This window comes from Hyperoodon ampullatus (genome assembly GCF_949752795.1).
Source record: "Hyperoodon ampullatus genome assembly, chromosome: 17".
Lineage (NCBI taxonomy): Eukaryota > Metazoa > Chordata > Mammalia > Artiodactyla > Ziphiidae > Hyperoodon > Hyperoodon ampullatus.
Window position 1 is genome coordinate 58728433 of NC_136930.1, and position 72089 is coordinate 58800521.

At 40.6% G+C, this 72089-nt stretch overlaps 1 protein-coding gene across 1 annotated transcript; it reads right to left on the reverse strand.

Annotated features, from left to right (window-relative positions):
* Nucleotides 1-20151: 20151 nt before the first annotated feature.
* Nucleotides 20152-46979, reverse strand: TNFRSF11B (TNF receptor superfamily member 11b; the record flags this gene model as incomplete). The annotated part of the gene is made up of 5 exons (XM_079722763.1): nt 20152-20540; nt 22343-22567; nt 24260-24451; nt 28285-28654; nt 46950-46979. 5 exons carry the CDS (start codon nt 46977-46979, stop codon nt 20152-20154), a joined length of 1206 nt encoding a protein of 401 aa, XP_079578889.1.
* Nucleotides 46980-72089: the final 25110 nt, after the last annotated feature.

Sequence of the window (72089 nt, forward strand, 5' to 3'; positions counted from 1 at the left end):
CCTCAGCTGGGAGGTATCCAGGGTAGCAGCAAAGACAGTGTCTCTGGAGACAGAACCCCACATCTCAGATGTGTAATTTGGGCACGTTGTTGGACCACACTAAACCTGAGATTTCTTACCTGTAAAATGAGAATAACTAGAGTTCTGCAATCTCAAGATTGTTGAGAAAATAAGGTAAGCCATTTAAGCTCCTAACACTTCATTCTTGGCACATAGAAAATTCTCAATACGTGTTAACCGTTATTCTCACTGTTTCTCTCTCTATCATTATAATCCCTGCCTGGACAAGCTTCATTTTTATTTCACCACAACCCAGCTGAGTTGATAAGGTTTCTGTGACATGGCTGATGTCTCAGGGGTAACAGAAGGGGATTAAGATTAGGGGAAGTACAACTGCTATTTAATACAAAGACTCAGACATAATACATCTTCTTCTGGGCATATTATGCATTCTTCTTCTGGGGTCCCTTCCAGGGGCTTCCTTGCATCTCTACTGGTGACAGAAGACATCCTCCCTGCACGTCAAAAGAGTATCATTGAACTTATCTAGACTCCTTTGAGTCCAGACTCAGAGATCAATTTTGCCATTCTGGGGTTTATTTTCTTTTCCACTCCCTTGAAAGGGAGCCTTTATCCTACTCAGTGTGTCACCTTACCTGTGGATGAAGACCAGTGTCTCTTTCCCTTCCCAGTCTTGCTCCAGGATTCACTCTCTTTCCTTTGTGCAGAGGATAACTGAACTCTGGACCCAGTCATTACTCCGTCTCTATTTCAGGTTCATGTGGAGAGAACCTCTTATAATAATAACAACAACAACAATTACTTTTTCTCATGTTTTCCTTGCCCTTCTGCCTCTAAAATGCTGTTTTTAAAAGATGTTTCTTATTTCGCTTTCTGCTTCAAAGTAGCTGTTGACCCCACTCCTGGCACTTAGGAAGTCAAATTCATATTAGCATATAAGGCTTTTTATATGCACAGGTCCTCTTCTGAAATGCCCTTTGCTCCTTTGTTTTCTCAGAAAATGTCCATTCAACCTTCATGGCCCAGCTTAAATCTGACTTCCTTTCTGGATTCTTTCTAGAACCTCTGGCACCCCATGTCCCCAGACATCAGCCAGTCTCCCTCCTCCAGGTCCCCGTGACAGTCTGTACATTTCTTCACCACGTTACACCATATAATACTTCACTTCCAGTTCTGCCTCCCCCTTTTTATTTTTTTATTTATTTTTATTTTTATTTTTATTTTTTTTTGCGGTATGCGGGCCTCTCAGTGTTGTGGTCTCTCCCGTTGCGGAGCACAGGCTCCAGACGCACAGGCTCAGCGGCCATGGCTCACAGGCCCAGCTGCTCCACGGCATGTGGGATCCTCCTGGACCGGGGCACAAACCCGTGTCCCCTGCATCAGCAGGCGGACTCTCAACCACTGCGCCACCAGGGAAGCCCTGCCTCCCCCTTTTTAAAGGGAGCTCTGTGAAAGCACAGTCTCTAGTCATATGAGTGGCCAGTGAATTTACCTTTACTTTATTGAGTTATTTTCCATCTACTCTTTTCTCTGATCCTTACTAAAGGTCTGTGAGATAAGTAGGGCAAGTATTACGTGATCTCTACTTTATATATGAGAAAAGGAGGTTCCCACAGCTAGGTGGCTAGTCCATAGTCATCCCATCCATGTGATGGAAAAGGGAAGTAAACGTAGCCTGAGTTCTTTGGACTTTAATTCCATTGCCCCTTTTCACTACTTTTTATTGCTTCCTTTTAACAGAAACTAACCCTGGTAGGAAAAGGATAAGCTCTCAAGGAAGACAAGACCTGGGCCAAGGAAGACCGAGGGGAGATGGCAACACACAGAGAAACCACAGCTGCAGAATTACGAGGACCCGAAGGTAAAGTTGTTGAGTGTGATGAGAACCCTGGGGTGGACTGTTTGTTGACTGACTTTCGGACTTGAGGGAAGATGCTCTTTGACTAAAACAAAGTGGACGGGAGTGGGAGTGGGGAGACATCACAGCTGATTACGCTTAAAATCTGGTCTCAAGCACCACCTTGCAGAGTGTCCATCATTCCTTTTCAGCCACCCTCAGGATTGCTCTAAGTGAGAAATAATTTTATAAGAGTCTTGAACTGCTGCTGAGAGTCCTTTTTAGAGCTGAAAGCAAAACAAACAAACATGAAGTCCTATGGAACTGAGAATAAGCTCCGGAGAGAGTGAGAGCAGTGGAAATAGTTACTGGGATGAGGAAGGAGATCGCAGTGTACCTTGTCTCAAACCCCATGAGCTTGTCTCCTCAGCCACTTGCAAGTCCTGCGGGCAGTCTGAGCTCGGTGGCAGTCGGGGCGGGGGAGCGGGTGCAGCAGAGACGCCAGGACAGGAGGGCTCAGAGCTATTTCAGACTCGAGGCCAACAGCCACGGAGACTTCGAGTTACATCACCACTACTGTCTGGACTTTAGGCCCCTTAAGCCAAATGCGGTTTCCAGAAAAAGGATCCGCTGCATATTTGGAAGCCCATCAAGCAAATGTTGTCTCATCACTTTTGTGCATGAGATCTTTTCATTTGTGAAGAGTATATTATTTTGCTTAATTATGGGCTTCAAGGAGATGGCATAGAGCAGTGGAAAAAGCATGAGCTCGGAGTCAGAGACCTGGGTCTGAATCATGGCTCCGCCATCCACCAGCTGCGGGGCACTGCCTGGGGGCGCCTCAGTCTCCTCGTATGTGAACTGAGAACAGTCTTGTAATAATTACCCATCTTATAGGGCAGTCATTAGGATTAGGTAGTTAATGTGTGTCAAGAATCTTGTATTCTGCTGCTATTCAGATATTTAATGATCAGTAGCTATGATAAAGAAAGTGTCTGACTTCTAACACAATGACCTTTGGCAAATGAGATTTCATTTTCACTCCAAAGTATGTGTATGGTGGTATGTTTTCCATATATATATATGACTTTCTTCTGCTTACAAAATACTGTTTATTGAAATTCCATTTCCCAGTGGAAATTGCTGTTATTTGGTGTCAAAATACCTCTCCAAACTCACATTTCCTAGGAAGTTTTCTTAAATGGAGTCTCACTGGTGCCCTCCTAATGCTTATTTTTCAGCACCTTGATAATTCATTTTTAAATACTTATAGTTTATTTTGTAATCATCTATGCCATGACTGATTATCCTTTTCTTTAAAAAAGGGTGCATCCAGAAAGCAGATAAGATCAGAAGCCTTAACCTCTATCACTCAGTCACTTACTGCCTCAGACTTGGCTCTTTATCTCAAGTATGGGGATAATATTTGACCTATGTATCTCACAAAGGTGTTTTTTTCTTCCTGAAAAAAAAAAAAAAGTGAACTCATAAATGGGAAAGAATTTTATAAATTATAAAAGATATGAAAATTTAATTTATGATGTGATTTTTGCTACAGATCCCTTTGCAGCAGATAGGAAAATTCTTTGTGCTGGGGCCACCTGCCTGATGCTGTTGATGTTCCATGCCTGGGAGTCACCTTGAGGTTACTTAGAGCCTCTCTCTGCCACCAGATGTTAGGAGATTGAGCAACTTTCTTGAGTAATTGTCTCCTCTGACTCACACTCCTTGCAGATCCCTTAGTGACCTGTGAGCCACCCAGGGTGAGCAAGGAATTTCCTCTCTAGAGTTGTTTAAGGACTAGCCCCAAACTTTCAACTTAGTCTTTTTTTACACCTCTTCCAATACTACCTACCTGAGTAGCCACAGAAAAAATCTGTGCAGTGGCTGGATTCAGGCTTGCTGATATGAGTACATGCTCTGGGAAGGAGAAACTCCAATCCTCTAATGAGATCCTCCTTAAAGAGAGATCCTCATATCTCCTTAAGGACCTAATCGGGATGGAAGAGCACAGTTAATAACTGGTGTAAGTGCCAATAAATGATCAGGAGATACCTTCTAGGTGTACTTCACCGTCTCCTTTTCCTTACTTTCTCTCTTTCTGTTTTTTCCTGTTTTTAAATCCCTTCTCTTTTCTTATTTTCCCTTTACTAAACTCTCTTCCAATCAATAGACTCACCATGGCATTCTCAGGCATACGTCGCTAGCTTCATTAGAAGTACAGTCAGCCTCGGTATAGAGGTTCTACATCCGCTGATTCAACCAACTGCGATTTCAGTCCGTGGTTGGCTGAATCCACTGTTGGTTGAATCCATGGATGCAGAACCCGCAGATACGGAGGGCAGAATGAACTATGCCATATTATATAAGGGACTCGAGTATCCTCGGACTTTGATATCTGTGGGGGTCCTGGAATCCATCCCCCGTGGATACTGAGGGACGACTGTACCCAGAGCGCAGCAGTTGTAGAAATTTAGTCCAGGTCAGAGAGTCTCATACCTTGCTGTGTATTACAGTTACCTGGAGACCTAAAAAAACACTGATGCCTGGGGCCCAACTGAATTAATATCTCTGCGGGGAGGTGGGCCCTGGGCCTAATATTTTTAAAAAGCTTCCAAAATGATTCTAACGTGCATCCAGATTACACTGGTTAAACATACTTGGAAAGCAAAGATACGACAAAGCTATACTAAAACTAAAATAAGATTTATGGCTCAAAGAGCTGCAATCATGTGGTTTGGCTACACTTGCTTGTTTCCTATCCATCAAATAACAAGTGTTTTTTGAGAACCACAGAAAGAGGGGCTGATTATGCCCAGGCAAAGCTTGTAGGTGAGTTTCAAAGACAAAGTGAATGGCCACGAAACACTCTTAGAGCTAGTATTGGCTGGGTGCATACTCTGAGCTGTGTGCTACACTGGACACTTTTCATGCATTATATCATTCAGTGTCCTTAACAACTCTGTGGGCCATTATTATTCTTCCCAGTTTACAAATAAAGAAATATAGACACCAGGTGATTGCTTAAATAGCTCAAGATCTGACCACTAGTTAGTAGTGGAGCCAAAAAATGTGAATACAGGTAATTTGACTGCAGTCTTGTTTTTCATCAGCCTGTAATACCTCCTCTGTACATTGACAGATAAGATGAAAATACAAAAATTCCCCAAAATTCAGTGTCTTCCAATTTTGGCTGCATATTAGAATCATTGGGGGAGTTTTGTAAAAAAAAAAATCCTTTGCTCAGGTAACACCTTGGACCAATTTCATCCACATTTCTCAAGAATGGGACCCAATCGTTTTTGAAGTGCCACAGGTGATGCCAGTGTGCAGACAAGATTGCACACTACTGGGTTAGAGGAAAGAGAACAATGCAGGTGAGGGTCCTCAGGGAAAGCCTCATAGGTAATGGGTTACCTGAACTCAGCATGAGACAGAATAATGCCCTCCCCTGGCCAAAGATGCCTATATCCTAATCTCTGGGACACCTGAATATGTTACTTTATATGACAAAGTGGAAGTAAGGATGCAGGTGGAATTAAGGTTGTTAATCAGATGCCTTTAAACTGGAGAATTAGCTTGGATTATCCAGTTGGACCCAGTGTAGTCACATGGGCCCTTAACTGTGGAAGAAGGAGGCAAAAGAAGGAGAACCAGAGAGATGACACCATAAGGACTTGGCCTACAGTTGCTAGCTTTGGAGGTGGAGAAAGGACTCAAAGAATGCAGATGGCCTTCAGAAGCTGGGAAAGACAAGGAAACAGGTTCTGTACCAGAGCATCCAGAATGAACACAGCCTTGCCAACACCTTCATTTTACCCCAGTGGAATTCTGACCTCCAGAACTGAAAGAAAATTAATTGGTACCACTGTTCATGGTAATTTGTTTCAGCATCAATAGAAAGTTAATATAGTACCTTAAAAAGGAAGGGTTTAGAGAAATGAGAGTGAAAAACACCCACTTAACTGCAGATTCGATTTTCTGTGTTAAATAACCTAGGTACTGAGCACCTTACATCTCTGCCCTATACAATGCCTCGACAATGTAGGCATCTGTAGCTTACAGTTGAGTCAGGATTCAAACCTAATCCTTCTGGGCTCTGGATCAGTGCTCATTCCAGTTACCATCCTGTGTGCTTTTCCTTAAGACCATTTAGAACTCTGGTTGCTTTTCTGATCTTTCTTGAGCAAAAAGCAAGGAAGGGTGACATCACAAGGGACCTTATGGTACAGAGAAAAGGATTCTCATACAGGTTGCTCAGAGGAACAAATTACTGCTAATTACTGGGATGTTTAATGAAGATTGATCTGATAATTTTGTGCAAGAAGGATTGAAGTAGATGAAGCTGGGGCCAGGCAGATCAGTTAGGAAATTGGACAACAACTTAGGCTCCTATGGGTTTGAATTCTGAATGGCAGTGGTAATGGTGGTAGTAGAAGTGGAGAGGAGAGGATGAACCCAGGAAACTTGGAGAAGAAAATCAACCCAAGGGAACTTAACCTACCTAAGAAGAGCAGAGAAAAGGCGAAGACAACTTCAGGTTTTTAGTGTGGCAGGCTTAAAGGGTGGTTGATGGTGCCCATGACAGAATTGAGGTGCTAGGAAAGAGAACAAGTTTGGAGAGTGGGATGGGGTAGGGTGGTGGTATATAATAAAGAATTTTACTGGCCTTTGTTCCTGGGAGACTCTAAATCCTTAAACTATCCCAACTGATGAAGAGTATCTTTTTTATGCTTATATAATTACAAATGGTAGGCTCCTAGATAGTTTTAGTGTAGGGTGTGGTCATAAGATAAACCAACCATGTTGATTAGTGTTGCAACTTTGAGTTATTTTGACTTCTGGGGTGTGGGTGTGGAAGAGGGCTAGAAATTGAGTTCAATCAGTCATGCTCATGTAATAACACCCCAATAAAAACTCTGGACAGTGGACCTGCCTTGTTGGTAAACACATTATTCATGTGCCGGGAGGGTGATGCATCTGATTCCAAAGGGGAAAGCCATGGATCCTCCCAGGACCCTCCCAGATCTTGTCACTAGGAGTATCCTTTATAGTAAACTACAGTCGTAAGTACAGTGCTTCCCTGAGTTCTGTGAGTTATTCTGGCAAATTATCAAACCTGAGGGGGTTGTAGGAACCCCTTCTTTGTAGCCAGTCAGAAGTATAGGTGGCCTGGGGAACCCTGAAACTTGTGGCTGGTGGCTGGGCAGGCTTGTGGAGGGCTTTTCCCCTTAATCTATGAGGTCTGTGCTAACTCTGGCTAGTTAGTATCAGAATAGAATTTCTGCTCACCCACTCGGGGTGAAAACAGAATATGTGGACACTAACGTGACGTAACTATCTGTGGGCAAAAATCAGAGTTGTGTGAAATCAGCTACCCCTCCACACTAGGGCAAATGCACAGAAAGAAAATGCAGAGAACATTAAATACCACTTTTAAATGCCCACGTCTTGATTCTTACTGTCTGATTGATTGATTCTTACTGATTCTTGCTGTCTGACTTCCCCAGTGCCTTTGGACCAGTGTGATACAATGAAATATCAAGAGTTTTAAAGATAAAATGGAGTTCAAAATCTATCTCTGTTACTTCATTGCTATGAAATAGTGGGCACATAATTTATTCTCTTTGGGCCATAGCCCTTTATCTTTTAAATGGTAATATTAAGGCCTAATGTGTAAAGCTGTTAAGAGAATGAACATAAGATCTTGGCGCATGACAGATACTCACTGATTGCTATTTTCTCCTGTCCTTTAAGGTGATTTCCAATTGGAATGGTTCTTTGAGAGAGATTTTGTTTTATCCAGATTCATCAAAAGGAAGTCAAAGTGATTGATGTGGCTTCACTGAACACTCAAAGAACTGTCCAACTTTGGGGGGATAGATTAACTCAACGTCTCAAATGTCAGTGACTGTTAGACTTTTGTCTTAAAGAGGGTCTTCCCATAATTGAAAAATTCACCATCTCTGCTAAGAACGCGAACAGAGAACATCTCTGCAATGTCTGCATCTGCTACCTTCGTGGTGCCTGCGATTGCTTGGTGCTGCATTTGTCACAAACCATCTGAGCTGCAGGTGCACTGTGTCCATACTCTGCATAGCACCATTGTCATAGGCACTCCAAAGCTTCAGTGGGGCCCAGAATGAAAGCCAGGCCTGTGGATACCTCTTTGTCTCCTTAACTGCCTTCTCTTGACTTGCCTCTCTTCCCATTTTGGGGTGAAGTGGTTACAACTCTGAACCAAATAACCAGCATAGTTTTCTGGAGGAATACCCCTTTCTTTTTTCCCTCAAAATGACCACACAGAATAGCTGGGAACCATCCTTTTTATGAAGTTTTAAAAAGCACTTGTTTATATGCCATGTAATATGTTAGAAACTTACATGGGATGTCCAGATAAGCTTCTGAGATTTTAGTCTATGGATTATGTGGACAGAGAGGCTGAGCCCCAAAGCAATCCTGTTGTTTAGGAGAAGAGACAGGATTTAAAATCAGGTGTGTCTCACTTTAAAGCCCTTTCCTTTACTAGAGGTTTATTAACTCACGTGAACCTGCTCCTGAGAAAGATAGCTACTTATTTCTAAGTGGAATCTGCCCTTATTTTTTAATTCCCAGACCCCGTCAAATTTTATTTTTTCTAGAAACTTTACTGTGAAATTCCCTATTCTTTAAATGTGGCTTAATCAACAGAGGCTATTTTCAAGTAATCGGGAAAAGGTATACTGCCAATTATACCCAAGTGTGAGTCTGCAGGCTTTACGTTTTTTTAATACCCAGTTTCAACTTCATGGTTTGGGTTTAAACAGAAATTTATTCTGGAGACTTTAGCAAAGCCGCTTCTTTTGCCATCTCCTCTTAGTAAGTAAATCCTGGATGTGTTCCTTGCCACGAGTGCTTAATGGCAGAATACATCATGCCAACGTCCAAGGCAGATTTTTTGAGTGGCATATTCTCCTGGCTGGAGGGGAAAATCTGATCCAGGTGCCACAAAAAGCAGATGGAATTTTCCATACAAAACCATTACTCTTGGATTCCTGGCTAGTGGATTTTGTTTTTCAAAAGTGTGACTTTTTCCTCTCTTGCCTCTTACTGTCATCCTATTTCAGGAGTGATGTTTGTCATCTTGAGCTAAAATCCAAAGGTGTAATCAGGATAGATCATTGGTAGGAAGTATAAGACTTGGGATAGCTGTGACTAGATTGGGCAAATATTGTACCCAGTCCATGCAGTAGATAATAATAGAGGTCTAATTAAAAAAAAAAAAATGGTGGGTGTCAGGGGAAATCAGCTGGTAGGGCTGTAAAGATTTAGTGAAATAATGACATAACAAGTGGGTTAGGGAGAGTTAACGAATTGGGTTGTTGAGATTTAATGAGATGATGTCTATTAATGGGCTGAAGTGCAGGGTTATGTTCCTAGCACGTTTTTAAACGGCATTTACTGTGAGTTCCGAGGTCAGTGTAGAAGCAATGACAAGTTGGAAGATGAATCAGGGACTTCCTGGCTTTTGTGTTTTAGAACACTGTGTTCTTATTTTATTTTTATTTTTTAATTAATTTTTATTGGAGTATGGCTGCTTTTCAGTGCTGCGATAGTTTCTGCTGTACAACAAGTGAATCAGTTATATGTATACATATATCCACTCTTGTTAAAATTTCCTTCCCATTTAGGTCACCACAGAGCACTGAGTAGAGTTCCTTGTGCTATACAGTAGGTTCTCATTAGTTATCTATTTTATACACAGTGTATATATGTCATACATATATACTTATATGTATATATGTGTAGTGTATATATGTCAATCCCAATCTCCCAGTTCATGCCACACCTCCTTCCCCTCTTGATAACCATAAGCGTGTTCTCTACATCTGTGACTCTATTTCTACTTTGCAAATAAGTTCATCTGTACCATTTTTCTAGATTCCAAATATGGCAACATTATACGATATTTGTTTTTCTCTTTCTGACTTACTTCAGTTACAAAACATTGTTTTCTAAGAACCTACATGGACCCAAATCTGGGGGTAACAGGAAAGCATGTAATAAATGATAGCGATTATTGTTATTGCTGTTGTTATTATTACCATTAGCATCAGTATCAAGAGACAGTTAAACTGTCAGTTGATAAGTGCAATGATATTGAATAGATACATGCACAGTGTGATTAAGTGCACCCAAGGAGGGAAAGCTAGTTGCTTCCCATCTTCATTAAGAGAAGCACAAAGTTAAACAAGAGTCTTAGTAGAGTTCTGAGTCTTAGGAGCTCTGAGTTCTTCCAGCTATGCAATTTAATGTCTCACAGCCTCATTTGGATCATTAAGGATTAGATACAATTATTTCCAAAACTGCCCAGTAAGAATTCTAGCATCCTACTCCTAATCCATGGAATCAAAGTCATTCTGGAAGGGTACTGGGAATGTGCATTTTGATAAATATGCTTATGATTTGGTTATGTCTGATAAACACTGGGTTAGAACAATCTAGAAAGGCCCACCTGCTCTAAAATTGCAAGTAAGAATTTCTATTAAAGAAACCATTTGTCCAGTTTGAATTTCAGAGTGAGTCCTGGAATTGGGTTCCATTGGCTGTGTGTGTTCGTGGGTATATGTTGTGGGGGAATCACTAAGCAATAAGATACTTTTAAAATTATTAAATCCGAGGTCATCACTCTCCAGGATGGTTTAGGAATGGCTGGACCAGGGCATGAGAGATGAACAGATGACCTCATGTTGTCTCTTAGAAACCTATGATTCCATCAGGATGACACGGGTTTTATGCATGATCTGCCCTGTTTACCTCCTCTTTTCTGAAATCAGTGAGTCATAAAAAACCAAAATTGCTATAGAAATGTCAATTTGGAAGATGTCTTTGTTTTAGTTAGAAGGATTTTTGTGGAAATATGACTTAAGCTTTTGTGTCTCAAAAGATGAGGTGGATTTCCCTGGGAAAAGACTCAAGAAACCCAAGGAAATGGGAGATTTATTTGGTATTAAATACTTGGAAAAAGACGGAATCTCAACCCATTAGTCATAACCAAATGCCCAGTGATGGTGCTCCTCCTCTGATGACTCTTTTGGAAAGAGTAACGATTCTTTAAAGTGATCTTTCTCTTCCGCTCTGGGCTCCCACCCCCAGTCTGAGTTGTCTGTTTACTTCATGGCTGAACTGTTCTCATAGTCAGCTCTTCTGCTTTAACTGTCTCTAGCCTGTTTCTGCTCCAATCCATTCTATACACTCCTGCCAGGATAATCTTCTTGAAATGCTGCCTTGCAAACTTCAATACCTTTCTTAAGACCTCCATGGCTCCTATTGTGTTTAGCTGTAAATATTATAAAACTAAAGATTCTCAGGTGGATAGGACCTCACAGTCATCACAGTTAGCTCCTCAAATCCAAACATCTTTGTCTGGCATTTAGGGACCTCTTATTTATTCCACATGTTAGTCAGGACTCTTGTTTATGAATGACAGAAACTGGCTTGAGTGAGAAGGAAACGTCAGTGGTTCACAAAAATGAATAACAGAAAGAAAACGTATGGCTAGAACCAGAGGCTTGAACATCATTAGGATTCTTTGCCTATCTCTTCTTCTTAGTTCTCTCTGTTAGCTCCCTTTCTCTGTGGGCTCTAATGGCTTTAGGTTCACTTTTGTATAGTTTTTCATTGAACACAAAAAGAAAATTCAAGTAATTCCAAATGCACAAATCCTAAAGAAGGTATCTCATTGAATACCTTGGAGTAGCAATGGGGAAGGGTTGAGGCTGGCAGAAAGAGAGGCTATTAGTATCAGCTCCCATTGGAACTACGTGTTGAGTTTGGGGTGGAATGGGAGAGAGTAGTTCCTTAAAAGAAGGAGGTACTTACCAGACTAAAAGGAAGAGTTAGGGGTAAATCAAGCAATTTTATCTATAACTATGTGGGTTGAAATAAACTTCTACAAGCTTAGTTAATAGTACTCTTTGAATTTTTGTATAAACTACATGAGTCTAGACAATGTTTCTTCAACATGTTACGTACATTTTTAGCCTCTGTGACTTTTCCAATACAATTTCTTATGTCTAAAATACCCTACATGTTCCCTCTGCCTAGGTGTGTCTATAAGACCTAATGGAACTTACTGCTTCTTGGCCTTCCCTGAGCTTAAAAGATGACATTTGATGACTGTGCCATGTTTATACAAATCAGTTGGCACTAAGTATATCCTGTCTGATATTAGCAATTGCTCTTTCACGTGTATATCCTGTCTTCCCAAATGGAGTATAACCATCCTCAGAACAGGTGTATTTAAACTCAGTTACAGAGATGATTGTTGCTGGCTATTATTATTGTTAAATCCCTATTTTATGGTTTACTAGATTTGAAGAGAGAGAGAAATTTGGCAAACAACAGCAAGAAAGTCAAAGAATTAGAATATAGTTGTATTCAAAATCAACAGTCATAATTATAATAATTGAAGTGATAACAGCCACTGTTATGAACTTTGGCCAAGGGAAAAGAATAGTAAAAGTTTATCAGAGAGTTTGGCTGTCAGTTTAGGAAAATCTTCAAAGGTGCTAAGTATTTTGAGAAGAGCTATCTCCAGAGCTATCTCTGCATTGGTAAAAGAGTATAGAGTTCTCTGTTTTTCAAGTCCTTTCTTTCACACTCATCTCTACACCTGAGCATAAATACCTTTGTGTTTGACAAGGATGGTTTCACAATTAGCAAATTAAAATAACCTAAGACTACACTCTTGAGAGCAATGATGGTTTGCCACGGTGTCTCTTGTTTAAAACTGGGTATAAAGTACATTGTGTTGAATACTCTAATTTGGCACTCAAATATTTTTCAATAAATTAAAAAATTAGGTTTTCATCATATGAATAAAATACTGAAGATAGTCTATTGAATAAGATGCTTAGTAAAATAGGTAGAATAGGAAAGCATGGGTATATAAATTAAAACTTCATAGAATATTTTTCATGACAGGTCTAGAATAAGGATTTCAAAATTGTTTCTCGGTCTGAATCCTTTTTTTCCATAATACTAATTCATTAAAAATACTTAACAACTTGTGTAGGTCTCTGGACGGACCAGAGGAGATAGTGGGTCTGAACTCATGTGGATAGTTTTAACTCCCATCCAATCTTTCACATCAAGTCTTTAAACAACAAAATGGACTAAGTTTTGGCTTCCTCCTGGGAAGAACGTGCAGAGCTGGAGGATGTAGAGAGCTGGAGTGAGTGATGTTCTCAAACTTCTGACAAAAAAAGAACAGAACTAAATTCAAATCCATGACTTTTAAAAAACCCATTAGATGTACACCACCAATAGTGAACTCTAAGGTAAGTGATGGACTTTAGGTGACACTGATGTGTCAGTGTAGGTTCAATTGTCACAAACCTACCACTCTGGTCTACTCTGGTGGGGGATGTTGATAATGAGAGAGGCCGTGCATGTGTGTGGGCAGGGAATAAATGGGAAATCTCTGCACGTTCCTCAATGTTCTGTGAACCTAAAACTGTTCTTATACAATAATCTTAATTAAAAACAGGAGACCTGAGGTCACAGAACAAATAACAGACCCGAAATCTAATAAGAGATAGTGATTCCAGGAAGAGAGGACATACAAATATGTGTTTACCTGGAGTAGATGTAACTGGACACTAGTAAGAAGAGCTCTTAGTAGTTGGAAAATTGATGAAGGCTGTGTGTGGGCTGGTGGAACAGTGTGAGACTCCCGGGTGCTGCAGAAACTGGGGGGGTCTGCACCCTCTTGTTGGTTTGCAACCTCAGGATCTTCCTGGGTAAAATCTGAAATTGGCCCCCATACCTGGAGGGCAAGGAGAGACCAAAGAAAGAGGAAGATCACTCCAAATTGGTAGGGGGCAGGTTTAAGAAGCAAGGGAACTCAAGACAAGTCTTGTCTTGGGTAACTACAAGATGAGTAGATCTCTGATCCCACCCACAAGAACCTCAAAAGCTTATGCAGAGGCCTTAACAGGATTTAGTCACATATTCAGTCCAGATGGTCTCAATGACACGTTACTCTTTCAAGCCTGAGTCCCTGAAAACAGTCCCACTCTGAGAATGGTGGGCAGAGCATATGTACCAAGGACAGGTGTGGTGGGGAGCCTCTGATTGTCCAGGTCCAGCTCTTAGGTCAACTGGGGGTCACATCCTCTGGGCCATGTCCTCTAACACTTTTACAGGCTCTTTCCCCATGAACCCCACTGAGCGTTCTCAGAATAGATCAGAAAGAACGGTAAGATCTTAGAGGGAGGAGCAGTAGCCCTACAGGGAGAACAAGACACCCCACCCCAAAGAACAAAAGCATTAATCTGGGGAAAGGGTAAAACTGCTGGCTTTAGGCTATCAGGAAGCACTCCTTGCAGCTGAGGAAAGGGAACAGGAGGGGGAAAAATCTATTCTGGGGAGAAAGCGCAGAATTAAGTGCTGAACCCAGAACTGCAGCCAGGGGAGGGGCGGGAAAACTGAGAATGCCACACACCCCAGGGACACAGGCGTGCCTAAGGGCATTAATCAGAACAGCGGTGACTGCACTTCCCACCCCCGACCATGAAGCTAAGAAACTTCAAATGACAGCAGCAAAATACCGCTGGGCGAGGGTTGGGAGAGGAATGAGAATGTGCAAAGAGAACCAGTTTGAGGCACAACGCAAAGGGAACACCTGAAACTCAGGATCCAACAGCCATTGCTCTGAGGTGCATCAGCCACCTTAGAAACAAGTATCTATAGGGGTGGGAAACCTGTGATGCACTGCGTATAACCATAGCAGCAACGGCAGCAACAAATCACAAAACTAGTCCAATTACTAACTGGATTAATGGAAAGGCTTCCTTTACAATTCTAGCAGAAGGAAAGGCATGCCCATATCCAGGTATAAAAACTATTTACCGGGCTTCCCTGGTGGTGCAGTGGTTGAGAGTCCGCCTGGCGATGCAGGAGACACGGGTTCATGCCCTGGTCCGGGAGGATCCCACGTGCCGCAGAGTGGCTGGGCCCGTGAGCCGTGGCCACTGAGCCTGCGCGTCCAGAGCCTGTGCTCCGCAACGGGAGAGGCCACAACAGTGAGAGGCCCACGTACCGAAATAAAACAAGACAAAACAAAAAAAACGACTATTTATCTCAGTTCCAGTGACCTACCCAATATATCTGTCTGTAACAAAAAATCATGAGACAGACATAAAGGCAAGAAAAATATCAGCACATTCTCAAGTGACAGAGTAATCATCAGAAAAGACAAAGCCAGTGGTTAAGACAGCATGAAACAGTATAGTACTGGCACAAAAACAGACACATAAACCAAAGGAACAAAGTAGAGAGCCCAGAAATGAATTAACACTTATGTGGTCAATAAATTTAGAGGCAAGAATATACACTGGGGAAAAGACAGCCACTTCAATAAATGGTGTTGGGAAAACTTGACAACTACATGCAAAAGGATGAAACTGGACTATTTTCTCACACCATATACAAAAATAAACTCAAAATGGGTTAAAGACTTAAATGTAAGACCTGAAACCGTAACACTCCTAGAAGAAAACCTAGACAGTATGACCTTTGACATCAGTCTTAGCAATATTTTTTGGGATATGTCTCCTCAGGCAAGGGAAACAAAAGGAAGAATAAACACATGGGACTATATCAAACTAAAAAGCTTTTGCACAGCAAAAGAAACTATCAACAAAGGAAAAGGTCACCTACTGAATGGGAGAAGATGTTTGCAAATGATGTATCCTTTAAGGGGTAAATATCCAAAATATGCAAAGAACTCACACAACTCAAAATTTAAAAAAAAAAAAACAATCCAATTAAAAAATGGACAGAGGACCTGAATAGACTTTTTCCCAAATAAGACATACAGATGCCCAACAGACACATGAAAATATGCTCAACATCAATAATCATCAGGGAAATGCAAATCAAAACCTCAATGAGGTATCACTTCACACCAGTGTAGTATCAACACATATACACTACCAAATGTAAAATAGTTGGCTGGTGGGAAGCAGCAGCATAGCACGGGGAGATCAGCTCTGTGCTTTGCGATGATCTAGAGGGGTGGGATAGGGAGGGTGGGAGGGTATATGGGGACATGTGTATGCACATGGCTGATTCGCTTTGTTGTGCAACGGAAACTAACACAGTATTGTGAAGCAATTATAGTCCAACAAAGATCTGTTAAAATTTAAAAAAATAGTTGATCTAAGGAAAAAAAACAAAAAACAACAAGTGTTGAGGATGTGGAGAAAAGGGAAACCTTGTGCACTGCTGGTGGGAATGTAAGTTGGTGCAGCCATCATGCAAAGAAGTATGCAGGTGCCTCAAAAAATTAAAAACAGAACTACCATACAATTCAGCAATCCCACTTCTGGATATTTTTCTGAAGAAAACAAAAACACTAAGTTGAAAAGATACATGTACCCATATGTTTATTGCAGCAGTGTTTACAATAGCCAAGATGTGGAAGCAACCTAACTGCTATCAGTAGATGAATGGATCAAGAGGATGTGGTATATATACAGGTGAATATTATTCAGCTATAAAGAAGAGTGAAATCATGCCATTTGTGACAACGTGGATGGACCTAGAGGATAATATTCTAAGTGAAATAAGACAGAGAAAGACAAATGCCATATGATTTCACTTATATATGTTATCTAAAAAACAAAACAAATGAGCAAACATAACAAAACAAAAGCAGAGCCAGATACAGAGAACAAACAGGTGGTTGCCAGAGGGAGGAGGATTTGGGGAAGTATGGGGATGAATGAAATAGGGGAGGGAGATTAAGAGGTACACATTTCCAGTTACAAAACGAATGAGTCACAGGGATGAAATGTACAGCATGGGGAATACAGTCATTAATAATGTAATATCTTTGTATGGTGATAGGTGGTAACTAGACTTATCATGGTGGTCATTTTGTAATGTATAGAAATATCAACTCACTATGTTGTACACCTGGAGCTAATATCGTGTTGTAGGTCAACTATACTTCAAAACAAACTCAGAAATTCATAGGAAGTGAGATCAGATTTGTGGCTACCAGACACCAGGGTGGGGGTGGGTAGAGGGAGGGGGAATTGGACGAATGTGGTCAAAAGGTGCAAACTTGCAGTTATAAAATAAATAAGTTCTAGGGATGTCATGTACAGCACGATTAACATAATTAACACTGCCATGTATTACACATGAAAGTTGTTAAGAGTAACTCCCAAGAGTTCTCATCACAAGAAAACATATTTTTTTCCTTTATCTTGTATCTATATGAGATGATGCATGTTCACTAAACGTATTGTGCTAATCATTTCATGATGTATAAGTCAAATCATTATGCTTTGCACCCTAGACTTATACAGTGCTGTATGTTGATTGTATCTCAAGAAAACTAGAAGAAAAAAAAGACTGTGTGGTACTGGTGAAAAGACAGACTTACAGATAAACGGAACAGAATAGAGAGTCCAGAAATATACCCACAGAAATATAATCAACTGATTTTTGACAAAGACGCAAAGGCAATTAAAGAAGAAATGCTTGTCTTTTCATCCAGTCCTATGGGAACAAGTGGATGACCATATGTTAAAAAAAAAAAAAAAGACTTCAATATCTATCTCACATCTTACGTAAAAATTCACTCAGTTATCAAGGTTAATATCAACAGTACTTAGTCATGCTGATATCATTTGCACCTGGTATGATGTGAGAAGGGCCATTACCTATGTGATATTCTCTCCCCAAATCCATAACATCATCTATTCACGAGAAAACAGACAGACTGAAATTGAGGCATATTGTACAAAATAGCTCACTAGGGATATTTTATATTGGCTTTTCAATGATTCTGTTAAGTCTAAAACTACTTCAAAATTAAAAGTTTTGAAAAAAGAGAAATTGACATGAATTTACGTATTATATTTCCCTTGGAGGAGAAGCTTGAGGCAGACTGAACCCAAAGGAGCAGCAGGTAAGCCAATCAAACCAACGTTTGAAGGATTTACATCTGATACCATTAACCACCAAACGTTTCTTAAACTTAGCTGATGTATATGAGGCCATTTCATTTTCTGTGCACAAGAACTTTGTGGAAGAACTGGAACTTCTGAACGGAACGTGATGGCTGTTAGTTAACCCCTGTCCTCCGACTTAATGACTTCAGCACTTAATTTCCACCATACTTTCCACTCCCCGTATTGCAGCCTTGGGACTGATTCTCCAGGTTTGAGCCTCGTAACTTTACCTCTGCCTTTTGTTTCCCCAGATTTATGAGTTTGTGTGACATTTACCTGGATCTACCCTTCTGTCAAAGCGGCCATAATGATCTGGTTTCACAAAGGTAAGGTTGATCTGTGTTACATTCTAAGTCATAGAAAAGTGAGAGAAAAGAGAAACACAGACTGTGAAAGGATGGGGTATCATGGACCCTGTTCCCAGTAATATCCCCTTCTTGGGAACTGCAGCTGATGAAGAGAGACCCTCACTAGCCATGTACTGAATATTTACACCAGTCCTCACCTAGGACAACCAGAGTCTCTCTGCTAGGAATTTGACATTTTGAGCTAAAAGATACAGAAATATAAGACTAGGAGAAAGTGTAGGAACTTCTGCCATCAAGGAGCCCAGCGTTATCTTAATTCTACTGTTTCTGAGGCTTGGATACAACCTGTATTATTACCTGTAGCTGTTCTGGCAAATTACCACAAACTGGGTGGTTTAAAAGAACAGATATTAATTCTCTCATAGTCCTAGAGGGCAGGTCCAAAATCAAGATATCAGTAGGGCTGTGCTCCCTACAGAGGCTCTAGGGGAGAATCTGTCTGTTCCTTTCTTCCCTAGCTTATGGCTTATTGGCTTGTAACCACATCACTCCCATCTGTGCCTCTGTCTGCACATCATCTTCTCTTCTGTCTTTCCCCTCGATGTGTCTCTTATAAAGACACTTGCCACTGGATTTAGGGCCCGCCTGGATAATCCAGGATGATTTTATCGTCTCAAGATTCTTAATTACACATACGAAGAAAGATCCTTTTTCTAAATAAAGTAACGTTCACAGGTTCTGGAGATTATGACATAAACGTATTTTGGGCAGGGGGCACCACTCAACCAAATATACCATGCTTCCAATTAATTTTTTCTTAAGTAGTGCCAGCTTCTATTACTTGCAACCAAAAGAACTTAGGTAGTTTGGTCTCTTGGTACTAGTGGCAGTAGTTATAAGTTGTTTGTGCCATCTGTATAGTAAGCTTGACTTCAGAAGTTCTCCAACTTTAGTGTAGTAAAAATTACTTTGGAACTTGTTAAAAATGCAGGTTTCTGCCCGCCTTTCCAGAGCTTCTCAATAAATTGGTCCAGGAATCTTCATTTTTAACAATTCCCAGATGGTCCTGATGGTAAAAGAAAGGGAAAATTGTGAAAGCCCAGACCCATTCATGTCCCAGTCACATAAAAGCAAGAGGAAAAGCGATGAAAAATAATTTGAAAACTTTAATGATGTTGTTTATATAGTAAAAACATAAAATCTTTTAAATAAGGTACATTCAGTTTCTCAGAGCATCTAATATTCAGATAATTTATATTTCATACACTTTTCAACATTAAACAATTGACTAAATAATGCATTTTCTATAAAATGATAATTCAGTTTACACAGGTAAAAGTATATTACAAAAATACTCTACACAGGAAGAATGGCAGTACCTATTAGGAAATGTTACAAATATTCTGTTAAAAAATATATTTTATCTCTTTCATCTGTCATAATAATAAACAGAATATATATTTTTTTCTTTCTAAAATTAAGTCTTACACAGTTTCCCTTCAGGATGGTAATATGTACAAACCTTATATCTGAATGAATATAAATAGCAAATACTATAATAGTGTTACAGATATTAGTAACTTTTACAGAACAAAAATGGCTTTCTAATAAAAGCCTCTAGTACAGCTGAATTCTCAAAGCTATTTAAGTTAGACATTCCCATGTTTAGTAAGGCACAATGGAGTATAGTTTCTTATTTCCAGTTGAATTACTGCAAGCAGTAACAAGAAAAAATGTAGTCAGTAGATATTGGACCAGATCTGTTAGTTGGGTAAATTATTTGGGGTTTATTAAACTCTGGGGGGAGATGTGAGTTCTTTCTCCACACCATAGTTTCTTTTCAGGCCCTGTGGCCAAATCTAGTCCTTGGTGATGAGAAAGAAATCATTGTACCCTCCTCAAGCGCCTGAGAAACAGTTTCCTCATTTATTGGATCTGGTCCATGGTGAGGAAACAGCTCAATGACCATTTCCGGTTATAAGCAGCTTATCTTTAATGATTGGACCTGGTTCCCTATCATTTCTAAAAATAGCTTCTGATATAATCTGTACATGGTGAAGCTGTGAAGGAACCTGATGGTCTTCTTCAGACTCTGAGTGACAGTTTTGGGGAAGTGGTATGTCTTCAAGTGCTTTAGGGCATGCATCAGGCCCTTGCGGGTGTCTTGGTCATCATTTCTTATTCTCCAGAGGCTGAGAAGCTTCAGGATTTGATCACTTGATTTGCACGTCTTCATTGTTTTCTCAATGTCTTCTGTCGTCACTTTCTTCCCCGGCAAGCTTTCCATCAGCCTTAGAAGCTGCTCGAAGGTGAGATTCATGTGCCCAATGTGCTTCTGCACGCTCTTTTCACAGAGTTCGATATCTGCATAAAGCAAAAGCCCAGAGACATTCACGTAATCCACCTAAAGCCACCGTAAAACTTCCCTGAGGCAAAAGGAGGTTCCCCAGAATTTCATAACTTTAAGGATAACCTCCTCCTTTCCTTTTGGGAGGGCTTAAGTAATGCTAGTTATTTCTGAGAATTGATTTAAATATTATTTTGTGCTTCACGAGGATAATATGCTTCCTATATTCTAGGCATCCAACACAGCTCTGTGAAAAGCCCAAATTTGGAAAATAACAGTGGGAAACTACAGACACACCGTTTTCTAAGAAAATTTGGAGAAATTAAAAGTGTAACCTTTTAGGAAAAACACAAAGTTAGCTATTTTATAATACAGACTTTCATTAACTGGTACCCAATATATGTGCTATTTGAAGAATTAGGTCCTTCAAACGGTCTTTAATAAATAGCACCAGATCATCTGCACAAAGGAGGAGCCATGAAAACCCAATGATATGAGGCCAGAGAACAGTAGGATACACATGGCCTGGAGAATATTTCAGTAATGAGCTAGGACATAAACATAAGAGGGAGTAAATAACGTTTCTATTGATGACATGAGTCATTTATTATCTGTGGGCCCGAAGGCAAGTCTGTTCATCTTTCTGGGCTGAAATGTCCTCATTTATAAAATAGGAAATTCGGTCCCTTCCAATTCTAACAGTCTCTGATTCTCTCCTTCCCTCTCTTTTTGCTTCAGGGCTGATTATACTTTCAAAGAATACATTTTGTTTGCCAAAAACAGAAGACAAGTTTACTCTTTGCACAAGTGAAACCATTCAACTATTAAAGCTGTTAGTCTCCTAAAATCTGTTGCCTCCGTTTCAGATGTTTGAGGCTTTAAGGTTGTGTAGGACTCCTCAGTCATTTAACTACATGTGAAGAGCAGAATGGATTTCTCCTGGACACTGCCTGCATTATGGAAACACCCCCTCATTTTTTCTGCCATGTCCTCCCAATGCTAATTAAAGTCAGAACTTTTTCTACTGTGTATCCTAAAGCTTATAGTCCACACTGGATGAAACTTACTTCCTTTTACACACACACACACACACACACAGTTTCTAAAGGAGATCCTCCAAGAAGCTCAAACACTTTACAGACCTTATCTCATTAATCCTCACAACAAATGCTATTAAAATGGTAATCTTAAAATAGGCTGTGTTCAGATGCAGAGAACAAACGTATGGATACCAAGGGGGGAAAGTGGCGGGTGGTGGTGGGATGAATTTGGAGATTGAGATTGACATGTATACACTAATATGTATAAAATAGATAAATAAGTAAATAAATTTTAAAAAATAAAATAAAATAAGCTGTGTTGTGAGGATTAATGAGAGGATACCTGTAAGACACTTAGAGGCTCTCTGGAGAGAATTACCACGTAAATACAACATAGTTTCTTGGTAGAAATGCAAAGTGAGATCTAAAGTGGTTAAAGAACTTCTAGATAGGCCAGAAGGGATGCTCCTAAAACTGCTAAGGGGATCCCGAGTCAGATTTCCTGAGGTCTAGTCCCGCATTTGAAATGTATTATCTCTCCCTTTAGAGAGACACTTGAAAAAGAAATTGGGGAGTAAAGGAGGTGAGAATAAAACCTCACGTGACTGCTCTAGGAATAGCGTATCCACTATCCCTTGATGAATACGTTTTCAGTCCAACAATAATTCCCAAAGGGAAACGTCATCCACACAGCTAAACAGGTACATAGTCTTGTTCCTGTTGTATGACAAACAGGTGTTCTGATTTCTGATCGAGTTGTTTATTTCAGGTTACCATACCTTGGATGATCTTCTTGACCATATCTTGGTCTTTGTTTTGATGCTTCCATAACTTCAGCAGCTGGAAAGTCTGTTCTCGTGAGCCGTGTCGTCGTTTTATTCTCTCTATGCTCTCTGCGTTCACTTTGGTGCCAGGCAGATTGTCTACCAGGACACTGAGCCAGTTCGGGGTAAGCTTTGTAGGAACAGCAAACCTAAAGAATGCCTCCTCACACAGGGTCATGTCTAAAGGAAGGTGGGAAAACCAAGGAGATTTACTCAGTAATTGGATCCTTGGATGTCTAAGGGACTAAAATAATAATAATAATAGTAATAATAAAAACCAACACAGTTGAGTTTTCCAGGATATTGCATGCTAAAATGAGAAGTTTGAATAAAATCAATCTTCTGTTGCCTGGTCTTAGTGGCAGATCACCAATCCAACTGGGTTTATGTCCTTTCTAATGTTCTTTTAGAGCATTTTGTTGGGGGGAGAGTTTAACAAACATCTAATAAGAATGTATTATTGCTATAAATAAATTACAGCAAAAATTCTATATATATATAGCATAATGTGTATATATATGTTAATATATACATTAACATATTTTAATGTAACTTAAATATTTTGTTAAAGGTTTAGCTGGTGTCTACAGGTTACTTCAAGATCAATGTCAAATCACTGTCTTTAAGGGAGCTTGAAAAGTAATCTGAAATAGTGTATTATTTTCTGCACACACACAGACACATAGTTTACCTTTGGGAACAAGGATGGATACAGATGTATAAGCGTACATTAAGTGGGAAAATAATCAAACACAAAAACATGTCATTTAGAAAAGAAGTGCAATGGCCTGAGTGTCTGGGTAGGGTTGGTATATCCCAGGGATTAATAGTTTGTTTCTGGATTCATTAGGTCTGGTTCTGAATCCTGACTTTGCCATTCAAGTTCATACATTAACTTGAACAAACTTTATAGTATTTTTATAAAGATTGAAGCCCATATAGCAAAAGTGTCTGACATATAGTAAGTGCTCAAAGAATGATAGAAATAAAAGTATAAATGAATTAAAGAGAATGTTAGAGGTCACCCTTCTTACTATCCCTTCCCTCGTTCCCTTATTTAATAAGAAAGCAGAAAAGCTGAATGACTTATCTAAGATTTTTACAACACAGTGAAAGAATGTTGGAACTGGCTTTGAATCTTCAATCTCCCAACCCACATTCCTATGTTTTATATACTTCTGTGTCGCACAAAAAGATGTTTGGGGAGATCAAGCTGATTAAATGCCAAAAGGTCGATCCTCCTTGGTGTGATGAGTCCTTGGTAGGAGGTCTGAGGTTAGTGTGGTGGTAGGAGTGACAAGGTGAGGACAGCAACCTGATTAGTGCCATCACCAACATGAGGTACATTCAGGTAACTTGAGCTTGGAGCTACTGACCTTTCCTGAATAAAGAGTTTAAGACAAGTACAGGAACTTAGAACTTCCATGCAACAGATGCAGTAATACCATAGGTAACAAAGCCAGTATTGCATTTTCTAATTTGTCATCTATGTATGTCACTATGCTTCTTTGTTGCCAGTTTATACTTTGGCTAATAATACAGATATTCTTAAAAGTGATAAAAATGTAGAGCTTAAAAAATTCTGCAATTTGGACTCTGATCATCGAGCCTTAAACAAAATCTTTACACCACCCCGTTCTCCGTGGGTAACATTTGATTCAAGTGTGAAAGTCAGGGTTTGGAGCATGATTGTGAGAAGATGGGGACTTTTTGAAAGATTTTGAGTTGTGGCTTTAGCGATGATGCACAGGGAATAGTCTTAGTTGGTTAAAATTCAAGAAAGGGAAAATATAAGTTTGACTGAGAAGGGCTGGAGGGACTTGTATTCAACTCAGAAGTGATACAAAGACTGATATTTTGAAACATAATTACCTATTCCACATTTGTGAGTCGATTCACTGCTTCCAGAACATATATTGTCATGCGTTGCATTTCCTTTCTGAGTTAGAAGGAGCCCAAATGCACTGCAATTGGTGTGCTTTCTACAGGGTGCTTTAGATGACGTCTCATTGGAGAAGAACCCATCTGGACATCTTTTGCAAACTGTATTTCGCTCCGGGGTTCCTACAGAAAATACCAAGCCGTTTAGCACACTCTTCTCAAATACTTTCGCCGCAGATACCATCTTAACAGAGTTTGGATAAGACTTTTCACTTGGTTTTTACTGCTACTATTATATTGCACAAAACTTGAGGTATTTTCATTTTTCACTTCATTAGACAGAACAAAACTTCTAGAGTCAGCCCCTTAGGCAGTCTCCCCTACTTGTAATACAAACACAAATGTGTTTTGTTGTTACCTACAAGCACAAAATTGGGGAGGAAAGAAAAGAAGGGTATGATGTTCAATTAGTCCTGCCTGTGCTAAACTGTCAGTAAGATCTTTTTGTCAACCATATTCTCCACACAATTATTCCTGGGAAATCATGAAGATAACTGCCGTGTAACTGCTGTAATATCATTCATTGAAATCAGTACCCATGGAATGCTGCATCGTTAAATTCCAATCAGTTCCTACTGAAGTTCCTTCTTTCCTGAATCCTAATTGTGAAGCAACTCATAAGTATGCTAACCTTGAGAAGTAAAAATTTACAACGTTATAATAAACTTTTGAAGATGGCAATAAAGTTGACCGTAGACTCAAAAGCGTAAGCCGACAATTACGTAGTAAATGGAAGATGATATCCCATTTGCTTAAATTGTTGAGTCTGAAAAGAGCACAGTCGTTAAAATTCAGGGAAGGGTGACTGTAAGGGCATTTTATTTTGTAGTGGAAAGATACTTGATAAATTTGGAGACATCACTGGCAGGAAAACTTGAACCAGTCAACAACTAATGATGCTATTAAAAAGAAATATCTTCAAACCCTTGACTCTATGCCTGGGTAGATCATACATTACAGTGTACTTGCATATGAAAATACCTCCATCTAGTGTAAGCTAGTTGAACAGATTTAGACTTTAGTATTCAAATGTAGCTTTTACAGGCCAATTCTGGCTGACGCAAGATACCAAATACTAAAGGGACAAATGAAAGCTACAGAAAGTTAATAAATTTCATTTATTAAAATTTTCAACCTTCCATCTCATTGTATCCTTTACCAAAACCAGAAAAAAAGAGTACAATGGATCGGTTTTAGTTTCAACTCTGGCTTCTTTCTTTTCTAAAATGATTGATGATGCATTGACGAATAAAAGCGACAGACGGTTGGCAGAAAAAAAAGAGAAGGGGGAACCATGCATGAAACCTTCCCATGTTAAATGCCATTTCCAGGGTTGCAGTGACATCATCTTAGGAACCACCTTACAAAGAGGTCTGTTTTTTTAAGTACTTTCTTGCTACACTCCTCTCCTTAAATGGGATCCAACTTGATACCAAATTCTACAATATCGTAAGGAGAGGTATTTGGACAGAGATTCCATGGTATTCTTTCATTGCTAATATTCTGGGGATAAATGGTCTTGGACATCTGGATCCAAGTCTCCCTTTGCCAACTGCACAAAGAAGAATCTTGTCATTCTTCACATACATGTTGATGGCTTGAGTGTTCTCATGTGTCCCAATGAGGAAGTCATAGGTACAAGACATTCTTTCAGGTAATTTAGCCTTTAAAGTTCTTTACCAAGAGGAATCCAAGAATTATAGAAGGAAAGTTTCTTAATGTATTTGGAGGCTCTATGTAATGACCTTTCTGAAAACGACTCCCCCTCTTTTATGATTGATAGAACTTCTTATAAAAAGATGTATCCATCTAAGTAAATGATTTTGCCTTATTAATATCAACAGAAACATACAAAGTACAATCTGGCAAGCAAAATGTGAAATAGAATGGCAAGAGGAGTTTTGCTTTTCAGTGGAGAATTCACCATGCTAGCCATAAGCAATTACATAAGAATTACAGGACTAACAGGATGAAGTACAGTTGATCCTTGAACAATGGTGGGTTAGGGGCACCAACAGTCTGCACAGTCCAAAATCCCATTATAACTTTATAGTCAGCCCTCTGTAGCGGGGTTCTGCATTCACAGATTCAAGCAACTGTGATCGTATCGTACTGTAGTATTTAATATTGAAAAAAAATGTGCATACAAGTGGACCTGCGTAGTTCAAACCCATGTTTTCAAGGGCCAGTGTAAAATATGGAGAGGAAAAGACAATCTGGCTTCAAAACAACAACAACAAAGAATGATTATTAAATACTTTTTAGAATAACACTACAGAATCTTGCCTTGTCTTTGGACTGGAAACCTTGTATTTTCCATGAGGAACTCCTTTGTAGGTTTCTAGGGAAGGAGCAGTTAGTAAATGAATAAACGTGTACCTTTGTCCTGAGTCTTCTGGCTGCCTGCTTACTTCGTTCTACAAACAAATGTTCATGCTTATGTGAGAAAAATCCTTCCTACTTCCATTATTTTTCAAAACTTCCTAGTTTCCAAGCTGCATAGCCCCTGCTTAATTAATTTTCCTACATATATAAATTACTGAATTGAATTAAATGGATCTGTTTCTGTTGGATGGGCTTCCCCCTCTACATCTTGGCTTAGCTTTTCAGTCCCGAAGTATCATCCAATAAAAGCTAAGAAGTGTCACCAATTTCTTCCTCAGATACTCATACTAGAGGCATTTTAAGGAACTGTCATGCAATTTGCACCTTCTGTGATTAATTTTATAAAATTCACAACTTAGGAAATTTAGTAGTTCAATTTTTGAATATGTTTCCTTTGTCGGCCTTTAAACCTAAAATGTTTATAATAATTTAGACTGTATTACAACTTCTGAAAGTCAAAATAGTTATGACTAATTAGCATCCTCAAAACCAATGACTGTCAACCAGGGGTGATTTTGCCATCCAGGGGACATTTGGCAATGTCTGGGACATTTTTGGTTGTCACAACTGGGGGAAGAGTGCTATTAGCATCTGGTGGCTAAAGACCAGGGATACTGCTAAACACTCTACAATGTACCAGACAGCTGCCCACAAAAAGAATTATCCAGCCCCCAAACGTTAGTAGAGCTGAGGTTGAGAAACACTGCTTCAGACTGTGTAATTGGAATCTATACCGATTACTGCTTCCTCCAGAAAAGTAAGTGAATACTCTTTAATTTTCCCAGGCCAGGAGAGCATGCAGACTATACCGAAGCTTCGTGAATGTAGCAAAAAACAAAAAAAAAAGTGGGTTGCAACTTTAAAAAGTTCAGTGCACACTGGCCTTAACCTATGCTCTTCAAAATGCAAAAAGAGAAAGTACTTTGTTTGTAGACAAGTACTTACTCTTGGCTTGACAATCTGCTTCGTCTAAGATAACGGATAAGCTCATTGAAGAGATGCTGCTACCATCTTTATCCTCCCAGACACTCAACTGCCATGCCAAAGGAAGAACTAGCTTCATTTTTCATAATGAACTGCATTTCCCCTAGCCATTCTCATTTCTTACATAATCAATTATAACTACTCATTGTTAGCACGCCAGAGCCTCATTAATATCAGCATAATTACTCTCTTGGTATCAGTTAACAGTTTTGATGTTTGTCAGAAAGCACTGCAGTTTGAAGCTCTCCACGCTGAAGTGAAACACAGAGGTATATAGCTCAGCTATAAACGGTGCAACTAGGAGTGTGTCCCTTTAAGAAAGAGCAATCAATCATGCATCTCATTAGGGAGTGATTTGCTGCATTTGAGATTTGTAACTAAATTGCCCCTTAGTGGCAGTGTTCCTCTGAGGAATGGTTCTTTGGCAGCCATCCAGACACATCGTGCATACCTAGCAGGTTCCATTACCTTTGCAATTTGCTGTCCTGTAATGTCACCAGGACAAACGTGTTCCCTTAACCTTTCCCTACTGCCTGACTTCGTGTGATGCTAATGAATTTGGCCGCATGTTGGAAGCGGATGCGTACCAGCGTGTAGCACTCCAAATCCAGAGGGACAGCTCTCATGTTTCAGGCAGAACTCCAGCTCCAGGTAGCGCCCCTCCTCGCATTCGCACACGCGGTTATGGGTGCGATTGCACTCCTGCTTGACGTACTGCAGTTCCTTGCACACTGGGCTGCAGTACAGACACTCGTCGCTGGTGTGCCAGCTGTCTGTGTAGTAGTGGTCAGGACAAGGGGCACACAGGGTCTTCCGCCTTGCTGTGCAGTGCTGTTTTAGGGAGGTGCCAGGAGGACATTTATCACACATCAGCTGACGAGAGGTTTCGGGGTCATAATGAAGGTACTTTGGAGGAAAGGTTTCCTGGGTGGTCCATTTCATGGAGATGTCCAGGAACTGGAAGAAGAAAGGGAAATCGTGGCATGTTAGCATGGAAATGGGGTGGTTCTTCTGTGCAAAAGCATCATTAACTTCAAAGAGTCCTTTAATACCTGAAGCCTCGTGCCCCTCCTGCCTACGGAGCTACAACAACAGAGAGTGAGTTCAGAAGCCATAATTCTTGCCTCTAAGTAGCCTAATCTCAAAGACCAAGATGGCAATAGCAGCAAAACATATTAAGTAAATCTAGCTCATAGATGGCTGGAGTGGAAAAGCTCATCAGAATAGAAATGATTACACTTAGATGCACCGCTAAATAACCCATGTGCCCCGAGTGACACTTTACCTCCCTGGGCTTCAGGATTATCGCTAGATTAGTGAGTTGGGTGAACTAGTGTTTCTCAGAACAGCTATACCAGAATCACCTAGACACCTTGGTAACATGTAGATTCCTGAGATTTATATCCCTAAACATTCTGATTCCGCAGATGTGAAGTTGGGGCTGGGGACTGAAAAATCTACTGCTGTGATTCCCATGTGTGGAGCCCATACTCAATAAATATAATTTATTCACTTGATGATAGTTATGTCCCAGGCTCTGTTCTGGGCAATTGGGATACAGTAGTGAATAAAATTGTCAATATACTCTGTCTTATGGGGTTTACCATCCAACTGGGGGAGTAAGAAAATAAATAACAAATTACACATAAATTATACATTAGAAAATAAGTGTTGTAAAAAATGATCAGTAAAAAGATTGGAAATATGGAGGGGAAGGTGGAGAGATGACAAACTTTAAATGGGGTGGTCACAGTAGCATATTTAGGACAAGATGATATTTTTCTTTTAGTTTTCCTGTTCTAAGATGTAATGATTCCAAACATATGGTAAAGTAAACAGTTGGTGATTACAGTCATTCTGATCATTCATTCACTCATGCAACAGATATGTACTGCATGCCTACCAGAAATATGCCAGAAATATGCTGGTGAGTAAGATATGATCTTGGGACTTCCCTGGAGGCGCAGTGGTTAAGAATCCGCCTGCCAACGCAGGGAACATGGGTTCGATCCCTGGTCCGGGAAGATCCCACATGCCACGGAGAAATTAAACCCGTGTGCCACAACTACTGAGCCTGTGCTCTAGAGCCCGCGAGCCACAGCTACTGAGCCCACGCGCCCCAACTACTGAAGCCTGTGGGCCTAGAGCCCGTGCTCCACAACAAGAGAAGCCACTGTGATGAGAAGCCCGCACACCACAACGAAGATCCAATGCAGCCAAAAAAAAAAGAAAAGAAAAAAGATATGATCTTTGTCTCTGTCAGCTGGTAATCTACTGGAAAATTCCTAGAATTTTAAGACATATTTCTTCCATAACATCATATGGTACAGTCTTGAATCTCATAGGTGAATGATGTCTAGAAAATTAAATGACCACCTCTCTTAAGGTTAATTGGGAAAAACTTCAGGGAACAGGCAGGGTTTCAGAAGTTTCCGTCCATAATGGCCAAAGAGCTGTGTACATAGGAGAAAGAAGGTTTTGCAGGCAAGAGTGCTGCTTGGGAAGGCAGCTGCGCATGGGCATTCTATCTTGTAGTCTAGATCTCAGAAGGTCTTAAGGGAACACTGAAGTAGTTCTTCACACTAATTAGAAGAAAAAGTGTTGTTTGTGCGTAGGGGTGGTTTGTTTGGGTTTTATTGTTTGTTTCTGGTACAGGGATCAACACTGACTGTTCTCAGGCTTTGGGAAGGTGGCAGGCCAAACACAATAATTTTTTCCAAACTCTCTTCTTTGCAGAACTCAGGAAATCTCACAGAAACCCATTGACCTGGAAAAAGTGTGCCAAGCTAGGGAAACAGCACTCCCTTTTGAAAGAGGAATAACAAAGGTAAAGAAACGCCTTTTTTCATAAGCATTTGGGCATTTTAATAAGTAATTCTATTCGCTTCTTATTGGGACATGACAAGGGTCAGGGATGTCTGGACCTAATATGAGCTGATGAACCGGATTGAAAGAATAAAATATCTCACCTAGGGCCATGGACTTTTTAACTGAGAGCAATTTTCAGAGTCCTGTGATGTAAGGGACTCCTAAACAACAAAAAATAGAATACAGTGCAAAAACAGCGCTGCTTCGGTGGTATTTTCAGGATGCTCTCATGACCCGAGGGTTTTGGGGAAAAGTATGTTCTTGAATTTCCCTGGGGTTTTCTATTGGCTCAGATAAACTGGGTCAACATTAGGAGAAAGAAGTGGACCAGTAACAAGTGAAAGCTCTGGTTTGGTCTGGATTTTTCAGAAACAGATGGAATCTGTTCATTCAACACATATCTATTGAGCATCTACTGTGTACCAGGCATTGTAGAAGATCTTAGCATATGTGGCGCACAAAACAAAGATGTTCTTCAAACTGCCCACAGTCTAGTGAGGAGGCAGGGAACATAGAAGGAAAGGAATAAATAACTACAAATAACGATCAATGTTTTGAAGGAAATGAAGCAAGATGAACTGACTTTATTGCTTCTTGGTCATTCGAATCATATTATGCTATAGTTTTCAAGGCCCCTGTGTGGGCTTGGCTCAAATATTTCTAAAATATTCAACACTAGGGAATGAAGTTTTCCTGATGCAACTCGCAAAGACACAGGAAAGCAGTGAAAAATGCTTTTTTCCTCTTGATGTTCACTTTCAGTTTCCTGAAAAGCCACTTTTAAGGGTTCTGTTTTTTCAAGAAGCTCAGCTCAGAGGCCCATAGGGATGCCTTTGTCTTGCTTGCTGTTGCTGAGTGAGCCCCATCCTGGTAGGGCTAGCAGTCCTGAGACTTCCCCCTGCCTGACTTCCCATCACCCCCGCCCCCCTTCTCACACCAACATGGCTCATTTACTCATCAGCTGACCCTTTTCTCTCTTACCAAGAAGTGATGAGGATGAGATGGGACAACCCCACAGATAGTGCTTGTGTTCCTCACTACAGGCAGCCACACAAATACAAGACCTGACCAAGAATACTGATGCAACTTGTATTTTTCTAGGCAATTGGACATGACACTGTTGGTTTCCTGAAACCATGCTTAGGAAATTAGTTGCCATCTCTTCAAAATACAGGGAAGCTTAGGTGAAATGAATCCACAGAGAAAAAATAAATACATCAGATTGACTTAAGGATTAGAGGGCAGTTATAATGGTGAAGGTCATTTCTCCTCGGCTACCGCGTGGAATGATCGTATATATTTTTAAAATATCAGAAAGCCGTAAGGAACTGCAGACTTGTTTTCAGCAAGTTCCATTGGGCCTCTGTGTTTTATTTGAAAATTTTCCACTTTGGTAAAAAGACAGAACTCTGTGTGGCCAATATTGGATACTGAGTCTCCCTATCTGGTTAGCCCCAATTCCTGCATCGAATTTCTGGAACCAGTTACTGGACAGAGGATGGGCAGAATTAATAAAGCTCTTCATCTCAGTTCTCTCTCTCACTTTCTTCTGCCTTTCCTAGAAAAGCAATGAAGAAGAAGCCAAAGGAGGACAGGCCATCTTAACACTGGCTCTATCTCCTTTGCCAGCTGATAATATTTAAAGTCTAAGAAGAGTTCAAAAATAAATTTTCTGTGAAGTGCATAACATAACCACTGAGGAATATCTGCAAAAGCTAGGACACGTACATAGGTGTCTCTGTAGAAGCATAAAGTGCTGTCTGTAAAAGAGGCCAGTCTGTTTTGGGTTACGCTTGATTTTTAAAGAAAAATTAAATGGAATTTTCTCTCCATTTTTTCTTTCTTCCTCTCTCCATTCCCTATCCATCCATCATCTGGTGTAGACCCCTAATCCTTGAAGGGAATCCAAAAGTCCTCTAATCTAGTGCTTCCCACCAGTCCAGGAATCCTTCCTGAAGCCCCCCATGTCTCTTTTCTTGAAAGGACAGTTCAGGCTCCATCTATAGTAGCTTTGTCCCTCTCCTCACCTTTCATTTTTCTTTCATGTTGGACTGTGTTAAAGAATGTTCTCTTTCAAACCCAACCATCTTTCCTCATCTATCAAATATTAGCAGGTGATGGTAGTGGGTGAAGGTGATGGGTGGGCTGAATTAGTTGTTCTCTGAAGCATTTTCTGGCTCTACCATTTTCCTTTCTATCACTGTAATATTGACAGAGTTTAAGTAGCCAATGAACTTGGAAACAAATGTTTTGCTCTAACCCCCCTCCTCCTTCTTGTTCCACTCTTTTATTTGTAAAACCCCTTTTTACAATACTTTGCTTTACTGTGCTTTGATTTATTGCGCTTCACAGCACAATATATGTGTTTTTTGCAACTGAACGTTTGTGGCAACCCTGTGTTGAGCGTCCATGGGTGCCATTTTTCCAATAGCACTTGCTCTCTTTGTGTCTCTGTGTCACATTTTGGTAATGCTTGCAATGTTTCAAACTTCTTCATTACCATTCTATTTGCTGTGGTAATCTGTGATCAGTGATCTTTTTCTTTTTCCCCTGGCCGTGCCACGTGGCATGTGAGATTGTAGTTCCCCAACCAGGGATGGAACTCGTGCCCCTGCAGTGCAGGCACAGAGTCTTAACCACTGGACCGCCAGGGACTTCCCTGTGATCAGTGATCTTTAATGTTATTATTGCAAAAAGATTACGACCTACTGAAGGCTCAGATGACAGCATTTTTTGACAATAAAGTACTTTTTAATTAGGGTATATACATTGTTTTGTAGACATAATGTCATTGCACACTTAATAGGCTACAGTATAGTGTAAAGATTCATGTGATGTGCTTTATTGTGATATTCCTTTGATTGTGGTGGTCGGGAATCGAACCCACGATATCTCCAAGGTGTGCCTGTACTGCAGAACTCTCTTATCAACCTCCAGTTTTCAGATTCACCCATGCCTTCCATTCCCTCTGTAAAACCAAGGGCTGCCCCAGCACACTGAATTCTTAGCCATGCCTTCTCCTTTAGCATTCCAACTCCTATTTGCTCTCTTAAAAAAGTCAGTTGTATGTTTGCTGCTGACTCTGTTGATGCTCATTGTATGTATGTGTCTGTATATGCTGTAGTTGTAACTATAGTTAGGAGACTCAAATATTATGTAAACCAGTAAACATGGGTGTGAAAAAATTATTTTTCTATGAAAAGTAAATTGAATGCTTGGGGGATGACTTGATAAAGATGAGGCATGGAAAAACAAAACAACAACAACAAAACCCTACCATAGAATTTGAGGTAGCTGAGACAACTGCAAAAACAAAATGGGGAAAAAATCCAGAAGGATTATATAATCAATTTATTTCAAAAATGTCTTTAAGTTCCAAAACTGAAATGGATGGGCAATACATTTTAGATAAGGGTTTTGTAAGAAAGACAGCATGGGACTCCAGGTAGCCAACACAGATTCTAAGAAAGGCCTTGACTATATCTCAAAATACAGGTAAATGAATGTTTATTTAAATGTTTTAAGTCAAAATAAAATATTTAATATATAGGTATGTAATTTTTATTATTAAATGCTTTAACTGATCTTTCAATTAATCACATAACTCTTAGTCCCAAACATAAAATTTCTAACAAAATTCCCCATATTTAGGAGTTATATGGTAGTGGAAAGAAAAATGGGCAATATGAAGGTAGAATTCTGTTTTGTCTATTCCATTCTAACAAACACACGTTAAATCTCTGTGCCAGGCGGTGAACTAAAAATTTTTATAACACATTGGTTGGCACCTACTTTATGATGTTTTACCATTATCATCATTAAGTCTCCACAGGCTACAAAATGAGTCTTAGAATGACCAACCCTCCCAGGTCACAGTAATTAGTAGAGGCAGAATTAAAACCCAGAGCATGTGCCATAGAATACTATTGTTTGGCCATATACTTTAACATTTACTGAATGCTCTAACTTATGCTATAGCCTTCATGCATAGTCCAAAATAAGCCCTAAAATGCTAACTTTTCATTCAGATTCGAGAGCATAGTGTTAGGAGATCACGAAAGTGAGAAGATCAAGCAAAGCCTTCCCAAAGATCAAGCAAAGCCTTCCCAAAGTCTAGATGAACTGATGATTTTTCTTTCTTTGTGCTAAGACTAGCTCTTGTCCAAAGTTACTGAGAGGGAAATTTCTTAGATGACAAGTGAGTTCACTACAGCAGGCTACCAGTATATGCTTCTCCTTAAAGGATACAAGAACACACTTCCTCCAGCAAATTTATTTTTGCATGATGCAATGCAGCCAGTCGCATACCACTGGGCTTACTCTCTCTGGTATACAGCACCATGAGTGACCCAGTGGGTTTCCGTTTATGGAAAATTCATTAAAAGGAGCCCACACAAAGCTTGAAATAACTACTTGGTTTGGGAGTTCCTTTTGTGATCCCTCGTCATGATCTTTGCCACAGAAAACTATTTGAGGACTATCCAGAGTTAGCTAAACTTCTGGTCAGTTTGGAAACCATAGTATTTTACAGTTCATCTTAGCCAAGAAAGGAAACATTCAGGATATATATCATGGTGAGTTTCCTAAAGATCTCTTGTAGTATAAACTATAAAGCTTATTTAAAAAAAAAAACTCTTTTCCTATGAAGGTTAGTTTACTTGACTTTCTATAATCTTATAGTGTAGTAACTTCTTTCCTATTTCCTCCATTCCTTAAATAATTTATTTATTCATTCATTCAGTGAACACTTATTGAAACAATTACTATGCTCTGGAACTATTGCTAAGCAATGGGGTTGAATAAGTTAATGTTCCTGTTTGCTAGAACATTCATCCAAAAGCCTAGGCTGATGTAAAATACTCATAAATCACTGCAAAACAATTGGAGGTAAAACAGAGGAAAAAGAGGATCAAGAAAAGGCTCAAATGTAAAATAGATAGCTAGTGGGAAGCAGCCACATAGCACGGGGAGATCAGCTCGGTGCTTTGTGACCACCTAGAAGGGTGGGATAGGGAGGGTGGGAGGGAGGGAGATGTGAGGGGGAAGGGATATGGGAACATATGTGTGTGTGTGACTAATTCACTTTGTTATGAAGCAGAAACTAGCACACCATTGTAAAGCAATTATACTCCAATAAAGATGTAAAAACAAACAAACAAACAAAAAGCAAAGGCTCAATAGAGAAACAGGTCAGAAATGAGGAGAAGCTGAAATTAGACAGTGGTAAGGAGGAGAGGAAGGGATAGGTATGATATATTAGCTGATTGCATGGGGAGGGAGGTACTAGAAAGAGCAAATAGAGAACATGCCCATGAATTCTGACTCCTAGATATGTGGTGTTGCCCTTAATTACCAACAGCAGGAGGAAACAGTTATGGAGGAAGACAATGAACTTAGTTTTGGATCTTCCAACTATGAGACTCAAGTGATGATGTCGAGTAGACACTTAACTATGTGTATTGGGTATTCAGGATAGAAACGCAGCTAAAGACAGATTTCAGGGTTATGAACACATAAATGGCTCTAGAAACAGAATAGGATGGCATTACCCAAGGATATTGTACATAAGCAAAAAAAGATTAAAATGTTAACCTTTGGAACCTACAAACACTTGCAAGATGGGATGAAAAAGAGGGGGAAAAAAGTAGGGATATCACAGAAAGTTTCAAGAAGAATCCTAAATGGATAATGTATAATAATATCTAAAAAGCGTACAGCTTTTAGATCCATTAGATTGATGTGAATTTACAGGAGCACTTTTAGCTGGAAACCTGCATACCAGGGTTCCAAGCTCAGTTCGACCACCAGCTTAATAACCCTTGGCCGTTATCTTACCTCTAAAATGAGAATAATCCTTATTTTATCTATCCCTATACAATTGTTTTAAAATTAGTAAAGGGACACAAACTTGGTAAAGAATAAGATTCCAGACAAGAATGAGTCATTATTACATATGCTAATTACATAGGAGGTGGGAAATGGGGGACATTTTGAATCAGACTCATTTTAGGAGACATTTTGAAGTTTCTTGTTCAGTAGGGAGTAACACACCTAAAATATGCCATAAGTCAATTATCTATCCTATTCTTAATCATCTCCAGAAAAAGCATCTCTGACTTGTTTTTAAAATCAGTTTCAGTATCTTCCCAACTTGTATCACTTGCTTGGTCTAAGTAAAATATTTCAAGGCAGTTCCACAGATTTGCTTAGAGGACTCAGATAGAAAAGGATTTGTTTCCATACACCTTAAATGCTTAGCGTGGTGTCTTATACATAGCAAGCATTCAATATATTTATTTTAATTTTATTCAATTCAATAGATATTGAGTACCTACTATGTGTAATTAGGATTACTGGTGATTCTACAGACACAGATAAGTAGCCTCCATGTAAAGGATAAATTTTCAAGGACAAGGACAAAATCTGCAGCTTTCTCATCCATAAAATCATAGTGATGACAGAATTTGCTTAAAGGAAGATTTTTTTTTAAGCATCTTTCATTTTGCTTGGCATTTTGCATGTACTGTTCCATTTGTATTTAGCTTCTATTTTAAAGGTAAATGTGTAAAAAAGCAGGTAGCTCATTTGAGAGGTTTATCTCCTGCTGCCAGTTCCCCACCTGAGGGTCTACCACTGCTTAATAATTTCCACAATAGCCAGGATTAGGTCTCTAGGTAAGGATGTAGAGCAAATGCATTAAATCTGTTCATCTACTAGGAACTGATTTGCTGCCAACAGCTTTTGCTAGGTAAACAGGAGAAAGGAAACACAAGCAATTATGATTTATTAGATGAATCACTGGGCCAAACTTTACACTCTTTTGCTTCCCTTGGGGCTGAAGAACTGGCTCCGGGTAAAACTTAACTTTAAATGCATTTTTTTCGGTTCCCTTCAAGAAGTTTCCTTTAGTTGTTTGGAGGCTTTTAAAATTAATTAGCAGTACCTTGTTTATGTTTGGAATCAACCAGAATTGTCAGAACAGATTTGCTTATGAGGCTGGTGCTGCTTCAGAGGAGTTTTACAGATAATTAACATTTGATAGATTAACAAATAAATGAGAGAATCTCTAAGACAAAAGAACTTGTGATGCAGGTAAACACTTCAAACTTCCCGAGGGAGATGTGTAGAAATCTCCCACATTTTGGATCTCAGATCTTAATATTTCTTCTCTTGGACTTGTATTAATCACCAGATTTGTGATATAGCATCAATTCTGAAAATTTCAAATCAACAACAGGGCTGGTTGCAATTTTCCTTATAATTATGTCCATTCAGGCCCACTTGACAAGCACAAGGGTGATATCACTAGTTCAGTTTTCCAGCTACAGTCCCTGGCATTTTGAGCTCAGAATGGGCAATACATTTTAGTATGTTGATATTTTTGAACATCAGTTTTTAAATTCCATTTTATATCTACCTTTCCTCAAATATAATACATTGCTCACATCATCCTATGAGTCAATCTGGTTGCTAATGATCTAGATTGAAGTCCAATCAATATATGGTTCAAGGGCAGCTGGTGAGAGAAAGTTAGAAAAAAACAGCCATGGTGGTTATGAAATGGAATAGAAACTAGAAATGGACATGGAATAAAACAGGATGTGATTTAAACATGTAGACATTTATCTTGTGCCTACAACATGCAAAACATCATACTGGAAGCCCTGGGTGATATGCTGAATAATAATAACATAGTATATTGTAACATCATTACATAATAGGCTCTATACTGAGCCCTTTCTTCACATGCTATTGTCATCCATCCCCTCCAACCACCTCTGAGGTGATAGTATTAACCCCATTTTATAGATGAAGAAACAGTCTCAGAGAACTTGAGTGACTTGTCAAAAGTCACACAGCTAGTACACATCTGAGCTGGGATTCAAATCCAATCTTGTCTGAACCTAAGCCTTTAACAATTGACTATTCCCCCTGGGAACCTGCAGTATTACTAAAGAGATAGGCATATAAATGATCACCTATGACACAATGTGAAGTTCAGTAAGATCTATATTTTGTCTATCTGTCCATACATCCATCCATGCCATCCCATCCCCTATCTATCTGTCATCTATCTATCTATCTATCTATCTATCTATCTATCTATCATTTATCCCTGTGAATAAATTCTTCTCTGTCTTCTGTCCTGGAATGCAGTTGTTCACACAGCCTCTCTGGAAGATGGTCTTGTAAGACTGAGCAATCAGTTGCACTTTATACTAAGCAGCGGCTTCTCAGTGATGCACCCCCTTGAAGTTGCCTTCCTTCCTTTTTTGCTTACTCTTCTTTCACCCTCTCTTGCTTCCCTAGGATTGCACTTTTCTAATAAGGAGCTAAAATATAAAGCGTTTGTCTCATGCTGTATACCCTAATGGGTCTGGACTTAGAATTCAAGTCCAGTAAGGAGGCCAGGACATTTAATTTCAACAGAAAAAACAAAGACAAAAACATGGTGACCCCCTCCAGCTGAAGGAGGAGCTGAAAAAATACATTGCAATCACTTTGACCAAGGATATGACTCTGAGCCGCATCCCAGGACATCCTTAACCCCGACAGAGAAGAGAACTCTGGTTGAAGGAACCCAGAAGCTTTGCTCTGCCTTATGGGTATTTTTCACTGGACTCAGCTGCTAGATGTAAGCTCCTACAGGACAGAAAAAACTTCTCAGCCAGGTCACCGTAGGGAAAATTACTTAACTTCTCTGAACCTCAGTTTTCTTGCCTGTAAAATAGATACCAATCTCCACATAAGAGGATTTTTGTGAAAATGAAGGTGGTTAGCATTGCCGTCTGTCCAGGACCTAGGATGATATAGAAATTAATATCTGGAACATGGTTGGTTTGCTGTGAAAGAGGGAAAGAGAAAAAAATGTTGGGGGTCATATACGGGCAATTAAGTGCTCTCATATGGAAGTGACTTCTATCATTTACACTCACAAGTCATTGCCAGAACTGTTCACACCCCTACCCCCTTCCTCCCCAGAGAACACGAAGAGCTACCATCTTACCATGTTTCTGAAAGGGAGGAGAATGGAAAATGTTTACAAACAGCACTAACGACTACATCATTGTGCAGTAGCCATCGCTCACGCTTTCTAGTTGACCTTCATTTTAGCACGATCTAGTTGATTTCTTTCCTTTTTACTGGATGTTAGAAGAGACAGGAAACAGTGTGGGAGCAGAGGGATGTGTCTAACAGCCCATGTAGAGTTCCAGTGCAGTGTTTAATGGTCTTGCCAACCCACCCATTATCATGCTTATTTCACCTGAATGTTTGACACTTATTCCAAAGAGCAGTATGCAGTTGTCAAGTACTTCCTTGTGAATACAAATTGAAAACTCTGCTCAAAAGGAGTCTAAGGAGATTGCTGGTGACCATAATTATACCGCTTTAGTAAGTCCTGAGGGAATGTCTTGGACCTGGCTTCTAACTCTATGGGATATGAAAATACACACATTAATGGCTTCTATGCTAGCTGAAGACAAGAAGGACTTGTTTCAGAATGAAAAAATAGTTTTTGGTTTAAAAGAATAATCTGTGATCCTAAAGCCCAGATCTAGTCTTGCTGCTTAAAAGCAGGCGACATTTCAAAAGCTGCTTCCTCTTGTGATCTCATTGATTTAAACAGAATTTCTTATAAATGAAACCAATTGGGCAGAAGAAACTTTGACAATTGCAACAAAATAGATTTTTTTTAAAAATTTCTTTGGTATACTTTTTTCATAGATAACCTAGTCCATTTGATCTTTGTATGTCTGGAATATTAGCAGGTATATAGTAAAAAATTTTTGATTCATTTTTTAATGACAAAGGCTTAAAAGCAAAGCAGACCTTCCACACATCACCTGGTCCAACACCCCTATTTTAGAGATGAACAAAGACTCAGAGAAGTGAAGTCACTGACTGGACCTCAGAATCTAAGGCAAAACTGAGAAATAAGATCCCTTGCTTCTTGTCTGCTGTTGTAGAGCTCTTACTGTCATTACACCCCACAAGTGAATTCCTAAATTACTTTTGTTGGTGTTGGTGTTGGTGGTGATGCCAACTGATGGTGGAGGGGGGTTTTCTAAAGAATAAGGTCTTGATAGCCATATTTTCTAAGAGTAAAATAGTTTTTTTGAACAAGAAAGTACCATTACATGGCAAGGGAGATTTGGGGATCAAAGACCAGAGAAGAAAACTGAATTTACTAAAGGCTGTCACAAAGCTTAGATAAATTACTAGCTTGTTTTAAATCTAAATTAATCTTGGCACAGATTTTCCTACTTTAAAGTTGATTATTTAAGAGGCTCTTATAGAAAATGCTTCCAAGGTGCAGACTAAATTGTAGTGAAAATCCTAAGGCTACTCTTTTTAGTTTTAAAGAAGATGCTTCAAGGAAATTAAACAGTGTTTTCACAGTATTAAAACTATAATGCTAAAGAGATTGACTTTTTAAAAATCCCAATAAGAAAGTAATAAATCAGGGCTTTTTGGAGCACACTACTTTTTTAGAAGTATGACCTTCAGAAATGACCTTTCATTTCCTCCTGCATCCTCTATCCATTTATGGTCTGGCTGATTCAGGTGCTTCTGAGAAATTAGGGTGAAAAAAAACCTACCCAAGCACCTGGAAAGTTATGTCACCTTGTAGTTGAGAGAAACCATTTTATTTTGTCTGTAGACTGTTCTGGCCTTTGGAACATTCATTTAGCAAGGCCAGGTAAATGTGAAAGGGAGTGGGTACCACACAGCTTCTTACCTAATGTGTTGTAACACTATTCTTATCCCTACAACTGTCTAAAAGAATTCTTTTTTTAGACTTTCTATGCTAGTTACCCCAAAATAAATATTCTGTGGTAGTGAGTTCCAAAAACTAATTACATGTCACACAAAAATACCGTGTGTATTTCAAGTTGGCTATACCTCACTCTTTCTTCTTGCATAGATAGTTTACAGATGTTGCTAGGATTTCTGATTGACTAGTTCCTGCTCTTGTGGGTTGCTAAGTTTTATTTTGATTTTTGTTTTCTTTTCTAAACATGGCTGCTATTACTGTTCATATTTGCATTTTGTTTACCTGACTATCAATATCAGAAATGTACTCTGGAGCTGCTTCCTCCTTTCCTCTCTTGCCCTGTGAAATATCCTTCCCTATGGCTTAAAAACAAGCAAACAGAAAAAACAAACAAACAAACAAAAAACCCATTCTATGCTCATGACCCAGATTTTCTTATCTCAAGTCCAGGCTTCCCCTGTGCTCTGAACTTTTTTGAATCCAAATGCCTATTTGACATCTCCATTGGGATATTTTACGAATGTATCAGATTTATCAAACCAAGAATGAACTCTTGATGGGAAGGTCAAAAAGGAGATTCAGCTGAGGTTAGGTAGCACCTGCAAGGGTATACATATAAATCTGGTTCATTTTTGTTGCTCTCTTTTAAGAATGGACCTCCACGACGGTATTGGTATATATCTTCATTGTAGAAATGGACAAAAGAATATTTAAAATACTGGTCAGGTGGGTAGGGTGTTATATTTATATTTTGAAAGAGATCAAAGCTAACATTAAAATGTTAGATCTCCGACAGTAAGCTACATTCTGTTGGGATGTCCATGGAAATTGCTGGTAGGTTATACAAACGCCCCAGCAAATCTCACCATAGCTCCTTTGACTCAGCAAACACACATTTAGTGTCAGGCACTGTGCAGACCTGGGGGCTATAAATGTGAATCAGAAGATAATTTATGTTTGCAAAGAGCTCATATTTTGTTTACCACAGGTCTAGTACTATCTCCTAGAGGTTCTGGAAATGTGTGGGTGATTTCTGTTGTCACAGTTTCTATGTGCTGCTAAATGTCCCCAATGATCAAGAATAATCCCATGTCCCACATACTTTCTGATGTCCTATTGACTGATATAAGTGATCTAAGTTAAAAACAAACAAACAAACCCATTTATCATTATATGAGCCTGGATTTGAACTCCATTTTATATATTTATACACACACACACACACATATATACATGCACATTATACACATATGTAAATATATATAAATATATTTACACAAACACGTATACATATGTATATACATAGAAAGTGGTTTTCGCATGATTTTTATACATATTGAATTTTCTAGGAATTTAACAACATAAAATTTGATAGAGGGTTGTACTTTGTTTTGTTTAAAACTTTAGTGAGATTTGTTCTCCATTCAAAAAATCACAGCACCAAAGCCAGGACTGATCATGGTTTTGAACCCCAATGTGACACATGTGCTCCCGTCTTTGTTCCTCCTAGTCTGTTCATGGCAATTCTATGTAAAGATGCTAATATAACATTACTTCACTGAGTCTTCCAGTGAAGCTTATTTTATTATAAATTACTTTCTTTTTATTTCTCCTTTATAGTATAGTTATGCCAGTATATTGATTTTTAAAAATTCTGTATGTAGGTAAAATATAGGAGCTCTAAATTTCATTTCAGGAAAGCAAGGGAGTTGTTACAAAGGGTTTTTTTTAATAAGTGCATGGAAGGAGTCTGATCTGATGGAGAGCTGCTACTCTACAGGGTAAGACACTCAAATACACAGATAATGTTGGCATCTCTGTCCATAGTAACAGCATCAGGGGTAGCCAAGCATCGTTAGGTAAGGCGTTGAATAATGCAAACATAATTTTTTATAAAATTACTCTTTCTCTGAAATATACTTTCCAGTCCTCTTTTTTGGGGCTGCAAAGGAGAAACTCAGGCTAAAGGAAACACTGCCGGTCAACGAGATGCAAAAGGAAATAATGATTTTCACAGAAAGCTTTCACAAAAAGGGAACATGCAGGCAGGGGGGCTGAGAGTTGCTTCGAGCAAAACCCAGCTGGCAAGTTAGTGGATAGGAGAGCAAGAATATCTGAGTGTGTGCTTAGAGCCCCTTTGATAGACACTGCCATAGCTCTCCTTCTAGAACTAAGTGGATAAAACATCTGGCACAGAAAGCCTTCTTCCCTGACCAGTGGAATTTGACAACTGTGGTTTTAACCTAAGAAGTAAAACTAAAGACCAGATTGAAATTAAGAATTGTGCTGACGGTTCATGGGTGATCGAGGCCAGAAAGGTTGCTAGGGACAGAGGTTCAGGACTGTTGTGGACTGAGTATATGTTAGATTCTCCCCCAAACTTCAGAGTTATCATTCTCTTAAACAAACAAACAAAAAGACTAGACAGATATACTCAACCACTGGGGGAAGGGAAGGAAACCAAAACAAACAACAACAAAAGGAGGACGGGCGCATCAGGCAGTTGTCCAGAGAAAAAAACATTTACTAACCCCCAGTGCTTCACCCCGCCCCCCAACCCCAAGCCCTAGTGTCTCACATTAATTCAGAGCTTAGCTTTGAGAAGGCCAATGGATGGTTCTAGAGCTCCATGTTGGGACGTTTCAGCCACCAGTTAAAATCTAGTCCTAGACCAGGATGTTCCTAGTCTAGGGAGGCTCCTTGAGCAACCATGAAAGAAATGACTTGGTGATGTGACCACCTCATCTCGCAGAGTAGGTCTCTAATTAGCTACATCAGTGAGCATTCCAGAAAGCCCATGACTATGGCATTAGTCCTAATGACCACACCCCCTCAGTGCTTGCTTACAGGCATATCCTCTGCTCTCACAAAAAGAATCTAGAATTGTACTTTGCCTCACAATTTTACCTTCTTCCACTTCTTAGATTCAGGATCCCTTGATTTTATCTCCAACAGTGAAACATTCTATTGCTCCTTCAAGGTAATAGTTGGTGGCCATCTCTCCCTGCCATGAGCTTCGTCAGCACTTGGTTTACGTAATTCACTTGGGTCTAGAGCGTCCTACAGTTATCTGAGCATAAGGCTAGAAGCTAGTGTTCATATGGAACAGGAACTTTATGTGGTTATCTTGCATGTGTGCATATTATTATCTCTATTTTGTAGAAAACTAAAACTCAAGAGATGTAACTTGCCACACAATCTTTTATCAAGTAAGCAGTGGTACTGGTATTTGAATTCTGATCCACAATAACCAAACTCCTAACCACTGCACAGCAACTTTCTTTATGAGGTCCTGGAAGGCAGGATCTTTTATGTTCCCAAGTCACCTAGTGTTTCTCCTTTTGTTATTCTTATTATACATCCAATATCTGCTTTTCCCATTAGGCTATGTGGTCCATGGGGACAGAAATCGTGTCCATGTTTTCCATTCTGTCCCTAGTGCCTAGTGGCATGCCTGGTACAAAGGACTAAATAGCTGTAATGCTTCCAGTTCTTAGAACTACATCTTAGTGTTTACAAAAGGGCATTTGGACTCTTCATGTGTAAGTACAAAGTATCTTTTTTCAATTATTTATAAAATAAAGTCAATCTCAGAAACTACAGAAAGGGAAAGGGAAATCATTCCTATTTAAAGTATTTACTGTGTTCAAGACAATAAAAGGTTTCTCTTTTGATAATGCTGTATCATCAACCATTAGTAGATGCTGTATTATCTAAATATATATCTTCATCCATATACAGACCAGATATCAAAACATTTGTCTACTTATTATTTTGAAACACTTATTATTAAGTATATATATTATTTAATGGAAATGCTAAAATTTTAAAGTTACTGATAATATGTTTATTATGAATTAAATCTTTGACAGCATATAAAAGGCTAAGAAGAATAAAAGGGTACCCATTTTAATAGCAGAGTTATTTATACTAGCCAAAAACTAGAATGATTAAGTCAATTGTGGTGTAGCCACACAATGGAATACTACACAGCAGTGAAAATGGATGAGCTTTTGTACATCTAACACTGGAGACGATCTCACAGTAGAACCTTAAGTGAAAGCAAACAGATACAAAAAAGTACATAAAGTTCATTTATATAAAGTTCAATATAAGCAAAACTCATCTCTGGCATTAGAAGTCAGAATATTGATTCCTCTAGCCACAGTCGTAGTGGTGACAGGGAGAAAGCCCAGGAAGCTTCTAGGGTGCTGGTAATGTGGTGTTGCTTGATCTGCGTGCTGGCTCACAAGTGTTCACTTTGAGAAACTCAGACACTTATGATTTGTGCAATTCTCTATATGTGTCCTGTTTTAATAAAGCTTCACTTTTTAAAAAGTTCTCCATACTATCCATATTGGTGGAGTTATTTTATATAATGTACATATATACATACACACATACACATATAGGTATTATATGTAGTGGTACATAAGATTAGCATGCTTAAGTGTGGACTCCTGTTAATCTACCTTTTCTTTAGTGACTTTGCTATTTATTTACTTATTTATGTTGGTGTATCCCAGGAACTAATTGGAAGACTTCCTAGCCTTCCATTCACTCTTTGTGGGTTGGACATTGATATTCATGCAGTTACTGCAACAACTTCCAAAACACGTATGTGGCTTAAATATGGATTTTCCTATCCTTTCATGACTGTCTGATTCATGTCTTAATGCATTCCACACTCTAGTGACATAAAGGAAATAAGAATAATATATAATAATAATAATGTAGAATAATAATAAATGAATAAATATAAATAATAATAAATGTAGAATAATCTACATACAAATCTTATTAATTTGATTGTTCAAAATCCAAACTAAAAACAAAAAAAGAAGCTAAAAGTTACAGAGATTCCTTCTTTTCCAAATTGTATGTGTAAAATGACTTTTAGCTCTATTTAGTACTGAACTTCAATTATTTAAATATATTTTAGAACCTAATTAACATCTCACCAATATTTTCCACATTACATTGAAATTGAGAACTGAAATATCCCATTTTGATAATAAAAAGTTAGTAAAATGTTAAACTGCACAGTAAAGAATGTGTGTGCATGTCTGATCTTTTCTCTGGTGCCACTTATTCAAAATTTCCCATAGCATTTGCTTAAGTGGGGAATGAGCCTAATGATGTATCATATCATATTCACTGCTTCCAAACTTTATTCTGATTACAGTAGTTTTAAGAAGACTGACATCTCCCAACTTATCTTGATTCCAAGAGACCACTTTATTGCTAATGATAATAATAATAATAATAATGCTCAGGTTAACTAAGCAAAGATGGTATGAACCATCTGAGATGAAGAAAGAAAATAAATAGAGTGGATAAAAATCATTCAAATAAAAAACGGTCCAGAGCTCGTCTCTTCTCCAAAAACCCAGCAGGAACTTTCCAGTGTAAAGGGACACCCTAGGAGAAGCACAATCAGCTTGAAAGGGGTCTCCTGTTCCAACCTGACCCCAAATCTCTCCTGGGAGAGGAAGCAAATCGAGCTTTTTCCCCATCAATCCTTGGGGAGGTCGGGAGACCGGGAGGCGAGAAGCCTCCCCAGGCGCCCGGGACACCGGTGCCCGCGTCCCCGGACCAGGGACTTACCACGAGCGCGCAGCACAGCAACTTGTTCATTATGGTCCCCGGGAAACCTCAGGCGCTCGGAGGCGGCGGCTGCGGGGTGAGCGCTCCGGTGCGTCTCTGCAGCCCGTGCCCTCATCACGTTATATATAGTGTCCCGGCAACAGGAAGTATCGGCTTCGCTTTGATCATTCATTCCCTATCTGGACCAAACTTTGCACCTTTCTTTTTTAGGAACCTTGGGCGGGAGCGGGGGAGTGGGGCTGGGGTCCGGGGTTAACGCTTTCAGAGCCAGGGCGGAAAGATACGGCGCGGTGGGGGGGCGGGGGGCGGCGGTGGGCGGTGCTGGGACGGGGATGTCTGGCCCCTGGGAGGCCAAAAAAAAAAAAAAAGCCACCGGGCTGCGGAACAAGGCGGCTGCTGTCTCCGCGCGGCTCTGAGGTTTCCTGACCCCTTCCCGCCAGCGGCCGGCCTCCTGGCAGCCGCGGCCGGCGGTGGGAGGGCTGGGCGCACGCTGGGCAGCTGCTGTGCTGGGCTTCTCCACCCCGAGCGTCAGATTCAGCCAAGATCCGGGCGCAGCCTGCAGTGCGTCCCAGACACTGTATCCCACTCTCGTCTGATCCCCTTCTCAGCGGATTCTGAGCCCTCCAATAACAAGCCTTCTCATTCACGCACTGCACTGTCTCAGAGCACTGCTCTGGGAGTTTGCAGTCATTAATCTCCAAGGTTGCATAGACACGTAGAAGAAACTCCCCTAACTTGTCTGGTTCTAAAGCCCATGCTTTTCCCTCTTCACTGTTTGTTGCCTGGGGGAGTTAGGGCCAGAGAGAATCAGCCCAGGAAAACTTCCTGCCTAGGACAGGAAACACCTTGCAAGCTGTGGGATACGTTCGCAGCTGTTTTCTTCATCAACACCATCATCATCAAAGGGTTATTGGTACCTTCTTGTCCTACCTACTGAACGTCTGGAGTCGCCTCTTCGAGGTCTTTCCACCGCCCCCAAGCTGTTGGCGGAAGTCTGGTGCTTTTCCTGAAGTGTTCCTGTCTCCCCCATCCACTCCCACCAGCTGCTTATCTGAAAGTTGGACCTGATGACGTCTAAAGTGTAGACCCATTCTGAGGGCTTGCAGTTTACTGATTTGCTCTCAGCTTGCTACCAGAACTCTTTGCTTGAGGATGCTGAAAAACCACTGCAGAGCCAGTCTCCCCAACAGGGCCAAGTGTTCAGTTCTGTCTCCTGAGAAGGTCGATTTCTGCTTTTCACCAGAATTCAAGGAGAGGAAGGTGAAGAGAATCAGAAGAGTGGCCCCAGGGGCCAGTAATACCGGCAGGGATCAGAATATCTGCCCTTTCAAACCCACATCTTTCCACCAGGAGGTCCAAGTGGATCCATAGACAAGAGTAGAAAATATTTAGAGGGAAAGAATTCAGCTCTTCTGCTCTGACTGTGAATTACAGAAGACAGAAGGTCTTATTCAGCTTTCTCTCTCCAGAGCATGGTGGTTTCTTAAGTGAACTAGTAAATGAATGAAGGTCAGGGAGTGGGGACAAAGTGGTATGATTCTAGACCTGCCCTTCAGCTTTTTTTTTTTTTTTTAAGATAGATTTTATTCATTTTTAAATTTTTTATTTATTTTTATTTTTGGTTGCGTTGGGTCTTTGTTGCTGCACAGGGACTTTCTCTAGTTGCGGCGAGCGGGGACTACTCTTCATTGCGGTGCGCGGGCTTCTCATTGCGGTGGCTTCTCTTGTGGAGCATGGGCTCTAGGCACGTGGGCTCAGCAGTTGTGGCTTGCAAACTCTAGAGCGCAGCCTTAGTAGTTGTGGCGCACAGGCTTAGTTGCTCCGAGGCATGTGGGATCTTCCCGGACCAGGCCTCGAACCCATGTCCCCTGCATTGGCAGGCAGATTCTTAAACCAGTGTGCCACCAGGGAAGCCCTGCCCCTCAGCTTTTGAACTTCAGTTTGACACCTACAATCTGAGCTACTAGCACTTAGACTGACCATGGGACTCAAGTAAATTTGAGTGTTAGTAGTAAAGCACTATATAAATGGCAGTATTACTGTCTTTCTCAGGATAATGCTTGTCTGGGATACTCTCTGAAGGCATTTTCCTTGAACTGTCATATAAGGCTAATGTGCAGGAGTCAAGCCTTGGAGAAAACTGATCAAGGATTGAATTCCGCAGTGTTAACCCTGGGAAAGTTTTATGACTGCCTAAGCCTCAGTTTGCTCATCTGTAAGATAAAAATAGTACTGCTATTACAGAAATGTGGGAAGGAGCAAATGAAAGCATTTTAAAAAGTATTCCATAAATGAGATTAATCACTAATTGTGAGCACTAAATAAAGGAATGCATGTAAGATAACTCGGCACAGTGCCTGGCCCATAGGAAATATTTACTAAATTACAGCACTGATTGTTCTCGGGGAGTAAGTAAGATACCAGGCTTTAGAGCCAGACTGACTCCTATACTTGAACCCCAGATCTACTACATCCTGTCTCTATGACCCCAGGCAAGTTTTAACTAACTTGTGTTTGTGTTTGGTGTCTTAATCAGTATAGTGAGGATAAAAATCTTACCGCCCTCAGAGGATTATAAGGGTTATTATGAGGATTAAATTGGATAAAACATGTAAATCACTCAACATAGTGTTTAGCACGTAGTAAGTGCTCACTAACTCTAGCTATTATTATCATTCTTATCTGAGGTGCTCGTAGAGACATTTATACAAGCACAAGGTAAGTCGGGACTATAAGCTCCTGAGGGCAGGAATCATATATTTTCCCATGATATTCCTTGAAACTTTTAGCTCAGCGTCTGGCCTCCCTGTAACTATTTGATAAATAATAGTAATGGTGGTGGTGGTGGTGTGTGTATGTGTGTGTGTGTGTGTGTGTGTGTGTGTGAGAGAGAGAGAGAGAGAGAGAGAGTGGGAGGGAGTGTAATTCACTGTCATCTTGAGAAAAGCTGGGGCACCATTTGTCTAGGGTCACAAAATAGTCTGTGTATTGACTGTGCATGTCGGGGCCTGACTGTGGGCTGTTTATTAATCACCCACTGCCAGGAAACAGACACTCTGAGTTATCCGTCACGTCTTTTGTTATATTCTTGGAGAAATCTGGCCAGTCCCCCTGGCTCTTCCCGTGTGACCCACTACAGTGAGTAGCAGGCCCTGAACACTCAGAAGCTGGAGTTCACCTTCAGCCTGGATTGGAAGGGACCCGGGCATTCGGGACTGAATCCAAGTGGAAATGTCTGAACGTTCACTTGGCAGACAGACTACATCCATCTTCCTGTGACAGATCCTTCACTGGCAGGGGCCATTGAACAGAGTGTCCCGTAAATTTAACCTTCTGTTTCTGGGCGCCAGAGACGTGTGATGCTGACTTTCTAGGTGACACCTAATCAGATGACACTCATCTTCTCTTCCCTGAACTCTTGAGTTTGGCCCCATGTTGAACACATTTTCACTGCACGTATTTCTGATGGTCCTTGCTTCGGTTTCAGCCATTTGTATGGCTTAAAGAAATGGTGCCTGAATATTGGGAAGCCCAGGAGGAAAACACTTCCTCTTTAGCATAGCAGCAAAGCACCTGATACAGGAGGCCATTTATAATCATCATTATAACAGAAATGCCTGAAACGCAGGACAGGGATTGATTTAGGTCCTTTGGGAGACCAGGCACACAGTGGGCTCTGAAGTGACTGATTGAATGTCTAGAACATATTACACCTGAGCTCCCACACCTGAAAACTGGAAATACAAGTTCTGAGGTTACGTAGAGGAAAGGTTATTAACTAGAAGAACAAGAACATATTCCTTGTTATTTCATTGTTAGTAAATCTTTTCCTGATCTTGTAGGAGAAGGAACAGAAAGAAAAGAGGAGAAATATGCAGTTAGCCTATTGATTTTCTTTTATTAATGTTTGCCCGTTTCTTCATTAACAAACACAATTTTAACTATTAATATTCTACACAAAGCTATTTGACTTTCAAGGTGTTATAGACTCTGTACAGAAATGGACATGTATTTGCTTTAAAAATAACGTGCAGAAAGGCAAGCACTTTCTGCTTGAGTAAGTCACCCATTGCTTAAGGATCTGGAAGTGTTGCCAGGGGTCAGTAAGGGCTAGTTATGGTTTCCCACTCAAGGGTAGTGTGACTTCAGCATTGTCAGTCATTCGTTAAAATAACCCTTTCGTTGAAAGCTGGTATTAATCAAACAATCACACAAATATAAATACATGGAAAGAAATAAGTTACAGTTGGAGCAACTGAGCCAGTGTGATTTTAAGCCACATCTCATGTATGTTAACTAGTAGAGAGAAGATAGCCCTTGGGCAGGAAGGACAAGGTGTCAGCAGACCTCAAGGTGAGAGGAAGAGAGTTGTAATTTCCCGCAACTAGGAGAAGCCCAGTAAGGCTGGTACACGGAGGGCAAGGCGCTGCCTGGGCTGGAAGAGGCTGCAGAGACGAGTGGACAGTGGTCAGGCTGCAAAGTGTAATTGCTTCTAGTCTTTCTCCAAAAAACCATAGGAAGCACTGGAGGGTTTAAGCACGGGAGTGACATGATCATTATAGCTTCTGTGGGATAGAAATTCTCTGACCTTCATCCTGCCAGCCTCAGGGTCATAGGTCCAAACGTAGTCATACAAGAGAAAGCCCTCTTAAACTAAAAATCACAGCATAAATTGAAAAGTATTTTTCTTAGCTTAACTAAGTTTAAGCTTTTTTAAATGCCTGCATATGGTAAAAATTCAAATAGTATTAACACATATACAGTGGAGGGTAAATTTCCATTTTGCTTCAGACCTCCACTGCCCATTTACAGAAGCTTCTACTATTAATGATTTTTGTATGATTGTTCAGATCATATACAAATACATGTTTATGGATAGATATCCTGTTGTTTCGTGCAGAAAGGAACATACACTGCAGTGTTCCAAAGGTTGCTTCGCCACTTGACCCTGTTTCTGTTCCATACCAGCACTGTGTCTGAAGGCTTCAAAAGAGAGAACTTAATACATGGAATTGGTTACACACGTTATAGAATCGCTGAGAAGTCAAACAGAGGATGATGAGGCAACCAAGACGTGAGAAACAGCATAAAGCTATTACCTCCCTACCGTGGTGGGTCAAAGGGAAGAGTTGGGGGCTCGTCTCACCAGAAGGAAGCCGGAGCCACAGTGGCTCTGTCCAGTGGGATCTGAGCTCTATGGAGACAGAGTTGCAGTCAGAAATACTGCCCCTCAAATCTCCTTCAAGAGCTTTCCGTTGGCCAAGCACAGGCATGTACCCGCAGACATGGGATGCAGCATGAGCTGGTGGGCTCTCCCGTGATACAGAGAAGAACAGGGGGATGATTTGTGAGGGTAAACCGACTGAGGATGGGCACAGACATATATACAAATGTCCCATTCTTTTTCACTGTAGTACAATACTCTAGCGTATGACTATATCATAATTTACTTAACTAGTACTCTCCTGATGGACAATTCAGCTGCTTCCAGTATTTTTCTATTACAAAGCATGTGGCAGTGAGTATTATTATGTGTCCATCTTTGCACATTTAGGTGAGTGGACTTTTTAAGGATAAACTCTTTGAAATGTAATCGGGACCTTTGTTCCAGTTTTTTGGTATATGTATTTTACATTTTGTATATGTATTTTACATTTTGATAGGTATTGGCAGACTGTCTCCCAAATACCTTACTATTCTTAGTATTAATCTTACCACTTTGTGTGTGTGTGCGGGAGGGATAACTTATAATAAGCAAATACTACTCCCTGTAACCCATGTCATATAGCATTGGAAGGAGCACTGCATTCTTTAAGCAGGAAGCCTGGTCTTTCAAGCTCTATAAAGAAAGCTGCCTCATTTATGATTCAGGGCTTAGCAACTTCTATCAGCCCACCAGGAGAAGTGGAGGGTGGGAAACTTGTCTTAGCTTGGGCTGCCATATCCAAATACCATAGATTGGGTGGCTTAAAGTCCAGTGGTCCCCGAACTTTTTGGCAACAGGGACCAGTTTCGTGGAAGACAATTTTTCCATGGACGGGATGGGGCAGGTGGTACAGGCGGGAATGCAAGTGATGGGGAGCGATGGGGAGCGGTGGGGAGTGATGGGGAGTGGTGGGGAGGGATGGGGAGGGATGGGGAGCGGTGGGGAGGGATGGGGAGCGGTGGGGAGGGATGGGGAGCGGTGGGGAGTGGGTGGGGTGTGGTGGGGAGGGGTGGGGAGCGGTGGGGAGCGGGTGGGAGTGGGTGGGGAGGGATGGGGAGCGGTGGGGAGGGGTGGGGAGCGGTCAGGAGGGGTGGGGAGCGGTCGGGAGGGATGGGGAGCGGTGGGGAGGGATGGGGAGCGGTGGGGAGCGGGTGGGGAGGAGTGGGGAGTGGTGGGGAGGGGTGGGGAGCGGGTGGGAGCGGGTGGGGAGCGGTGGGGAGGGGTGGGGAGCGGTCGGGAGGGGTGGGGAGCGGTGGGGAGGGATGGGGAGCGGTGGGGAGCGGGTGGGGAGGGATGGGGAGCGGTGGGGAGGGGTGGGGAGCGGGTGGGAGCAGGTGGGGAGGGATGGGGAGCGGTGGGGAGGGATGGGGAGCGGGTGGGAGCGGGTGGGGAGGGACGGGGAGCGGTCGGGAGGGATGGGGAGCGGTGGGGAGGGGTGGGGAGCGGTGGGGAGCGGTGGGGAGGGATGGGGAACGGTGGGGAGCGGTGGGGAGCGGTGGGGAGCGGGTGGGGAGGGACGGGGAGCGGTCGGGAGGGACGGGGAGTGGTGGGGAGGGGTGGGGAGCGTGTGGGAGCGGGTGGGGAGCGGTGGGGAGGGATGGGGAGCGGTGGGGAGCGGTGGGGAGGGATGGGGAGCGGTGGGGAGGGATGGGGAGCGGTGGGGAGCGGTGGGGAGGGATGGGGAGCGGTGGGGAGCGATGGGGAGTGGTGGGGAGCGGTGGGGAGCGGTGGGGAGGGATGGGGAGCGGTCGGGAGGGATGGGGAGCGGTGGGGAGCGGGTGGGAGGGATGGGGAGCGGTGGGGAGCGGTGGGGAGGGATGGGGAGCAGTGGGGAGGGATGGGGAGCAGTGGGGAGGGATGGGGAGCGGTGGGGAGCGGGTGGGAGGGATGGGGAGCGGTGGGGAGCGGTCGGGAGGGATGGGGAGCGGCAGATGAAGCTTCGCTCGCTCGCCTGCCGCTCACCTCCTGCTGTGTGACCCGGTTCCTAACAGGCCGCAGACTGGTACCCGCCTGCAGCCCAGGGGTTTGGGACCCCTGGCTTAAACAGCAGACATGTATTTTCTCAGAGTTTTGGAGGCCGGAAGTTTGATATTGGGGTATCGGCCTCTGGTGAGTCCTCTTTTTCTGGCTTGTAGGTGGCCACTATCTCGCCGTGTGCTAGCATGACCTCTTCTTTGTGTGTGTTCAGAGAGGGATATCTCTCTCTTCCTCTTCTTAGCAGTTCTATAGGACACCACCCTTATGACCTCTTTTAACCTTATTTACCTCCTAAATGCCCTATCTCCAAATACAGTTTGCATTGGGGGTTAGGACTTCAACAAAGGAATTTGGGGGAACACAATTCAATCCATAGCAGCATAGTTCTATTACCCTCTTTTAGGATTTATAGTCCCATGATTAATTTTCAAAGGAATTTAGACTCTTACAATACTTGCTAGAGTGTGCACTAAATATTATGAATACAGAACTGTAAAGTCACACTTCTTCTCTCCCTCAAATTTCTTTTTTCCTCCTTTTCTGGATTCTCTCTTCCCCCTTCAGTCTAAGAAAATAACCTCCGCAGTTCAGGCAGTTTCACTTTATGATTATATTTCCTTCCAAAATGCATCACCCATTCTCAGATTCTGGTTTCTCTGACTGTATGAGGTTGGCAAGCTACTAGCAGGGGGGAAAATCTTGTACATTCTTTGATAAAGGTTCTTAATAGTAGAGCTCAGTTACGTTAAATAGCGTAGTATATACCCTGCCTGCTGGAACAGAGGAGAACATATATCAAGCCTTTCCTCACATGCAAAACCCATCACAATTTTCTGTTTGAAATTTCTGTCAAGACAATGCCAAATTCGTGTTAATTCTGGGTGGGGAAGTTTGGAAAAAGAAAAAATAAAATCTCAATAGACCGAAACATGGTGTCTGTCATTCCTCTGCAGCCAGAAGAAGAAACTTAACTCCTTGCTTGTAATCACTTTGACCTTGTCTGCCAATAGCTCCAGTCACTTCAGCCGGCAGCCAGGGTTTTCTGAAACTTAGATACCCATCTAGTGTCTACTCAGTCCCAGGAAATGGGTTCCTTAATTAAACAGGGATGCATATCCCAAACAACCCTCGCCTGAAGGCTTCTGAACAAATATATCTGATATCTGCATATCAGAAGAGTGTTAGAAAATACTGCCTGCCTACTCAGAGTTTCCTCTTCAAAAGTCCTTCAGGAAATTTGGTCATCTCTAGTGTCAATTCAAAGATTCTCCCCCTCCCCCAACCCCCGTGCAATTTGTCTGCACCTGGCTAATGAAAATATGATAGATAAGAATTCTTAGAACCATTTTCTTAGTAGTCACTTAGGTGCTTCTACCTGGGAAAGTCCCCGCCTTTAACTGAAACAAACCTTTAGAAACAAAAGTTTTGATGTGATAATTTTCAGAAAAACTAGCCTGCGAGAGAGAATTGCTTCCTGAAACAAGAGTTTGCCTAGAAAAGACTTAGCCTAAAGGAGCATCTGTAGATGAATATTAAGCTTAACAGGGGGATGAAGTTATTTAATATTCAGCTGAAGGGGCACTATTAACATAACCAGTTTCAGTACACATAAGGTACTTTATCATTTATTTATTCAACAAATAAATGATAAAGTACTTAGTACCTAGTAGGTGCCAGACACTGCACCCCCAATATAGACAGAAATAGTTACCACACTTCAGAAGCTTTCAGTCAGGTTGAGGAGAGCGAGTAATGAAATAAATCAGGAAATAAACGCTTTGGATGGTGATAAGCCAGTTTCAGAGAGTGATAAGAGGGTTGAAGTCCATAATTCAAGTTAGTGTAATGGTGCGTGCCTAGAAAGGGGTTACTTTAGCTGTTTCTTTTTTTATAGATTTTAAAAAATATTTATTTATTTGGTTGTGCCGGGTCTTAGTTGTGGCTCGCAGGCTCCTCAGTTGTGGCATGTGGGCTCCTTGATTGTGGCATGCGAACTCTTAGTTGTGGCATGCAAGTGGGATCTAGTTCCCTGACCAGGGATCGAACCCGGGCCCCCTGTGTCGGGAGAACGGAGGCTTATCCACTGCGCCACCAAGGAAGTCCCTAGCTGAGTTTCTTAGGGAAAGGCTCTCTAAAGAAGCAACTTCTGATCAGACAATGGAATGATGAGGGCATTGCATATTCTGGGAGGTGGAACCAAAGCCCTCCAGGTAGAGCAAAGAGCAAGTGTGGTAACGCAGGTGAGAAATGTCAGTGGGCTAAAGCTAAGGGAATGAGAGGGAGATTTAAACCATATGTGCTCAGAGAGGTGGGCAGGGCCAGACCATGCAGTGTCCCGTGGCAGGGCAGGACGTAGCAACAATGCCTCCATCAGGCAAACAAGTATTCCTAGAATCAGAGGTAGAATACAGGACAGTTCAGGGATCAAATCTAGGGCATTGATACCAAAATATTTATTTCTAAATATTTTGTTGTTTTTGATGTTATTGTAAAGGGGATTTCTTTCTTAGTTTCTCTTTCAGATAGTTCATTGTTAGTATATAGAAATGCAACTGATTTTGTGTGCTGATTTTATATCCTGAAACTTTGCTGAATTTATTTATTAGTTCTAACAGCTATTTGGTGGCGTCTTTAGGGTTTTCTGTATATAAGATCATGCCATCTGCAAATGAATCATTTTACTTCTTCCATTCCAATTTGAATGCCTTTTATGTATTTATTTACTTTGGCCTAACTGTTGTGTCTAGGACTTCCAGTACTATGTTAAATAGAAGTGGTGAGAGTGCACATCCTTGTCTTGTTTCTGATCTTAGAGAAAAGGCTTTTAACCTTTCACTATTAAGCATAACAGCTGATATCAAAGAAATACAAATGATCGTAAGAGGCAACTATGAACAATTGTATGCTAACACACTGAACAACCTTGAAGAAATGGAAAACTTCTTAGAAACATACAACCCAGCAAGACTAAAATCAGGAAGAAATAGAAAATCTGAACATACCAATTACCAGTAAGGAGATTAAATCAGTAATCAAAAATCTCCCAACAAATAAAAGCTCAGGACTAGATGGCTTCACAGGTTAATTCTATGAAATATTTAAAGAAAAATTAATACCAGTCCTTTTCACACACTTCCAAAAATTTGAAGAGAAAGGAACACTTTGAAACTCATTTTATGAGGCTGGCATTACCCTGCTATCAAAGCCAGGCAACATTACAAGAAAAGAAAATTACAGGTCAATATCCCTGATGCATATAGATGCAAAAATCCTCAACAAAATGCTAGCGAACCAAATTCAATGGCACATTAAAAGGACTCAACATGATTAAGTGGGATTTATCCCTGGGATGGAAGGATGGTTCAATATATGCAAATCAATAAATGTGACACAGGGCATGAACAGAATGGAGATAAAAATTATATGATCATTTCAATAGAGGCAGAAAAAACATTTGACAAAAATTCAACATCCTTTCATAATAAGAACTCTCAGCATATTAGGTATAGAAAGAATGTACCTCAAGATGATAAAGGTCACATACGACAAGCCTAGAGCTAACATACTCACTGATCCTAAAAATAAAGGACAGAGAATTGGCTATATTCTGTATTCCTACAGGGTGTAGAGGGTGTTAAAATATTTTAGCCAGATGTTCCTCCACATACTTTTTCATTACTACACCCAAAGGAGAAATTTTTAAGTCAATTTAACTTGAGAGAAATTGAATACTAAGGCATAAGATGTTTTCAGGTAGGGTTGTGCTTTGGAAGAACGTGAAACCCTCGCAATATTTCAAGCTTTTTTTACCCCTCCCCAAGCAAACAAATTTTGCCCACTTGTGGAATATTTGTCTCCCACTGAGAATGCATACTTTAGCCAAACCCGTGACTTAAATACCTATGATTTCACCCATGAGGGTCCATTTTACCACCATTATGCTAAGGAAGGAAGTCTTTGCTATTGCTGGAAAGTGAGAATCCTGGTTAAATCAACTGTCTACATGTACAGGGTAGATTAACATGACTAATGTGTATATAACATCACACTGTGCCAAAATATTTGAAAATAAATTTCAGACATACTAACAGGCACTCAGAGCAAGGGAGTGGCAGAGAAAAGAGTTGTGTACAGGGAACAGCTTAGACTATGATAGAAGAGAAAGGATGGGATTTGGCTCTGGAGGAATGTAAACAATGTGTAAATGAAAAGCAGTTTCATTTACAAATTCTGTCACTACAGTTCCTCCTCTAGTACGTGAAATGGCCTTTGAAGGTTCGTATTTCTGTAGGTACCTCGTGGCAGTCAATAAGAATTATGTAGTCAATAGAACCTGAGAACAGTCAAGGTCACCTTTTGGGTCCTGGTAGGGAGGACATTATCTGTGTTATGATTTTTTTCTCTTAAAAGACATGTTGCTTCTTCTGGGAGGAGTTCCAGTAGATAAACAGACATACTTACACTTCTAAACCAGACCATTTGAAAGGATTTTGCACAGTGGGACCAAAAGCTGGTCCTAGACATCATGACTTAGTGGTTCTAACCCCAGTCACTGTGCAGCAGGAGAAAGCCTTTTTGGCAGGAGAAAGCCTCATGACTGGGGCTTTCAAGTTCATAAGAGCTGTGGGTCTTCTGGCCAAAAAAAAAAAAAAAATATGTAAGTTCACATAAATTTTGCATTCACTTTCAGAAGGTTCATGACCTATGACTCCAGTAGGGAAACTGATTTGGAATATGATGAAACATTTTGTGGCACTGTTTTAAAGAGATGTTTGTACCTTGGTTAGTAATAATATTGTTGTATCATCATTTGTCATGTTTCAATATTTATATTTCCTGGGTTCCCGTCTAGGCTACCCATCCTGACTTTTCAATGTTACGTAAATGAGGGTTGTTTTCTCCTCGCTAGTGCATCATTGTACTAACTGAGTCTATAAATGGGCTCACCCTTTGACACTGTGTACTCCCAGCACAGCTCAGATCTCAGGGCAGCTAATTCTCCTCTCCTAGGGCAGCAGGTGTGGGATGTGCGATTGAGTCATTCAAGGATCTCAAAGAAATATTTGTTAGAGGGAGCAGCAAACAGTGACTGATTCAGTAGCTCCTTGGGTTCCAAACAACCTGGTACTTACCACAGTTTACATTTGAAGGAAGCTCTGCTGCTTCTTTAGTGGCTGTTAGATGTTGGGGAGATGAACGGAACACAAAAGCAGAAGTCCCAAGGGGCAGGCACAGTGGGAAGTGTGGAAGAGGGGGTTTTTGTGGCCTTCTCTTCAAACTCAAGTAAGATAAGGTTTAGGTAGCTTAGAATAAAGATCAGTTTAGTAGCAAAAGTAGTCAAGTCATTTGGGGCGCTTTTAGATGAAAAATAATAGAGCAGAGTGTAGCTCCAGTTCTGAGGCTGGACTCTTTGCATCTGAATCTTTGCTGCCTTGCTCTGTGTCCTTACATTTCTCTGGGTCTGAGTGTCTCCATCTATACAGTGGAGAAGCTAATAACAGTATTCATTTCTTAAGATCGTTCTGAGTTTTAAACGGGAATATATATGTGAGACACCTAGAACAATGCCTGGCAAGCAGTAAGCTCCCCACAAACGTCAGCACTTCTCTGTAATCAAATTCACCAACGTATTACTTTAGAATGATTGTACCTGTGCTGTGTGGACACGGTTGTCTAGGCCATTGAAAGGAGAGATTTTATAGTTTCAAAGACTGTTCATGCTACAGTTACTACCTATTTAAAAGTATAAAGTAGATTTTTTTTTTTTTTTTTTTTTTTGTGGTACGTGGGCCTCTCACTGTTGTGGCCTCTCCCGTTGCGGAGCACAGGCTCCGGACGCGCAGGCTCAGCGGCCATGGCTCACAGACCCAGCCGCTCCATGGCATGTGGGATCTTCCCGGACCGGGGCACGAACCTGCGTCCCCTGCATCGGCAGACGGACTCTCAACCACTGTGCCACCAGGGAAGCCCTAAACTAGATATTTAAAGCAGAAAATCTCCCCCCAGCAACCATGGCAGTCAAATCAGCTGAGGCATACGCATCCAGGAGTGCCTGCAAAGTGTTCAATCCTGTGCAAGCCCTGAGGAAACCTATGGAAAGTGGATGTCCAGGTATCTTCCTTGCCTTCTGGGAGTTTATCACCTGGTCTCTTCATCAGAGCTTGGCTTACACTATTACACACGCTTTAAAAAAATTACAGCAAAGAAGTGGTACAGGAGGTCAGAAGGCATAATGGTACGAGAATTGTATGAAGTCTTTAGGAGTTGAGGGGGTAGGAAGGATACATTTGAAATGGGATTGATGGTGTGTGGGGGGAGGGCGTGGGAGGCTACCTGAAAAGGCTTCCTGAAGGAGAAGAACTTTGAAAAATAAGCAGGCTTTTTAAAAATTATGATTTATTTATTTAGCTGTGCTGGGTCTTAGTTGTGGCATGCGGGCTTAGTAGCGGCACGCATGCGGGATCTAGTTCCCCAACGAGGGATCGAATCTGGGGCCCCTGCATTGGGAGCGTGGAGTCCCACCCTCTGGGCCACCAGGGAGGTCCCGAAAAATGAGCAGGCTTTTAAGAGGCAGATATGAGAAGGAAATGGATTCCAGGCAGGAAAAACTAGGCTCCTGGAGGCCCAGACGTGGGCAGGGGTGGGATGTGTTGGTGGTGGTGGTGGAAGAATGGGTAGTGCAGGGTGCATGGTCCCAGCAGAGGGAAGGTGAGAGGCACAGGTGTGAGAGGACCTTGTCTTCGTGCTAAAGCAGCAGAGAAGGAAGAGGCTGAGGAAGTGTGGATGACTTTGAATGCCAGGTGCTACTGTTGTTTTATGGGCAGTGGAGGCTCAAAGGGTTTTTGAGCGTGATCAGAACTGTGCTTAAGAGATCATTTGTAAACCACTTTATTCTTTTTTTTTTCACTCTTTTTTTTTCACTTTATTCTTTTTGAAGTACTTTTTCCATACCTTATTTCACTGAGTCCTTAAAGCAAGACAGTGCCAAATGTAAAAGAGCCATTCTTTGCCTCATTTTTGCCTCATATTTTTCTAGCCACACCACACACATTGCCAATAAAGCAGAAAGATCAAAAGATTATCCTGTTTGCTCCCAGAGAAGGATTAGGAGGAAGGGGATGGGAAAATATGGACCCCCTGTGAACCACTCTGCAAAGCTACTTGTTTGGAAAGAAAATCTGCTTTCCATTCCAAACTGCGTCAGAAGTTTAAATAAGAATGAAGTTCTTATTCCTAAAGTATATCTATATTGTCATGCTAACTTTAAATATACCCTCTTATTTTATCATTTAAGCCATAAGGCACAATCCAACATTTGTACAGTTCTTTTTTAAATTTTTGTTTGTTTATTTATGGCCCCGAGACTTGTGGGATCTTCGTTCCCCAACCAGGGATTGAACCTAGCCCTTGGCAGTGAGAGCAAGGAGTCCTAACCACTGCACCGCCAGGGAAGTCCCTGTACAGTTCTTTTAAATCAACAGGATATCATGAGATCATTTAATCAACCTTTGACCAATAACTGACAGGTAGATAAGTTAAACATTTCTATTAGAAAATTAGAAAAATTAGGAAAGTAGCACTCAGAGAGGACCAGAGACCAGTCCCAGGTGGCAAAGTTAGCAAGAAATAGACTTGAAATTAAAGCAAGAGCTTGAACTCTAGATTCACAACTTCCATGCTCCGTTATATTTTGCTAGCTGTTTCTGCTTAACTGAATTCAAGCTATTATCCATCATTTGACAGTAAGCTTCTATAGGTTAAAGGGTATTTTCAACTCTCACCAGAACTGTTCCTTGTCTGATTATTTGAGGCCTGTGGGCAGGTATCAAGATGGAAGATTATAAGTGGCTCGTCTGATACAGGAGCTGGCTCTGTCTGCATGGTGCAAAACCTGGTGAACAGCATTATAAGACCCTGCCATGGCTGACTTGACTATGAGACATGTTGCACTACATTGATTTTTTTGGTCTGCGTTCCTCTCCTCCCTTCTTCCACTCCCTTCACTCCCGGGCTGGAGGAGCAGAGAGAGCCTAACACTGGCGGTCTACCTTTTCTGGCTGGCTATCCATCTGCGTCAACGTGATGTTGGCTTTGGCGCCTTGGCGGTTGGACTCGAGACCATTTTGGGGCAGCTGAGATGATTCCTTTCTAACGGTTTCTTGACCTGCGAAGCCAGGAAAAGGTTATTTTTGCTTAGAGAAACCTCAAAATTTCAATGGGGAGTTTGGTTTTGGACATTTTTTAATGCCCTGCTTAGTTCTCAAGTAATGAAAAAAGCTAAATCATTTTCAAAGAAGTGACTTTTGCAGGTTGGCGTGACAGTTCATGGGCCTACAGCTGATCTCATGCTCTCCGAGGCACACCTGTCTGAAGGAAGCAGGCAAATCAATCACCCCCCTGCTGTTTTGCATTACCTAAAAGGCAACCCTTCCACAGAGCAGTGGTGGATGTAAATTCTGGCACCCATAAAAAAGTGTTGAGAAACATCTTCAGTCTCTTTAAAACCTTATAAAGTTAACAGCTTTCCATGGAAAGGGACTGCTGGAACAGCACATCCAAATCAAACTGGATGAGTGACCACCTATGGTAGAGATTAACTAGTGTGATGGAGAAAGCCCAAGATGAGGACTAACCTGCTTATTCCATGGGATGTTCCCTGTGTACTCCAAGGAGCAGTAATCGTCTCTGAATCTATTGCCAGTTAACTCTCAAAAGAAGTTTTGTTGAGTGAATAGATGGATGCCTAATGGATGTATCACCAGGGCTTTTATAAAAACTTTTCCTTTACCTGGAAGGCCCTCTCCCCAACAAAAATATATTTGGTCTCACATTCAGTCAACAAATATTATAAGAACCTTCTAGGTTCCAAGCATTGTATTCTGGATACGATGGATATAAATAAGTCAGGGTTCACATGTTCAAGGAATTTATAATTTAGTAGGGAAGACAGACAAGTGACAAGTTGAAACAGAAGGTGCACGAGATGAGCAGAGTCTATGGGAGGTCATGGCGGTGGGAGGGGTGGGAGGTGGGGAAGCTCAGAACTGGCAAATCAAGACAAGGGTCCAACAGTTAAACAAACAGGATATCAACTAGAATTCAACTGAGGAGTTGCTGAGTAAAATGATAAAGGTAATTAAAACTACCATCATTCATTGAGTCTCCATTAAGTTCAGGGTCTTAAGTTCAGGGTCTTTTTACATACATTATCTGAAATGTCACATTTTATAGTACCTATTTTCCAAATTAGGAAACTGAGACTCAAGAACTTGCTCAAGCCCACACAACAAATGATTGCCAGGGCTGGGGTCAGGATATATCTGCCACCATAGTTACTACATACCTTGTAAATACAAGGTTAGTTCTTGACTAATATATCCGTTCTTTATGACTACCCACTTCTCTGATATTCCACTATCCCTCCAGACCTAATTCCAACCTAATTCATTCATCAATTCAAGGAACTCTCTGAGGTTATGATGCGTCGAAAAATACCAATGGCATGGCAAAGTTTGTGATGTCTGTTTCTTTGTTCACACATAAAAGTAACAATGCATCTTCAAGTTGGTGGCATCTGAAATTCCTTAAATATGCAGTATTGTGCTTATGCTATATTGCTTAATTTCTGTCTTCCCCAAATAGACTATAAGCTCCAAGAGGGCAGGACTTTTGCCTTTCTTCATTTTTGTACCCCCATCACCTGGAATGTTGCTGAATAAATTAATAACTGATTAGATACTGAGTGTCTGCTAATTATCAGTGGCTCTGTGAAGTGCTGGATGTAGAGTCAGGAACAAAACAGACATGGCCTTTGCTCTTCTGGAGAAGATGCAAATTAAACAAGTGAACACATAAGCACATAAATAAATGTGCAGTGTTATGTGGTAAATTGAGAGAAGTGAAAATGTCGCAGGTGCTGTGGAGAGAATAAATGGGATGTTCTCCAAATTTAGACTGGAAAGTCAGGGATGCCCACTACAAGCTGATATCAAAAGGTGAAGGCAACAAGTCCAAGAATCCATACTGCTGTGCTACCTGACATGTGTAATAGCTAATGTTCACCATCCATCCGAGTCCGAAACATCGTCTCCCCTCTTGCAACAACATGTGACGCTTATTGTATCTGCATGCGTTTTTAGTTATGTTTTTGAAGATATCCTTTCTGTCCACCTAGATTACAAATGCGTTCATACCTCTGGTGGAATAGAAAGAACACTGGATTAGGAGATTTTGGTAGTAGTTCTAGCTTTGCCTCTACTTTACAAATTCGGAAAGTTATTTAAACTTTCCAGACCTCAATATCCTTACCTATAAAATTAGGAGGTTATATTAAATAATCTCTAAGGTGTCATTGTGCTTTAACATTTAAATTCTATAATTATCAGCTTATTTTAACAAGCAGTTATGGAGGATCTACTATGTGCTAAACTCCTGAACTTTCTGCAGAAAGACACAATCCATTCATTCAAGGTGCTTATGATCTTGAAGAGGAGGTGGATACGTTGATGGCTTCAATATAGAGCAACAGAGAATTTCCTCTGCTTCTGAACTTTCAACTACTGTCATTGTCCTTCCTAGGTGTGAGCAGAGATTCTCCCTCTTAGTAAAGACATTTAACTCTGCCTGACGCCAACAGATGGGGCAAGTGGTCACATCAACTAGACCCTGTTGCATTGGACTTGAGAGCTAGTGAATGAGAGGGAGCTTTGAGAACCTACGTTTTGTAAGAAAATAAGCATCTGTATGCCAGGGTAACATGGGAATTGAAAGTAAGGGTCATTTTGTTCCACCTGGATGGGGATGGGAGTGAGGTTGCTATGGAGTGGGCCAAAGATGCTATTGAGGGAAATTTCTTAGGGCATTGATGTCTTAGTTGAATTTTGAAGGAAGAAGAATTAAGCAGGTATATTAGTTGGGATACTGTCAACTGCAAAATACAGACTAGCCATTTGAAGATGGATTTGATAAGAAATGCAATCATTATTCCACATAATATAAATTGCAGGGGGAGGAAAATTCCAGGTTTGGTGCCATGGCTCAAAATGTCATTGAGAACTCAAACTCTTTCTTGCATTTTGGCTGGTCCTCCTCAGAATATTGCTTTCTGGTCTTTAGCTTTTTCCTTCATGATTGCAAGATGGCTGCCTAATCCCTCAGCATTTTTTTTTAAACAATTGCATCTTAAAAAGCTGAAAGGGGGTGACTTTTCTCAAAATCCTTTTAATCAAAGAGAAGAACCATGTTCTTTTGCCCTGTTTCCCCTGTTTCTTACCCCAGTCTCAGCAGACTTCCCTTCAGGTCACAGTGGCCATGGCTGGTGCTGTAAACACAAGGGAGGCTGGGAAAGCATGTACCTGGCATTTTCAGTCTCCATGTTGCATGGCAGATTCTGTCTGCTGGGAGGAAGTGTGCATGTGAAGGGGGAGTGGGGAAGCGGGGAATGGTGTGGTTGCTGGGTAAGCCTCCAACTGTGTCTTCCAAACAGGAAAGGAAGGAGTGGGGAGTTATTAATGGACCTCATACTCATACCTTGGCACCGCCCTTTGCTTTCTGAATTGTAGGCATTCAATTGATATTTGCTGATGGTGGGATCATTGTCATGGAAATGGAAAATCAATGTCAAGTCAGGTAACTGAGTAGTAAAATCAGTTATTCTTTCCAGGCCATGACTAGATGAAAAAAATTTTAATTTTGTCACTTGAATGGGTGACTGTTGATATTCCTACTGGGTGGCTAAATTAAATACTAATTCAACACCAGGAGAGGTAGTGGTGGTGTTTTTTTAAAAACCATGTCTAATTTGGCAACAGTTTTATAATCTAAAAGGAAATCAGGGAAAAATATGAGTTCAGTGGAAAAAGACCAGATCCTAGGAAATGAAAATTTACTGAAAACACTGTGTGTGGGGCTCTAATGGAAAAAAAACAGAGTGCAAGATGGCCCCAGGGCTATGGAAAAAATTTAGTATGTCCTAATGATGTACTTAGTGTCTGTTGATTACACATGGAAACTCACAAGAAAGAAGCAGAAGAGGACACCAAAGTAGTGCATTTAAAAAAAATCAACTAGATATACAAGCAGACATTAACATTTTTTAAAAAAACTTCCTTTGCCTTTCTCACAAGTACAAACAAAACAGAAAGCCAGAAGGTTGTCTTCTGACTATAACAACAACAACAAGAATATTAAATAGAGAATGAAAGAAGACGCAAGTCATTGTGTTGGTAGGGTGTGGGTTATTTTAAATAATTCATAAGAAGTAATGCAAAGAGACTGCAAAATTAGTATGAGCATGTCACAACACACCGATCCTTCGAAATAACTTCTCGCCATGTCTTTTTAAGACTGCTAAACCCTTTTGCAGAATTGTGAGAGCTTGTCTGGAGAACAGAAAGCATTAGAGGTGAATAAAAGTTATGGATTTATTTCCCATTGCTCTCTCTTTGAAGAGATTGCTCCATTTTTAAATGGCTGGTACTATTTAGCTCCAACCATAATGTATTTCCAGTGGGTTTTTTTTTCTTTTATCTAGAGTTTTATTCTTTTGCTCCGTTCCACCCTACTTTTCTTCTCATGAATGTGAAGGCATGTAATAACTCAGGAAAAGGGGCTACAAAGGACCATGGGTGGTTGATTATTTCCAGTTTCACGGTGAAATGTTTCCAGTTTCATGGTGTTTACTATGAGGTGTCAAGCTAGGTACCACATTTCTGCTGTTAAGTTTTCTTTCCATCTAGACTAGATTCACAAGCTTTTTGAAGTTGTTATATGCTTTTGTTGACCAATTTTCTAACACCACTTGGAGTTCCTAGATTCGTCCAGGTCCTTGAAGGTAGCGATGCAATTTCTGCCCTCCTTTCAGTATCTAATAAGACCTGATGCAGTGTTCTTCCTCAGGAGTCCATGTTAGAGTTATGCAGGGATCTTTTACCTACACACAGGCATCTACTTGCCTTAGTGCGCCAAATCAGAAGCTCTGCGGTTGGGCCTGGCAAAAATATACCTGAAAACACTTCTTTGAGTTATTCTGATGTACAGGTCTGGTTCAAACCATTAGACTGTTGGAAATAATAAATTTACTCTCAAAAAAAGAGAGAGAAAAGAAAAGAAATGGAAAGAAAAGAAACCGAGAGAAAACAAAGGCTGCATAGACAGCCCTTGCATCTGACTACTGTGACAGCTAACCTGTATGGTAAAACTGGGAATTAGCAGAGTATAATGGTTAAGAGACCAACTCCTTGGATTCAAATTTCTGCTATGTTGTGTGACCTGCATCAAATTAATTAACCACTCTGAGCCTCAGTTTACTCATATTACAATGAGTATAATAATAATGCCTGTAGTAATTTGGGGATTTAATTATGTATTACGTATAAGATTAAAAACGTATAAAGTATTTGCTGATACACCGACATAAAGTGGTTGTTCAAACAATGTCAACTGTTAGTATCTCAGGCTGCTCAGAGGCGCAGATCTGAAGTCAAATAATATCTTTGATAAAAAAATGAAAACATGAGTGATTGTAAATAAAGGCATGTTGTTTAATAGATACAACATTTTAAAGCCTGAGATCCATAGTGGGATTTTATTTTAGTTCCTAGGTATTATAAATTTTGGGTCCATATTTAATATAAATAATTATATTAGCATTTAGAATGCCAGAGTCCCTTTTAATTGTATTAGTAAAAGCCTAAGATATCATAAAATGACATCTAGAAATTACTGGCTTGGTTTATTAAGGATGGTATTATTTCTGGTAGGTCATAAATATTTTGGGCTGCACTATCCAACAAGAGGATTAAGAATGCATTTAGTGCATCAGCAAGAAGGCAGGAGAAGAAAATGGCAATTCTTAAAATTATTTGATAGAGATATTTCAGAACAAGCATTCAGTAGTCATCATAGATAAAGTTAGATATTTGTCTTAGTTCTCTATATTTATTCTGTACTTTAGAGGTTTTTTTTTTTTAATTACAAATGGAAGTGGAGCACAATAACCTTTAATAATCTTTTCAGTGCTTGGGAGTCTCCTATGGTTCTTAGTCTGGCCCTCCTGAGTCAGACTCCCTTCTGGGGATGTGAGAATTCCACGTGAGTGATTTCTTTAGACAGTGTCCTCTCATAGTGATGCCATTTTGGGGTGGAGTTAGTAGAAACGCTGTAACAAAAATCTTTGCTCTTATCCCCAAATGTTTGGCATAGACAATGAGCCATCTGGTTCATCCAACAGACAGGAATCACCTGATATATAAATTCTCTTTCAGTAGCCCTGATTTACCATCAGACATCTTTGCCACCTTTGTTTGTAATAGACTGTAAGCTCCACATACAACAGGGCCAGTTGGTTCCCATGGTTCCTAGTAGCAATATCAGCAATGAGAGCATTACAGAATTTCAGAATTGAAAAGGGTCTTATGGTGGGCCAGATAATAGTCCCCAACGGTGTTCACATCCTAATACCCGTAATGTGTGAATACCTTAACTTTACAAGGTAGAAGGGACTTTGCAAATTTGGTTAAATTAAGAATCTTGAGATGACGAGATTATCCTGGATTGTTGGGTGGGCCCAATCTATTCATAAAGATTCTTATGAGAGCAGCAAAAGGATCAAAGTTGGTAGAAGGAATTGTGACAATATAAGCAGAGATTGGAGTGATGGAGCCATAAACCAAGTAATGCCAGCAGCGTCTAGAGTCTGGTAGAAGCAAGGAACTGATTCTCCCCTGGAGTCTCCAAAATAAACCAACCCTGATGATACATTGATTTTATTTTATTTTATTTTTTAAAATTTTATTGGATTATAGTTGATTTACAATGTTGTGTTAGTTTCAGGGGTACAGCAAAGTGATTCAGTTATACATATACCTATATTCATTCTTTTTCAGATTATTTTCTCATATAGTTTATCACAGAATATTGAGTAGAGTTCCCTGTGCTATACAGTAGGTCCTTGTTGGTTATCTATCTTATGTATAGTTGTGTGTGTATGTTAATCCCAAGCTCCTGATTTATCCCTCCCCAACCACATTTCCCCTTGAGTAACCATAATTTTGTATTCGATACCTGAAAATCTGTTTCTGTTTTGTAAATAAGTTCAAAAATAAGTAAATAAGAATCTAAAAATTAGATTCCACATATGAGTGATATCATATGATATTTGTCTTTCTCTGTCTGACTTACTTCACTTAGTATGATAATCTCTAGGTCCATCCATGTTGGCATTATTTCAATTTTTTATGACTGAGTAATATTCCATTGTGTATATGCACCACGTCTTCTTTATCCATTCCTCTGTCGATGGACATTTAGTTTGCTTCCATCAAAAGTCTAAAAACAATAGATGCTGGAGAGGGTGTGGAGAAAAGGGAACCCTCCTACACTGTTGGTGGGAATGTAAGTTGGTACAGCCACTATGGAGAACAGTATAGAGGTTCCTTAAAAAACGAAAAATAGGGCTTCTCTGGTGGCGCAGTGGTTGAGAGTCCACCTGCCGATGCAGGGGACACGGGTTCATGCCCCGGTCCAGGAAGATCCCACATGCCGCAGAGCAGCTGGGCCCGTGAGCCATGGCCGCTGAGCCTGCGCATCCGGAGCCTGTGCTCCACAACGGGAGAGGCCACAACAGTGAGAGGCCCGCGTACCGCAAAAAAAAAAACAAACCGAAAAATAGAACTCCCATATGATCCAGCAATCCTACTCCTAAGCATATATCCAGAGAAAACCATAATTTAAAAAGACACATGCACCCCAATGTTCATTGCAGCACAATTCACAATAGCCAAGACATGGACACAACCTGGTAATACATTGATTTTAGCCCTGTAAGACTCACTTTGAACTGGTGACCTCCAGAACCATATGATAATAAATTTGTGGGTTTTTTAAGCTACTAATTTGTGGTAATATGTTACAGCAATGATAGGCAACTAATACAGACTTCATAGAATCATCAAATTTTATTTTATTTTTTTGTTTGAGTGATATGAGGCCCAGAGACCTTGGCCATTCATTTATTCACTCATTCAACAAAAATTTATTGAGCTGCTAATATCTGCCAGGCACTGTGAGCAATAGACATACATGATCCATGCTATGCCTTTCTGAACCTTTCTCCCAGGACCCTGGGCATCAGAATCTGGAGTGGAGAGACCCCTAGAAGAAAGATGTTTGGAGCTGATGAATACTGATGGTTGTGGGCCTGATCCCCAGAGATGCACTGTTTCCATTCCTTCCAGGGCCTTGATAGTTTGCTTTTCTTTTGATTTTTTGAACTGCCCAGGACTTAACAAATTCCTTCATTTACACAAGTTGGCTAGAGTGAGTTTCTGTGGCTGTTTCGCCAACCCTAATAAATTATCTAAATAAATAGTCAGCTGATAGTGACCTCTGATCATGTCAAAGGTTTGTGATGGTGTTTTAGACCAACAATTTATTTTTCGCAAGCTCATTTGATTCTACAGAAATAGTCTTCAGGTCATCAGCCCACTGATGTTTCATCCCCAACAAGCTAAGTCCACATCTTAATCTCAGCATTTGGGAAACATTTTTCTCTGTCTACGTGACCAGAAAAATGTGAACCACAGACTGAATTTGCAGTTCTCTGATGTCTGAGCTACTGCAATGTGTTATGGAAAGAGTAAATATGAATTTCATAATAATTCCATGAATATTGTCTACCACCAGCAAATAAGAAAATTGCCATTGCTGGATAACTTCTAAAATACTGGCCATGGAAGGGATGATGGCAGATGTTTAATGTCTTAAATAAGTAGCTATCATCCTCCTCAAGGAACAGCAAGTTCTTCCAATAAAGAGAAAGGATAAGTCAGAGAGCAGAGGTACTACCTACAGGGACTCAGACTATAAGGTTAAGCTTAGTGATTTCAAGCACAGACCCTTGATGAATCTGGTCCTAGACACCCTGAGAATTCACTGTGTCTCCCCTTACAGAGCTTGCCAGACTCCAGTGATAGCAAGATTCAACAGATTGGTTAAGTGATTATACTTGAAGCCAGGCTTCACCATTTGATTTTCTTGATCAACTCATTAACCTTGTTAAACCTCAAGATCCTTGTGTAGAACTGAGTCACTTTGCTCTGCAGCAGAGATTAGCACAGCATAGTGAATCAGCTACACCTCAATAAAAAAAAAGTGGGACCAATAATAGCATCTTTGTTCTAGATGAATTATAAGGTTTATATGAAATAATATGTGGATGAAAGTCATAGAGATGTTCACAAATAGTCTGGTTCTCTTCTTTTCTGGGTTAAGACTGAACTTTCTCACCCCTTGTGGCGTGAGGGTGATGACCAAGTGACTCACTTTGGCCAATGACATATGAGTGAAACTGACACATGTCATTTCTGGGAGGAGCCCTTTTAAGAGCCAGGATTAGATTCACTGGCTCATTGTCTTCTTCAGCAACATCAGGGTTCAACATGGTGACTTCTGCATCCTGTGGGGTCCTAGCCTGAAGGTGATGTGGTGCTCATCCGCCAGCGGACCTGAAATAACCTTTGTTGTTTTAGCCACTGATATATTTTGGAGCTGTTTGTATCTACCAAACAAACTAGACTGCTTGGAATCCCATGTAAAGTACTTAACACACAGTAACTTGTCAGGTTGGATGAGAGGTGAGGTCATGGGGGTAATTCATTTACTCATTTAACAAAAGTTTACTATCACATCTAGATGCTGTGCAGGGTGAATATCATGGTGAAGGGGGAGACAGAGTCCTTGCCTTCATGGAGTTCATAATTATGCTGAGGCTGCTACCCTCCCAAAACTGAGAAAAACAATCAGAAAAGTTTCACAGCCCTGCAGGAGAGAAAAAACTGAAGTTGGGCTGGTCAAAACTCTTCATACAAAGACAGTTATCCCTACCCAAGAACCAAAGATTGGTTGGGAACAGTGGATGTAACCTGGTTGATACTGGTTCTGGGCATGCCTGAAGTTGT